The 62,739-nt window shown below is 37.5% G+C and overlaps 2 protein-coding genes across 2 annotated transcripts; both read right to left on the bottom strand.

Moving 5' to 3' along the window:
- Positions 1 to 9,117: 9,117 nt before the first annotated feature.
- On the bottom strand, positions 9,118 to 27,800 carry LOC137578740 (uncharacterized). Its single transcript, XM_068292294.1, has 2 exons — positions 27,258 to 27,800; positions 9,118 to 9,162 (listed from the first exon to the last, which is right to left on the bottom strand). The coding sequence occupies exons 1-2, from the start codon at positions 27,798 to 27,800 to the stop codon at positions 9,118 to 9,120; spliced, it is 588 nt and encodes a 195-aa protein (XP_068148395.1).
- Positions 27,801 to 28,385: 585 nt separating this feature from the next.
- Positions 28,386 to 30,555, bottom strand: LOC137578739 (uncharacterized). Its single transcript, XM_068292293.1, has 2 exons — positions 28,651 to 30,555; positions 28,386 to 28,457 (listed from the first exon to the last, which is right to left on the bottom strand). The coding sequence occupies exons 1-2, from the start codon at positions 30,553 to 30,555 to the stop codon at positions 28,386 to 28,388; spliced, it is 1,977 nt and encodes a 658-aa protein (XP_068148394.1).
- Positions 30,556 to 62,739: the final 32,184 nt, after the last annotated feature.

Raw genomic sequence — 62,739 nt, 5'->3', positions numbered from 1 at the left:
CACCAGAACTTGTTCAGCAAGCTCCAAGTGGTTTAGAGGCCCTATTGATTCGCTGAATAAAAAAAAAGCCGCTTTTATGACGTTTATTCAAAACTTTATGCAGGAACTGATGCGGAATTAAAACCTGTTTATACATAAGCTTATCGAGAAAAAATAATAATAATGCATCTATTCCTAGACTCAAGTGATATCCGAAACACATTTAACATCAAAAAATAATTTTCAAATACCAAAATATACCTACTATGCAAAAAACCATCCCGACGGAAAAGCTCATGGTGGAACTGATATCCTAATCAAAAGCTCATGGTGGAACTGATATCCTATTTAAAAACCGTTTAAAACACTCGTTCCTCAAAAGATTTTAAACACAGCACCTACAAGCAACTGCTATAACCGTTCAAACCAGCTGCGGCAACACTACATTGTTTGCTCTGTACTGCCCACAACGCTTCTCAATCTCTGAAAAGGAATTTACCGATTTCTTTAACACAATCGGATATCACTTTATTGAAGCAGGGGACTATAACGCCAAACATACGCACTGGGCATCTCGCCTGTAAATATTAAAGGCAAGCAGTTGTACAACACAGTAGCCAATTCCAATCTTTACGGCGAGGTTTGGCACAACAAATTTTAATTTGTGCCGCAGTGAAACCACGACACAATAATTAATGTATATATAAATGTATGTTGGAATTTATTTGTACTCGTTACTCGTAAGGCCTTATAAATTGCGCCTGTAAAATTGCGTCTAAACGTTCAACCAAAAATATGAAGCAGGTTTATATATATGAATTATTGTTGCATGATTTTTTTTTCTTTGGCCCGTTCCGCATCTTTTATTTTCCTCTTTTTCCCTTTTTTTTTTAATTGTGGTCCCACCGCATCTGCTCCTCCATCTCGCGGTGGTACCTTGCTGCCCAGTTCTGCTGCTGCTCTTCGTCCTCGATTTCTGTGGCCTGCCGCTGCACTTCTATTTCGTTGGCAACTGTCCTTGCCAGCATCGCGTTGTTGTCGGGCATAGCCCCATCCCTCCAGCCATACCGTTCCTCCCGCTCTGCCTACTCGATGACATCATCCACCTCTTGCCACAGCAGCTCGTCGAGTGCCCCCTGCTCTCGGTCTTCTCTGACCGAGTCAGTGGCACTGTCCTAGCTGCTGTAGCCGCAGTCTTCCGTATTCCACTCGTCCTCAACCTCATCTTCATCCGAGGAGATGACGATAACCGGGTCCAGCCCAACCGGCCTCTCGACACCGGACTCCTCCTCGGACAGGTAGCCATAGCCACCGTGCCGGACTACCATCACAGTGCGCCTAGTCATCCCAGATTTTGTTCACCGAGTATTGTTTTTTTTTTTTTTTTTTTTATTTATTGTTGCTCGAATAGATTTCTGTTGTTGGACACCTGTTGTATACTTTGCATATTGGTTACTGCTCATTGTATTTTACGTTTATATGTTGCTGTTGCTTAATGATACTTTATATTATATTAAATGCGAATCCTCTAGTTGTTTTTGCTGGTTATTATTTTACATTGATTTGGTATTGTTGTTGAGTGACGTTGTATGCGGCTCTGTATCCACATCATATGTTTGTTGTTTTATCTGGCTAATGTGTGCTTGTCTACTTTTTCCCGTGACTCCATGTCGTAGCTTGCATATTACTGGAGTTATGAACCCAAGTAGTCGAGTCGGGATCAATCAATCAAGTCATCTAGTCCTGATCAGCAAGCAAAGCAACCAATATCTTTTGGCCTTACGAGTAACCTTAAAAATATTTGGCGCCTAGCAATCAACAAGTGCGAGCAAGTCATCGAGTTATAAGGCCTTACGAGTAACCTTATAGACTCTTTAAAACAACAACAATATCTAAAAACAATTACAACAAGTACACAGTCAATACGAGTATCAACCCGAGTCAGTGTAAAATCGCGTCTAAACGTTCAACCAAAAGTCTGAAGCAGTTATATATGTATGAATTATTGTGTCATGATTTGTATAAACATTTAAACAAAAGAAACGCAGAAACATAGAAATTCCAACATACATTTATATATGTAGGATCGCGGTATGGTGGAGGTGACTTCGAGTAAGAATCGGTATCGACGTAATGTCGATAAAACGATATACGATAGCGAGAAGTAGTCAGTCAGTCAGTCCGCAGAGAGTCAGTGGAACAGAGTAAGCCGGAAAAGTTGTGTCTCGAAGTGTGAGCAGTGCATACAGTAAAGTTGAAAAATAAAGAGAAATATTGTGAAGTGATCATTAATTTTATCAATAAGCTAATAAACTAACCAAATACAATAAAGCCGATAAAATTAAAGCCCAGTGTGGGCAAAGTGAATCTCTCGAACTTGGGGACTCATCCAGGTAAAGGCAAAAGTTCCACATCTTGAAGGCTCGACCGGGAAAGGCTGAAGTTTCCACATCTTGGGGGGCTCGTCCAGGATGCGTTATACGGTAGGACTATCCATCAATCATCAAATTGTTGCAGTCTGAGACCCGTTATTGTACATCAGTCATCAAATTGTTGTACAAAAAAAAAAAAAAAAAACGTTAAATCCGTGGAAAAATTGTGAAATTCAGCCCATTCTTGGAATAAGTCGCACACAAGAGAGAGGGAGACAACAGCAGAAATTCTTGACAAACGAAAAAAAAAAAAAAAAAAAAAAAGCACCGAGCGTCCACTGAAAATTTTTGGCGCCATGTCGTAAAAAAAAAAAAAAAAAAGCGGAATCTACAAGAGCGACAGAGACGGCAACACGGCAACGAACCACAGAGACAACGACATGATCATGCGGAGCTGAACGAGGCAGCAACAAGACGAAGACCTAAGAGAGTAGGCAACGAGGCACTGAGTGTGCGAAGACAAAGACCTAAGAGAGTAGGCAACGAGGCACTGAGTGTGCAACCGACGAGGCACAAAGAGTGTGCAAATACGAGGCACTGAGTGTGCGAACGAGACGAAGAGCAACATTCACACTGACGGCGGCATCATCCCCAGAAGTGTGCGTGAAATGACGACAAGAGAAGCAAAACGAGATAGCAACAAGACGAAGACCTAAGAGAGGAGGCAACGAGGCACAGAGAGTGCAAACAACGTGGTACAGACGGTGCGAACGACGAGGCAAAACCCAGACGAGAAGCTCTCACAAAGACGACGGCATCAACCATCGCAAGTATTCAGAGAGCGGCGAGCAGGCAGACACCAAGAGAGAAATAATCACACAGACGACGGCACCAACCATCGCAAGTGGAAGTGCAGTATTGAGGCCGAAAAAAAAAACAAACAAGGAGATCCAGAGAGCAGCATTCACACCAACGACGACAAAGAGTTTCCAGAGAGCAACACCCACACCGACGGCGGCAGCAACCCCAAAAGTGTGTGTGACGCGACGATCGAGTACAGAGGCGTACGCAGCGATTTTGGCTTACAAGAGGGACGACAACAGAGTGGAGATACAAGAGCAAGTATTAACTGAGCAAGAAAGGGCCATAACCGAAGAGTAAAACATTTGTATAACATTATAGATTGATATCAATTAACTTAACCCACTAACGTTAGCTTAAGATACATTATTTGTTATATAATTTGTGTGAATTTAAATAATGCCACACGACGAAATCTTGAAATTCACGGTAGCAGAGCTGAAAGAAAAGTTGAAAGAAAATAACTTGAGTATTAAGGGAAACAAGGCAGAATTACAAGGAAGACTAATATCTTTTTTCGAGTCAGGAGTTGAAGAAGCATCCTTCTACGAGGACTCACTAGAGCGTAGCTTACAAGTAGTAAACGATCAACAAGAGGTACAAAGTATAATGGCGTTTACACTAAGAGACATCCAAGATTCGTTAACTGTATTCGATGGCAGCCAGCAGCAAGATGTCGACAATTGGCTTGCAGATTTTGAGAACTGTGCAGAGACGGTCAAATGGAACGATTTACAGAAATTCATTTATAGTAGACAATTGTTAAAAGGGGCTGCGAAATTGTTTGTCAGTACCGAAGACGGTCTTACTGATTGGATTAGTCTAAAGTCAGCTTTAGAGAGAGAATTTTCGGAGAAGTTGTCCGCAAAACAAGTACATAAGCTACTCGAGAATAGAAAGAAAAAACATAGTGAAAGTTTGATCGAATATTTTTATGACATGAAAAGTTTGGCGAAAAAGAGCACATTAGATGAAGAAAGTGTTATAGAGTATATAATAGAGGGTATACCAGATTCGAAGCAGAACAAGACTGTATTGTATCAAGCCAGGAATTTTAGAGAATTACGAGAAAACATGAAAATGTACGAGAAAATATCTACTGAGAAAGAGTCAAAATGGTCTAGAGCATCAAAATTCGAGAAGAAGCAGCAGGATATTGCTACAAATGAGCCGAGATGCTACAAGTGCGGAGGAAGAAATCACATAGCCAAAAACTGTAAAGAGAGCGAGTTTAAGTGTTTTAAATGTAACCAGCCAGGACATAAGGCAAATCAGTGTAGCATGCAGGGAAAAATGTTCGAAAAAGATAGTCATAAAGTGCAGCAGCTTACTCAGAAATCATATAATCGTGTCTTCAAAGATGTTCGTTTTGGCAATGAGGTTATATCAGCGTTTTTCGATTCAGGTAGTGATATCTCGACTATAAGTGAGAGCGCGTACAAACGAGTTTACCCAGTTCCCTTAAGTTCGAATGTAAAAGAGTTAATGGGAATAGGAAGTAAGAAAATCTACACCAAAGGATCTTTTGAGTTGGATACGGCATTAGATGGTGTTCCTATTAAGATGTGTTTCCATGTAGTGAGAGATAGAGATACATTATATGATGGTGTAATTGGAAATGACGTATTTGAGGTCGTAAATGCTACAATGGGAAAACAAGGATTAGTGTTTTACGGGAGTAATCAATCGGTTGGGGGAAATCAAGTTATTACTCGTTACAGTAATCCGCAAGATCCACCCCCAGTACGCGATGAAAGTCCCATAGAAGAGTTGCAAAACACGTTTGGGCAGATATTGACTACGAGAGTCGAAAACTTTTCGTCAGAGATAGAGCTTTCCCATTTGAGCATTGAGTTGAAGTCTAAAGTCCTAGAAATCATTTCGGATTATAGTCCGGTCAAACCAGCTAACTGTCCAGTGGAAATGAAGATTATACTTACTGATGAAATACCGGTATATCAGAAACCAAGACGCTTATCGTATGAAGATCAGAAAAGAGTCGATCAACAAGTCAAGGAGTGGTTAGAAGAAGGAATAATTCGCCACAGTGTATCTGAGTATTCTTCTCCAATTGTATTAGTACCGAAGAAAGATGGAGAAAAGAGATTATGTTGCGATTACAGAAAGGTAAATCAGAAAATTATAAGAGATAATTTTCCAACTGCAGTGATTGACGATGTATTACATAGGCTACAAGAAGGTAGAGTGTTTACAACTCTTGATTTGTGTAATGGCTACTTCCATGTGCCAGTTGAAGAAAACTCAAAGAAACTAACTTCGTTCGTTACTCAAAATGGGCAATTTGAATTTAATTTTGTACCGTTCGGCATTAATAATTCAGCAGCTGTGTTTACTAGATATATTTTTGCAATGCTGAGACCGTTGATTAATGAAGGCATATTGATGTTGTACATGGATGATATTATTATTCCAGCAAAAAATGAGTTTGAGGGTATTGAGAGATTGAAAAGAGTTATAAGTTTAGCAGAAGAGTCGGGATTAAAGATAAAATGGAAAAAATGTCAATTTCTTCAGCGTAAGGTAAATTTTTTTGGGATACATCATAGAAAATGGCACTATCAAACCGTCAAAAGAGAAGACAAGTGCCGTAGAGAATTTTCCAGTTCCTCGGGATGTTAAAGGAGTCCAACGTTATTTGGGTCTTACTTCATATTTTCGTAGGTTTATGAAGGATTTCGCTACGATAGCTAGGCCGTTGACGAATTTGTTGAGAGCTGACGTACCTTTTAAAATGGGCATAGAAGAGCTAGCTTCTTTTGAACAGTTGAAAGCGGGATTGAGTAATCCACCGGTTTTGCGTCTTTTTAATCCTAGAAGTGCGACAGAAGTTCATTGTGACGCGAGTATGTATGGGTACGGCGCGATTTTACTTCAAAAAGATTCGGAGGATCAACAATACCATCCGGTAGAGTATATGAGCAGACGAACTACTCCAGCTGAGGAAAAATATCACTCGTACGAGTTAGAGGTACTGGCTATAATCCAAGCATTAAAGAAGTGGAGAATATACGTGATGGGCATAAAGATAAAGATAGTTACCGATTGTAATGCTTTTGCGATGACGATAAAGAAACGTGACGTTCCGCTAAGGGTGGCCCGATGGGCTATATTCTTGCAAGATTTTGATTTCGAAATTGAGCATAGATCAGGGGGTCAAAATGAAACATGTCGACGCGTTAAGTAGAGTATATTGTTTACTGTCAGGAGATTCTTTGAAGAGTAAAATACAATTTGCACAGAGAAAAGATGAATGGATCAGCACGATTCTGAAAGTGTTAGAAAAGGGAACGCACGCCGACTATTACGTGCAGTACGGAATATTGTATAAGGATCCCGTTAAGGAACTTATTGTAATACCTACTAGCATGGAGCAAGAGATAATATTGGTTGCTCATCGACAAGGGCACTTCGGAGTTAAAAAAACGGTTGATCTAGTGGAAAGAGAATATTATATACCTGGTCTGTTGAACAAAGTAGAGATAGTAGTGAGGTCGTGTATGGAATGTATCGTGAGCGAGTCGAAACAGGGTCGAAAGGAAGGTTTCTTGAATGTTATTGATAAAGGAGATGAGCCTTTGGTAACTTTTCACGTGGACCATGTCGGGCCAATGGAGTTAACCAAGAAACGATATAACCACATATTGGTAGTAGTCGATGCATTTTCGAAATACGTATGGTTATATCCGACGAAAAGTACAGGCTCGGAAGAGGTTGTTGAGAGATTGCAGAAACAGTCTGAGTTGTTCGGAAATCCAAAGAGGATCGTTAGTGATCGAGGTAGCGCTTTTACGTCTCACATTTTTAAAGAGTACTGCGAGTCGCAGAAGATACAACATTTAGTGATTGCGACAGGAGTTCCGAGAGGAAACGGGCAAGTAGAGCGAGTTAATCGGATTGTTATAGCATTGTTGACGAAACTGTGTGCCAATGATCCTGGAGCATGGTATAAGCACATAGGTAGGGTGCAACAGTTTATAAACTCGTCACCACCTAGAAGCACGAAGATATCCCCCTTTAAGATATTAACTGGGACGGAGATGAGGACTAGCTACGATTTAGAACTAAAGGGTATGTTGGAAGAAGAGTTATTAATCGAGTTACAAAACAATAAGTCCGAAATACGTGACGCAGCGAAAAGGAATATAAGCAAAATGCAAGAAGAGAACCGTAAAACGTTTAATAAGTGTCGAAAATCTGCAAGTGAATATGAGGTCGACGAGCTGGTGGCTGTTAAGCGGACGCAGTTTGGTTCTGGCCTTAAGCTAAAGGGAAAATATTTGGGACCTTATCAGGTTGTTCGGAAAATGAGGCATGGTCGCTATGCGGTTGAGAAAGTAGGAGATGGAGAAGGTCCGAAATCTACTACCACCGTGGCAGAGTATATGAAAAGATGGTGTCCATCATTCGGGGCGAATGTGGAGGTCGGATGGCCGAATGTAGGATCGCGGTATGGTGGAGGTGACTTCGAGTAAGAATCGGTATCGACGTAATGTCGATAAAACGATATACGATAGCGAGAAGTAGTCAGTCAGTCAGTCCGCAGAGAGTCAGTGGAACAGAGTAAGCCGGAAAAGTTGTGTCTCGAAGTGTGAGCAGTGCATACAGTAAAGTTGAAAAATAAAGAGAAATATTGTGAAGTGATCATTAATTTTATCAATAAGCTAATAAACTAACCAAATACAATAAAGCCGATAAAATTAAAGCCCAGTGTGGGCAAAGTGAATCTCTCGAACTTGGGGACTCATCCAGGTAAAGGCAAAAGTTCCACATCTTGAAGGCTCGACCGGGAAAGGCTGAAGTTTCCACATATATACATTAATTATTGTGTCGCGTCGTGTCGTCGCCACTTTCTGGCTGCTGCGCGCCTTTTAAATTCCTGTCCTTGTTCCTCCGCTTTGCCCAAATAGCGCCCCTGTTGCGATGCGGGCTTCCATCCTTTTCTAGTATAGTTCATCTGCTCTGGCCCCAAGTCCTTCTCCTTATGGGCTTGTTCTCTCGAATTTGTTTGCATGGTTGCTCTTCTATATGGCCGTGAGCAACTATTATGTGAGCAACATATTGATTTTAGTTTATTTGGTCGTTTACTTTATGTGAGCATCATATGGATTTTTGTTAATTTGGATTTAGTTAATTTACATCGTCGTCGAGCCGGGATCAATCAATCAAGTCATCGAGTCCTGATCAGCAAGCGAAGCAACAAATATCTTTTGGCCTTACGAGTAACCTTAAGAAAATTTGGCGACTATCAATCAACAAGTGCGAGCAAGTCATCGAGCTATAAGGCCTTACGAGTAACCTTATAGACTCTTTAAGACAACAACAAAATCTAAATACAATTACAACGAGTACACAGTCAATACGAGTATCAACCCGAGTCAGTGTAAAATTGCGTCTAAACTTTCAACCAAAAGTATGAAGCAGTTATATATGTATGAATTATTGTGTCATGATTTGTATAAACATTTAACCAAAAGAATCGCAGAAACATAGAAATTCCAACATACATTTATATATACATTAATTATTGTGTCGTGATTTCACTGGGGCACAAATTAAAATTTGTTGTGCCGAACCTCGCCCTAAAGATTGGAATTATCCTGAAGGACGAAAAAGGATCGTTACAACTGGTTGTAACGTTATGTATGTTTGTAAATATGTATGTACGTATAACTCGGAGTATGGATCGACACCCGCCTCTGCTTTAGGGAGCACCTGTCGTATGTAAACGAAAAGGCAGACGCGAGCGTCCGTGCCTTCTCAATGAGTCCAGGAAGCTGCTAATGATAATATGCAGGTCCATAATTTTATACGCGGCCTTAATCTGGGCACGCGCCAAGAGCAAAGGTTAAGCGCGTTGCGAATCTGCTACGGGTTTCGCACGGTATCAGACGAAGCGGAACTTGTGATCATCGGAGTGGTGCCTATCGACCTACAGGGGGAGGAGGCGTAAATTATATCAACTACAGAGCGTGGATCTATTGCCAGGCGCCGCGCGCGTTTGGACGCTAGAGACCCAAGCATCGACCTGTGGCAGGCTAAAAGGGATGCTTCGGATAAAGGCAGATGGACCCACAGATTAATACCAAACATAAAGAAGTAGAGAGAGAGGTAACATGGTACGGTAAATTTCTACCTGACCAAGTCCTTCGCAGCCATGGATGTTGTCCGGTCTGCCCCGTCAAAATAGTGGAAGACGTGCAACACATCCTGTTTGTGTGCAGACGCTTCGAGAAACCCAAGGATCCCTGCCTTCCAAGTTGCTAAAGCAGTGTCTCCCCCATTTTCTTCCTTTTTTCTGTTACCCACCTTTTTCCCTTATATGTATGTAGAATTCGAATATTCCTGGTTATTTAGTTCAATATTATTTAAGGATGTGATTTCCTTATTTAAACTTTATTATTTATTAACAATGTTTCTTTGTGTTAAGAATTCATATATTTATTAATTATTATAATGGCCTTAGTGACAAATTTGGGTGTGCGATGTGATCGAGGCGAGAGTACGATTTCGAGTGCTTTCCGATCAACGCTTCTGCTTTATTTTCGTGAGTGAGTCGACCAGATAGGTACGGCCGCTGCGTGTCGTTCTGTCTTGCTCACTCGGTACCAAACGATTGCCATGATTATGCCTGCCAGACACTTCATTTCCTACAATCGGCTGTCCTGACAAGTCATTCGACCCGAATGATCCTAGCCAAGGTTTCATGAACTCAGCCACTGTTGAGGTCTTACAAGGTCCTTCACCGTCGCCAACCTTCTCGACGTCGTATCGACCGTGCCTATTCACCTTCGTTACTTTATATGGTCCTAAGTATTTACCTCTCAACTTTAGACCTGTCCCATACTGCGTACGTTTAATCGCCACTAACTCGTTTAAATTGTATTTTCTTTCACATTTCCTGTTTTTGTCGAACGTTCTTTTCATTTCCTGCTGTATTTCATCGATATTCTTTCGAGCCTCCGCTCTAATCTCATCACGACCACAGTCTAATTCTTCTATTAACGAATCGGTTATCAGCTTTCTCATTTTGGGATCATCAGGATTACGCATCTCTATTCCTGTCAAAATCTTAAAAGGTGTAACTCTTGTACTTCTTGGAGCAGTATTATTAATAAATTGTTGCACACGACCTACATACTTGTACCAGTTTCCCTCATTCTCTTGACTTAACTTTGAAATCATTGGAACTATTATCTTATGCATCCTATCTACTTGGCCGTTGCCACGGGGTACACCTGTTGCTATCAGTAAATGCTGTATATCCTGTCTGTTACAATATTCCTTAAACGCATTGGACGTGAATGCTGCTCCCCTGTCAGAAATTATTTTCATCGGGTTACCAAAAATTATGGCCTGCCTTTCAAGAGAACTAAGTACTTCCTCGACTCCTGTTCCACGAGTCGGATACAACCATACAAACTTAGAGAACCCATCAACAATAACAAGTATATGATTGTAACGCTTTGTTGTGACCTCCATCGGGCCAACGTGATCAATGTGATATGTCATCAATGGCTGATCTCCTTTACTTATTGGCTTAATACTTCCATTTTCAACTATATAGCCCAAAAAATTTACTTTACTCTGCAGTATCTGACATTTCTCCCAGTTTATTCTCAACCTATTTTCCGCAGCTATCTTCAACACCCTTTTAAGTTTAATTAGACCATCATTCACGCTAACACTTGGTATAATTATATCGTCCATATACACCACTGCATCTCCATTCTTTACTGATTCTCTCATTACTGCCATTATAAATCTGGTAAAAACTGCTGGAGAGTTGGAAATTCCGAATGGTACGTACAGGAATTCATACTGACCATTCTGAGTTACGAATGCAGTGTACTTCTGAGATTTTTCCTCAACAGGAACATGGAAAAACCCGTTTGTTAGATCTAAAGTAGTGTAAACCAACGCACTTTGAAGTTTTTCTAATACGGTGTCCATCTGTGGCATAGGAAAATTATCTCGGACCACTTTCTCATTTAGCTTTCTGTAATCGCAGCACAGACGCTTTTTCCCATTTTTCTTTGTTACAAGTACAACAGGCGAAGCATATTCGGAAAAACTTGGCCTTATTATCTTCTCCTCTAACCATTCTTGTACTATACTATCAACGATTTTCTGATCAGACTCTGCTAGACGCCTTGGATGCTGATAAACTGGCAACTCATCCGTTAGTACAATCTTCATTTCTATAGGAGTGTTTGTATTTCTAATAGGTTTGTAACTATTAATCAACTTCTTGACTTCACTACCGATTTCTGCACTGATATGTGACAATTCACTCTTGATTTCCAATTTATTCTGTTCTGCACTGTGCATACACATACTTTCAAATTCCTCAAACAACTCAGCACAAGATTTATTCGCGTTACACAGTGATTCTTTTCTGTTGATGCTCACAAACTTTGTACCTTTCTTGGTAACAACCAAATCGACGTGATCTAATATGGTTCTACCCAAAATTGCCTCATATGCCATGTCTTCATCAGGAACGATATGAAACTCGACTTCCATCTCAATGCCATCTATCTTGACAGTTATGCTAAAACTACCGAAGGTCATCACCTGACTTCCACCAATGCCTGTAAGAGTCTTCGAATATCCAGTTAGTGACTTAATTCCGAGTTTAACAAACACGCTTTTACGTATGAGACTCAAATTTGCTCCTGTATCAATTAGACCGTTGAACTTAATCGATTTATAAGTTACTTCTTTCAACTCCAAACCCGAATCAGTAAATTTACCTGATGCTTTTATTAATTTATCATCTACAACATTGGTGCTTTCAACTTTGGTGGTATCTTTATCTTCACATTCAAACGAACGATGGCCTGTTTTGCCACATTTAAAACAAGTAAACGTTTTCTTGTTACAGTCTCTCATCATGTGTGAAGGATCACCACACTTAAAACATTTGCGATCACCTTTTGTTATCGAATTTTTCTCTCTATTATCTCTACCTTGCTTGTGCACAGATGAATCGAATGTTGTTTTCTTTGACGACTTTCTAGGATCATAGGATTTTAAGTAGGTCTCTATTTGAACTTTCAACGCATCCACTGTTCTCGCCTGATACAATAATGCCTTATTTGCTCTCATGTCTGGTATACCTTCTACGAAATACTCGATTAAACTTTCGTCATCCAAATCGATTGGCTTTGCGATTTCCATTAACGAATACAAAAACTCATACAAGTTCTCACCTCTCTTTAACTGTCGATTGCTCAGTCTTCTATGAACTTCTGCTGATGAAACCTTTACTCTAAATTCGTTTTTCAAAGCTACTTTCAGGGACTCCCAACTACAAATATCTCTCTTACTACGTATAAACGATAATGCAGCTCCCTTTAACAATTGTTTTGCATACACAAAAAGCTGTAACTGACTCCACTGTACGGTTAAAGCGCATTCTTCTAGCTCCCTAATCCATTGTACAACATCAATCGAACCTAAACCGCAAAACTCTGAAACGCTTCCCTCCACATCTTTTAGTGTGAACCATGACCTTTGCCCATCTGTGTTCGGGACTTCTCGAATTGTTCTAGCCGAGGCGAAATCTGCCTCCTGCCCGTCATTCTCAATTTCTATTAGATCGTAGTGAGCGAGTAGACGCGTTTGCAGCTCTGCTTTAAGGCCTGTAGTCTCTAGCCCTAACTCTCTCAATTTAGTGCGCAACTCCTCAATACGCAACGTTAGAATCTCACCTCGATCCATTTCACTCAATTACAGTTATATTGCTTAACAAGATTGGTATAGTAATATATAGGTAGTATTAATCAATCAAATTTGTTACGACTTAACAAGATTTACACACTATGTTAATGTAGGTCAAATTGTGTTAGGTTATGGTTTAATTCAGACGATTCTTAGAAATGTGCTCTCTGCAGCTCGCATCAATTTCGTCGATATTTTTGCCACCGGTCTGGTTTCGCTGTGCAAGCAAAGTAACTCACACTCAAGACAATAATTAAACAGCTCACCCAACTATAGTCGTCCTGCTCTATGGAGCCACTCAATATCTCTGTAGCAACTGTTCGGTTCGCTCTCTGTTGCCACTCACTCTGTTGTCGCTACTCACTCGGCTGTTTTCCACTCGTTCTCGTGATCTCTCTTTGTCTGCTTCCACACCAATTGTCTCAACTTCGTGTCTGCTGCCTTCTCGTTTGGTCTTGTCGGCGTCGTCTGCTTTTGTAACGGTTTCTGTTCTCCGCTTTCTGTTCTCCTTTGGTTTTCCGTTTCCACAGTGAACACTAGTTATCACCAACTTCGTGCTCTCTGTCTGCTCTCTCCGTCTGTCTGCTCTCTCCGTCTGTCTGCTTCCACAGTGACCACTAATTTTCATCAACTTCGTGTCCGCTGTCTGCTATCTCCGTCTGCCTGCTTCCACAGTGACCACTAATTATCATCAACTTCGTGTCCGCTGTCTGCTCTCTCCGTCTGTCTGCTTCCAGAGTGAACACTGGTTATCATCAACTTCGTGTCCGCTGTCTGCTCTCTCCGTCTGTCTGCTTCCACAGTGAACACTGGTTATCATCAACTTCGTGTCCGCTGTCTGCTCTCTCCGTCTGTCTGCTTCCACAGTGAACACTGGTTATCATCAACTTCGTGTCCGCTGTCTGCTCTCTCCGTCTGTCTGCTTCCACAGTGAACACTGGTTATCATCAACTTCGTGTCCGCTGTCTGCTCTCTCCGTCTGTCTGCTTCCACAGTGAACACTAATTTTCATCAATTTCGTGTCCGCTGTCTGCTTTCTCTTTTCCTCTCGAGTCACCACCCTTCTCGAGCTGCTCTCAACTTCAGCTGCCGACTTTTGCCGAAACGGCGCCAAAATTCTGGGTGACGCTCTTCTTGCGTCGTCCGACCGCTTACCGTCTCACCGTCCACTCGTCGCCTCTCGTACAGTCACGCCAACTTCCACCAGTTTTTGAACTTGTAGTGGTTGCGTCTTTTGTGGTTCGTTCGCCAACAACCTTGACTTTGCATATATATTACACGTTAATGCATGCAATTTTAACAATTTTTTGTTCATTTGCGAACTTTACACACACACACACACACGATTTTCACTAATTGTCTTGGGCCAGAAATCTCGGTTGAGCCCCCAGTTTGTAGAATTCGAATATTCCTGGTTATTTAGTTCAATATTATTTAAGGATGTGATTTCCTTATTTAAACTTTTTATTATTTATTAACAATGTTTCTTTGTGTTAAGAATACATATATGTATTTATTAATTATTATAATGGCCTTAGTGACAAATTTGGGTGTGCGATGTGATCGAGGCGAGAGTACGATTTCGAGTGCTTTCCGATCAACGCTTCTGCTTTATTTTCGTGAGTGAGTCGACCAGATAGGTACGGCCGCTGCGTGTCGTTCTGTCTTGCTCACTCGGTACCAAACGATTGCCATGATTATGCCTGCCTGATACTTCATTTCCTACATGTATTTATTTCTTTACCCTATATTTTGTTGTTAGACATTTAACGTCTTTTATCTCTGTTATATTTTGTTACTTAATAAATAAATAAATGAATGTAAAAAAACTCTTATGTAAACATTTATACTTAAATATGTTTATACATAAGCATACCTCTGACAGTATTTCTAGCAACGCAGCTATGGGTCTGAGCTATATTTAACAAATGTATCAGAATTAAGAATCATTGAATAAAGTAAACTCAAACTGGACAAAACGTTTATTCTACATGGCGACCGTGACATAAGTCACATATATATATGTTCGGTGATTCTTTAAAAGAATAAAAAAAAAACTTTAGGTAGGCAATCCGCACACCACACCGACGTTGGAGCATCATCGATTAATAAGCATTAAGAAGAACAAAAACAACAGTAGGTAAAGTGATGGGAAATAAATCTGGTGTGGCAAACAAATTAAAAGCCAGAAAGGCTGAAATTCTGAGGCTAACAAACCAAATACAATTACTTGGAATACCTCGGTAAAATTACCCGCCGAGGTAGATTTCATAAAAAGCCAATTGAGCGAAAGAAAAAATAAAGCCACAAACAGCATCTTATACTCTACAATACATACTTGTAGCCACTGCTACGGGACCCCATAATATAAGTCTGTGCAGCCAGTACCGGCAACTTGAACGCCACACGCAAAAATAGACAATTGACATTTACAATACATGAAAAAACAAACATTTAAAATCAAAACATTCAAAAACAAACAATAGTACAAAAAAAACTTTTTTAAATTTGAATGTCTGATAATAGATAAAATAAGTTTGATGACACATTTGAGGACCCCAATATGGGGTTAATAGATACCAAGACAGTGGACTCCACTGCTAATGTAATAAACAAAATAGAGTCATCAAATGTCGATTTAAAACCAACAATTGCACTTTTATTAATAATTGTAGTAATAATGAGCGCATATGTGTTATTCAAAGCATATAAATTACACAATAAATGTGTGACAATGCCAATGGGAATGCCGCCGTGTACAGACAAGTTTTTTAATGCACTCCGCAAAAATTGAGTTAAAAAAAAAAAGAACGCGTTTGCAAAAATTTGTGTAAAAAAAATATTGCATGAATTTAGCGATATCCAGTATAGGAAAGGAATAGGAAAATTTGACATTTACCAGTACAATAAAACACAACATCAGAACTAAACACGAAGACCCAATTTACAATCACCCATACAAATACCCACAAATCTTTGACAAAAAAGTCAATAAACAAATTAATGAAATGATAGGGTTAAGGAATCATTCGGAAATCGAAATCGCCATATTGTTCACCAATATGGATCGTACCCTAAAAAAAGGCCGCATCCAAGTAAAAAAAGATCCGCCTAGTAATCGACTATCGTAGTCTAAATGAGATTACTGTCAATGACAAGTTCCCAATACCAGTAATGGATGAAATATTATACAAATTTGGAAAATGTCAATATTTTACAACCATTGACCTTGCCAAGAGATTCCATCAAATCCAAATGTACCATAAATCAATCGAAAAAACTGCATTTTCAACTAAACATGGCCATTACGAGTACACACGAATGCCATTTGGGCTAAAAAATGCACCAGCAACATTCAAAAGATGTATGAACAATTTATTAGAAAATTTAATCTATAAAGATTGTTTAGTCTACTTTGACGATATTATTGTTTATTCTACCTCATTAGAAGAACATTTGGCATCACTAATAAAGGTCTTTGCTAAATTTCGCAATGCTAATCTAAAACTACAATTAGATAAATGCGAGTTCCTGAAAAAGCAAACATAATGTTTAGGTCACGTCATAACTACAGAAGGAATCAAACCAAACCCAGACGAAGTCAAAGCTATTCTAAAATTTCCAATCCCGAAAACCCCGAAAGAAATAAAATCATTCTTAGGCTTAACGACCCACATTATATTTCATCCTTCGAAAAATTAAAATGCCTCCTTATGAACGATCCCATACTTGCATATCCCGATTTTAAAAAATCATTTTTGCTAAACGTTGATGCTAGCAATATAGCTTTAGGTGCTTTCCTCTCACAAGTCTTTTTCCCTTTTTCTTATGGTAGTAGAACACTAAACCAACATGAACTTAATTATTCAGCCATAGAAAAGTAACTACTATCTATCGTATGGGCAACCAAATATTTTAGGCCATCTTCGTTAGACATTTTGAAATCCTAAGTGATCATAAATCCCTTGCCTGGTTGGACAATATCAAAGAACCTAACATGAATTACAGAGAGACAAAATAAAATACTTACTAGAAAAAGAGAATTATGTGGCAGACTACCTTTCAAGAGTAAAAATAGATGCAACTCATTTAGGTGAAGAAATAAGTAGTTCTAGAGCTACAGTACATAGTGCTCAAGAAAATAACGAAAACCTAATGGCCATTTCAGAAAAACCCCCGAATTTCTACAATCGACAAATAGAACTAAATAAATGCAACGAAAATAAAGTCAACGTTACTCACTATTTTCACAAAATGAAGATAAAAATATAATATGTAGAAATGACCAATCAGTTTGCTAAAGAAATTATTAAGGAATATTTATGCTCAAAAAATAACGCACTTTATATTCAAAACGACACAGATTTTCAAATACTTCAAGAAGCTTATCTTGAAATAATTAACCCAGACAGCCAAACAAAAACATTGAGAACCACTTACAAATTAAAAAACATTCCCATTTATGCAGAATTCAAAGAAATTGTTCTTAAAAACCATAAATCATTACTTTATCCAGGTATCACTAAAACTCAAAAGTTGTTTAAAGAGAAATACTATTATCCAGACTATCAAAAATTAATACAAAACTTTATTAATGAATCCCATATTTGCAATTTATCAAAATCAGAAAACCGAAATACCAAATTATCTTTTGAAACCAGCCCAGATATATTCAACGCTAGAGAAAAATACGTGATGTATTTCTATTTAATCGACAATCAACAATTTTTATCTTGTATAGATATTTATTCAACGTATGCGACTTTAATCGAAAGTTAAATGTCGAGATTGGCTTGAATCAAAAAGGGCAATCACAAAAATCCTTAACAATATGGGTAAACCCTTAGAAATCAAAGCAGATAAAGACTCATCTTTCATTTGCATAGCCCTTCAAAATTGGCTACAATCAGAAAACGTTAATGTAAGTATAACATCCAGCAAAAATGGTGTTTCGTGGAAAGATTCCACAGGACTGTAAACGAAAAGCTAAGAGTTATTGATGCAGAATATAGTATAGAAGACAAACAAACTAAAATTGTAACCATCCTTTACACATATAACCATAAAACCAAGCACAACAAATTGATAAATTTAATGAAAATAGGAACGATTTTGAAATACATACACAGTATAAACAAGCCCCTTTAGTTAGATCGAAAACGACAACATCCTTTAACAGGTGAAATTAACCAAGTTGACGACAAACATTATATTGAAACAAACCGAGGTAGACAAACAACACACTACATATCACTGGTAAACAAAATATTTTAATGTTCAACTTAGAGCATTTTACAGAATACATAGATGACATAGAGTTAGGAATGCAGTTGACAGGACTAGGAATATTTAATCCAAAACTTTTAAACCATATAGAAATATTTAACATAAATACATAAAAACTTTTAAACATAAAAACATCTACTTGGTTTAAATCATCCACTAATGAAATATTAATAATTTCGCATATACCTAGACAAATATCTAAAACATCGCTATTCAAAATTATATCCTATCCAGATGAAAATAATAACACTTTAACAGAAAATATTAATGAAACTTACTATATTCAAAATAACAAAATTTATGCAAAATCAACCAAAAAACAAGAAATAAATGACTGTATAGTTTGCATTATTACACAAAAACCAGCAGAATGCAAATACACAAAGACGTTCAAAAACAATTCAATTAGTTATGTAGAACCCAATATTATCGTAACTTGGAACTTGCCCAACACAAATTTTAAACAAAATTGTAACCAAAATAAAATATTCATTGAAGGAAATAATATAATAAAAATATACGACCGTGCTATGCAGTTAAATGAAATATCAATAGTAAATACATTACAAGATTATACCAAAAATATTTATGTAACAAACAATGTAACAAAACTAGAACCAATCTCATATATCCACGCTAAACAAATCATTTACATCAACGCTCTCGTGGAAGACTGACGTGTTTTTTTTAAGCTCCCGCATTTTAACTGATTTTATAATTTTTTTATTTTGTTTTATCGGCATCGCGATCGAAAATTATAATTATAATATTAAATCTAACTTGCACCATATCACTCGTTTGCGTTTTTGTGTGTTTGTGTTAATAATTTTTAACAACCTTAATTCTGTTAATACCTTTGTTGTTGTTTTTTTTTTTTTTTTCTTTTCTTTCTTTGTTTTCCACCTTTTTTTTCTTTCTTGTAAATCACAAGCACCGCTCATTTGTAGTTGTCTTGCAATTTCTGTGAGTTCTTGTTGCAGTGTTTTTGTTTTTGTGATTTCTAGCTCCCGCGCTCGCGCTCTTTAACTTTTTTCGTTTTCGTTTCACTCGTCGCCGTTATTTGCGCTCATACTGCAGTCTATTGTGTGTCTGTAATTTAGACTCTATAGTGCTCTCTTATTCTTTTAACCCTTGTGCACCCTCAATATTTCGCTTTCTTATTATTTCTGGACCTCAGAGTGAGTTATATATTTTAATACCAATACATATCTCATTTTTATTTGTTTGGTTACTAATTCATCCAATTAACTCATAATGCCTGTCTGTTCGGTTAAAAATTCTTTGCAGCCCGCCTCACCCCTGAATAGTTTTATTTACTGTTGGTTGTGTAAAACTACAGTACATGGTAAGTGCGCCGGCTTTACATGCAGGGTAAAGGATCTTTTAGATCTAAAAAGGGTCTCAAATGGGGATGTGAGTCATGCCGTATCGTGGAAGATGAAATGGAACTTTTCATGCGGCAAACAAAGGATAACCTGATGAGTCTGTCCGCCAATTTTCTTAAACTCTCGCAAGAGTTTAAAGCTGTCGAGTCACAGTTTAGTAGTTTAACGCTACTGACTGAGTCTCGAAAGCGTAAGAAGGCAGGAGAACAGACTTCTGATTGTCCTTGTGTTTGCCGGTCTCCACATCGATATCGGTTCCGACCCCCTCTCAACCAATGCCAACTCTAATTCCGCAGACGATGTCTGTAGTGTCCGTTTTGTCTGGGCAAGAATCTACACCGATGGATTATGCCGATAGGGATTCTAGTGATAGTAGTGCCGGAGTGCCACTTGTTGCAACTGATGCTACAATAAATGCGGTAGCTGATGCAATACCTGCAATGCCGAAACCATTGGTGGGAGTGCCACCTAAAAAACACATTTTTGTTTTGAGACTTCTCCCTGATGCAACATCGGATGATGTCATGGCCCACATTCGGGCTAAACTGAATGTCTCCAATATATCAATAGAAAAGTTCAAATTTTCATATTCTAGGGAAATTTCATCTTTTAAAATCAGTGTTCCAATTGAGTTCTTTGACTGTATCTGCAGTTCTAGCTTCTGGCCGAAAAGCTTAATTGTGAAGGAGTTTACATCCAGAAAAAGGAAGACACGGGGCCAAACAAGGATTCCTTCACCATCTATTCCTCTTTCTTCCTCATCTATTCCCACTCCTTCCTTATCTATTCCTTCTTCTACTCTATCAAAAAACTAACAACTTCCTTCTCTGTCGGTTATCAGAACGTCAGAGGCCTTAATACTAAACTTACTAAACTCTTTATAGATAGTCTGGCTTTTGATTTTGATCTAATTGCTTTTACTGAGACTTGGTTAAAACCTGACGTTTTTGACGCCACAGTTCTACCCTCTAAATTCAATATTTTTAGACGTGATCGTACTGATCGTAGGGGTGGTGGAGTTCTTATTGCTGTAGATTCCGCCCTATCATCGGGTCTGATAATAATACCTGTCTCAAGTACTATCGAATTTATATGCGTTAAGGTATCTTTTACTCGTTTTTCCATTTTTGTTACCTGTTCTTACATTCCGCCCCAATCGGAATAACCAACATATTTACTACACTTAGATTCCATTAAATTTATACTTGAACTACTTTCTGACAGAGACTTATTAATTGTCCTTGGGGACTTTAACCTGCCCACTATGACTTGGTCAACAGTTAATGGTAGCAAAACGTTGCTGCCCTCTGGGTGTCATGATTTTATTGATGGTCTGCTTGAGCTTTCGTTGGCCCAGCTGAATTCGATTTCTAATACGTCTGGCAGATTTCTGGATCTGATTTTTACTTCTGATCCTAGCTTTTGTGAAGTATCTAGAACTAGTCCAATGGTGTTACCAGAGGATAGTTATCATCCAACTTTAGAGTTATCTATTGAGTTTCCCAGCCGCGAGCCCATCTCCGAGTGTGATCCTATGGTACGCACCCGATGTTTTCGGAAGACTGACTTTGTCGCACTAAACAATGCCTTTCTTAATACCGATTGGACTAATTTATACACTTGTGAGGATATGAATTCCGCCATTTCTTTATTTTATACCACTGTTGACTCGATCTTTAACGACTGTGTACCCTTAGTGTCTCCTGTGGTGACGCAAAAATTACCATGGTTTACGCGGGAGCTGTCAAAACTGAAGAATCTTAAGTCTAGGTATTACAAAAAATATAAAGTCACGGGAATATCATCGGATCTGTCTCGTTACTTGGTTGCTAAATCGAATTTTATTGTTTCTAATTCTAAATGCTATAATAATTACTTACAACGTTGCAAATTGCAATTCTCCGAAAATCCTAAAAGAGTTCTACAGTTTCGTGAACTCAAAGCGAAATTCTATCTCCCTTCCATCGTTTGCAGTTTTTAATAATGATTCGGCCTCTTCTGATCAATCTATTTCTAATTTATTTGCTAACTTCTTCTCGACTACGTACATATCTACTAAGTACAACTCTAGTCAGATATATCCATATCCTATAACGAAATCCAACTGTATTCTCAATCCTATTATAACGCAAAGTTCGGTAGCTAAGGAACTAATGACGATTAAGCCGGTATACTCACCGTGCCCAGACGGTATTCCCGCTTGTGTCCTGAGGTTCTGTGCGGAGTCATTGTGCTCGCCTTTACTTAAGCTTTTTGAGTTGTCCGTTACACTGTCCGAGTTTCCAACTATATGGAAGGATTCGTTTATTTTACCTCTTCACAAATGTGGCAATAAATCTGACGTCACTAATTACAGAGGAATTTCTAAATTGTCAGCGATACCTAAACTGTTTGAGAAAAATTATGACGTCTCAAATACAGCATTTATGTAAATCTATTTTTTCGCCATACCAGCATGGGTTTGTCAAGAATAGGTCTACCACAACTAACCTTTTACAGTTTACATCTTTTGTAATCCAAGGTTTTAAGAAACAAAAGCAAACTGATGTTATATATACGGATTTCAGTAAGGCTTTCGATTCGGTAAACCATGCCTTACTATTACATAAGCTGAGTTTAGTTGGCTTTCCGGATGCTCTGCTTGCTTGGATTTCACAATATCTAAGCAATAGGAGGCAGAGGGTTCTTTTTAGGTCCTCTCTTTCTAAGATCATTTGTGTTGAATCAGGAGTCCCACAGGGCAGTCACCTTGGCCCATTGTTATTTACCATTTTTATTAATGATCTCCCCACCGTTCTTTTAAATTCCAGAGTTCTTATGTATGCCGATGATGTAAAAATAGCTAATCGCATCGTAGACTCTCTCTCATGTCATACCTTGCAAGCTGACCTGAATGCTTTTCAGGGGTGGTGTAGGACTAACTTGTTATCTCTAAACTGTTCTAAGTGCAAAGTTATGTCTTTTTATCGAGGTTCTCCCCAATTAACGAGTTACTTTTTAAACAATTTCCCTTTAGAAAAAATTAATAATACTTCCTTGGTTGTAAAAGATTTAGGGATCTTAATCGACCACAAACTTAGTTTTAATCAGCATATATCGACTACTGTTAGTAGAGCTAAACGTGTTCTTGGCTTTATAAAGCGCTGGTCGAAGGAGTTCAAGGATCCATATACTACCAAAATACTTTTTACTTCTTTAGTCCGTCCCATATTAGAATATGGATCTATTGTTTGGTCTCCTCAATATGAGTTTTATCAAAACAAATTATAATCTGTACAAAAACAGTTTTTACTCTTTGCCTTTCGTGATTTGCGCTGGGATCCAACTGTACAACTTCCATCTTATTCTAGTCGACTTCAGTTAATTAACCTTCCTTCTTTAACTATGCTTGGAAACAGCGGATGTTTACTGCAACCGAGACTAAACAAAAATCCTATAAACAAATGTCCCCAAATATTTTTCAAGCGTGAGAACGCTTAGTAAGCAAAAATCAATAAGCCAATCATAATCCAGATCCCATGTCAGCAGATCAAAAGCTCCCAATACTAATATCACAAGCTTTTAAAGCGAACTTTAATCATATCTGTATGTATAATTATAAGTTATTTCTTAAGACGCTTTGTTTTAATAAATATCGTTTTTGAGTCCACCAATCAAAATTTTATTTAATCAATGAAAGAATTGGATTTATAACTATATTTATGTACCGGTTTTTTTAAGGCTTTCTTGTCAATCGTGTTATTTTTGACTTGTACATTTTTTGCATTTTCTTTGTAATAAATGTGACCCCCTTATCTTTAGTGACAATATGATTTGAAAAGCGAGGAGTCAATTTATTTCTTCTATTTTCTTTTCTGAATACTGTCTCGTTAGTTTCCACTTCTGGTGGATCCTTCCTTTCTTTATTTAGTTTTAAAGTTCGTTTTTTTGTTTTAATCAGATATTTGTTGAGCAACCTTGGTATATATTTTTCTCTGATAAAGGTCTTGTAAATAATCAGAAAACCGAAATACCAAATTATCTTTTGAAACCAGCCCAGATATATTCAACGCTAGAGAAAAATACGTGATGTATTTCTATTTAATCGACAATCAACAATTTTTATCTTGTATAGATATTTATTCAACGTATGCGACTTTAATCGAAAGTTAAATGTCGAGATTGGCTTGAATCAAAAAGGGCAATCACAAAAATCCTTAACAATATGGGTAAACCCTTAGAAATCAAAGCAGATAAAGACTCATCTTTTATTTGCATAGCCCTTCAAAATTGGCTACAATCAGAAAACGTTAATGTAAGTATAACATCCAGCAAAAATGGTGTTTCGTGGAAAGATTCCACAGGACTGTAAACGAAAAGCTAAGAGTTATTGATGCAGAATATAGTATAGAAGACAAACAAACTAAAAATTGTAACCATCCTTTACACATATAACCATAAAACCAAGCACAACAAATTGATAAATTTAATGAAAATAGGAACGATTTTGAAATACATACACAGTATAAACAAGCCCCTTTAGTTAGATCGAAAACGACAACATCCTTTAACAGGTGAAATTAACCAAGTTGACGACAAACATTATATTGAAACAAACCGAGGTAGACAAACAACACACTACATATCACTGGTAAACAAAATATTTTAATGTTCAACTTAGAGCATTTTACAGAATACATAGATGACATAGAGTTAGGAATGCAGTTGACAGGACTAGGAATATTTAATCCAAAACTTTTAAACCATATAGAAATATTTAACATAAATACATAAAAACTTTTAAACATAAAAACATCTACTTGGTTTAAATCATCCACTAATGAAATATTAATAATTTCGCATATACCTAGACAAATATCTAAAACATCGCTATTCAAAATTATATCCTATCCAGATGAAAATAATAACACTTTAACAGAAAATATTAATGAAACTTACTATATTCAAAATAACAAAATTTATGCAAAATCAACCAAAAAACAAGAAATAAATGACTGTATAGTTTGCATTATTACACAAAATCCAGCAGAATGCAAATACACAAAGACGTTCAAAAACAATTCAATTAGTTATGTAGAACCCAATATTATCGTAACTTGGAACTTGCCCAACACAAATTTTAAACAAAATTGTAACCAAAATAAAATATTCATTGAAGGAAATAATATAATAAAAATATACGACCGTGCTATGCAGTTAAATGAAATATCAATAGTAAATACATTACAAGATTATACCAAAAATATTTATGTAACAAACAATGTAACAAAACTAGAACCAATCTCATATATCCACGCTAAACAAATCATTTACATCAACGCTCTCGTGGAAGACTGACGTGTTTTTTTTAAGCTCCCGCATTTTAACTGATTTTATAATTTTTTTATTTTGTTTTATCGGCATCGCGATCGAAAATTATAATTATAATATTTAATCTAACTTGCACCATATCACTCGTTTGCGTTTTTGTGTGTTTGTGTTAATAATTTTTAACAACCTTAATTCTGTTAATACCTTTGTTGGTTTTTTTTTTTTTTTCTCTCTTTCTTTGTTTTCCACCTTTTTTTCTTTCTTGTAAATCACAAGCACCGCTCATTTGTAGTTGTCTTGCAATTTCTGTGAGTTCTTGTTGCAGTGTTTTTGTTTTTGTGATTTCTAGCTCCCGCGCTCGCGCTCTTTAACTTTTTTCGTTTTCGTTTCACTCGTCGCCGTTATTTGCGCTCATACTGCAGTCTGTTGTGTGTCTGTAATTTAGACTCTATAGTGCTCTCTTATTCTTTTAACCCTTGTGCACCCTCAATATTTCGCTTTCTTATTATTTCTGGACCTCAGAGTGAGTTATATATTTTAATACCAATACATATCTCATTTTTATTTGTTTGGTTACTAATTCATCCAATTAACTCATAATGCCTGTCTGTTCGGTTAAAAATTCTTTGCAGCCCGCCTCACCCCTGAATAGTTTTATTTACTGTTGGTTGTGTAAAACTACAGTACATGTTAAGTGCGCCGGCTTTACATGCAGGGTAAAGGATCTTTTAGATCTAAAAAAGGGTCTCAAATGGGGATGTGAGTCATGCCGTATCGTGGAAGATGAAATGGAACTTTTCATGCGGCAAACAAAGGATAACCTGATGAGTCTGTCCGCCAATTTTCTTAAACTCTCGCAAGAGTTTAAAGCTGTCGAGTCACAGTTTAGTAGTTTAACGCTACTGACTGAGTCTCGAAAGCGTAAGAAGGCAGGAGAACAGACTTCTGATTTGTCCTTGTGTTTGCCGGTCTCCACATCGATATCGGTTCCGACCCCCTCTCAACCAATGCCAACTCTAATTCCGCAGACGATGTCTGTAGTGTCCGTTTTGTCTGGGCAAGAATCTACACCGATGGATTATGCCGATAGGGATTCTAGTGATAGTAGTGCCGGAGTGCCACTTGTTGCAACTGATACTACAATAAATGCGTTAGCTGATGTAATACCTGCAATGCCGAAACCATTGGTGGGAGTGCCACCTAAAAAACACATTTTTGTTTCGAGACTTCTCCCTGATGCAACATCGGATGATGTCATGGCCCACATTCGGGCTAAACTGAATGTCTCCAATATATCAATAGAAAAGTTCAAATTTTCATATTCTAGGGAAATTTCATCTTTTAAAATCAGTGTTCCAATTGAGTTCTTTGACTGTATCTGCAGTTCTAGCTTCTGGCCGAAAAGCTTAATTGTGAAGGAGTTTACATCCAGAAAAAGGAAGACACGGGGCCAAACAAGGATTCCTTCACCATCTATTCCTCTTTCTTCCTCATCTATTCCCACTCCTTCCTTATCTATTCCTTCTTCTACTCTATCAAAAAACTAACAACTTCCTTCTCTGTCGGTTATCAGAACGTCAGAGGCCTTAATACTAAACTTACTAAACTCTTTATAGATAGTCTGGCTTTTGATTTTGACCTAATTGCTTTTACTGAGACTTGGTTAAAACCTGACGTTTTTGACGCCACAGTTCTACCCTCTGAATTCAATATTTTTAGACGTGATCGTACTGATCGTAGGGTTGGTGGAGTTCTTATTGCTGTAGATTCCGCCCTATCATCGGGTCTGATAATAATACCTGTTGCTCGTTCGACTAGTTAATCTAGCTCCGCCAGTGCCTTTGAAATAAATTTAATCCATTTAATCCTCAAGTTAGGTCAGCGTAAGCTTTTAATTCTGCAAGTAATTTCAGGTTATTTTACAAATTTCTTATAACTAATAATTATACAATCTCATTCCACTTACTCTAGTCTTGGCCTCTTGGCTACGAAAAAACAACTGAACACGCGGTTCTTATGTATGTACTTAGATCAATGCAGCTGCGTATTTTCGCGCTTATGTGTCTACTTATGTATAATAAAGTACCGCAAGAGTAGAATGAGAGAGAGAGAGTTTTAAAGTTTTTAAAGAGCGTCATTCTGTTTGTTCGGACAGAGTTCCGTTTTGTGTTACAGTGGTACGAAGTTTATTCGCAGGCCCGAATTTCGGCAACATTCCCCTCCCAGCAAGCGAGCCACTGGAGCTTGCTTCATTTTTCCCGACATCGAGGACTGCTAATTTTACTGCTGGTCTGGAGAGGACACCTAGTTGTGTCTGTACCTTCGCCTGCCGGACTTGACCATCTTCTGCGGTGGTCACTTCGACCACTCGACCCTTTGTCCAGGTATTACGACGCTGATTTTCGTCCACTATAAGTACAATATCGCCTACACCAATTGGCTTTACTTTTTTATGCCACTTGGACCTTCGTGTTATGTTTGGTAGCATCTCTTTGACCCAGCGTTTCCAAAATAGGTTGGCGAACATCTCACTCTGGCGGAGCGACCATTTATAGTCGATTTGTTCCGGATCGCAAATCGGTTTTTCTCCATTTGATGAGCCAAGCAACAGGTGATTTGGCGTAAGAGCTTCTTGGTCTTCGTCGTCCAGGGACACGTATGTCAGGGGCCTGGAGTTGACCGTCATTTCCACCTCTGCCATTGCGGTAAGAAGACTTTCATCTGAGAATTTTTGATTTGGTGTTATACGGTATAACACGGTTTTAACGGAACGCACTAAGCGCTCCCAGGCTCCTCCCATGTGAGGAGCTGACGGTGGGTTGAAGTACCACGATATTTCCTGCTGCGACAATTCTCGGTGCATTTTTGCATCTTCCAGTTCAAGTTTGTCTCTAAGAAAGGCATCGGTCCCTCGAAAATTAGTCCCGTTATCGCTATATATTTCCTTTGGTATGCCTCGGCGCGATATATGGCGTCTTAAGCCCATTAGGCATGAGTTTGTGGTTAGACTATGCACGATCTCAATGCTTATTGCTCGCATTGTGAGGCAGGTTATCAGCATGCCCCACCTTTTCAATGACTTTCTTCCATCGATAACTGTTAGTGGCCCAAAATAATCAACTCCTACATACGTAAACGCTGGCTTGAATGCACCCAGTCTAGCTCTCGGTAGGGGCGCCATTAAGGGTGCCATGGGTCGAGCACTACTCAGCTTACATTGTTGGCAATTTCGACGAATCCCTTTTAAGGAGAGGTCTTAGTTTTGGAATAAAATATTTTTGCCTCACCTCATTTACTGTTGTCTCATGATTCATGTGATAATATTTTTCATGGTAGTGCCGGACTATCAGCTTTGTAACCCAGTGTTGGGTGGGTAGAGCGATTCGTCCTTCAGGGATGCCAGCGAAGCGACTGGCTCTATCGCGTACACACAATACCCCATGGTCATTTAGAAAGAGTTGTAACCTCCATAGTGGACTGCTCCGGCAAACGTGGTGGCCGTTTTCGATGGCTGTGTACTCTTCGTTGTAACATTCTTGTTGTATGTTCCGGTAAAGAAACATTCTGGCTTCATTAATTTGGGATGCCGGTCGGTTTGTATTCTCATTTGATATACGTATTTTCTTGATCAATTTCCTCTTATAGGCAAGCCAACATGCAATTGCCCGTGTCAATCGATTCCATTTTGAAAAGTACTCGTAATTGATTCTTACTGATTCCCTTCGCATGTGAAGGAAACGAGGACGCAGTTCCTCAGTGGCTGTCCTTTCATTGGTAGTTTCCGTCGGCCAATCAGCCGGCGGTAGTTTTAGGAATTTGGGTCCTTCGAACCATTGTGTATATGTTTCAAGCCTATGTTGTCGTTTGGTGGCGATGTCCGCAACATTTAGTTTGCTTGGTACCCATCTCCAGTTTCTGGCATCTGTGAGCTCACATATCTCGGCTATCCTAAACATTACATATTGTTGATATCGTCGTGGATCTCCAATGAGCCACGCTAGAACCGTTTTCGAGTCGGTCCATAAGTAACATTCCTCAAAGTCGATTTCATGTTGTGCTATTATATTTTTCATCAGTCGCGCTCCAGTTACTGCTGCCTGTAGCTCCAAGCGGGGTATCGAAAGCGGCTGCAACGGAGCTACCTTGGATTTGGATGAAACGAGACTCAAAAGTATTTGGTTATTTTGTTCGATACGGAAATACGCAACGGCAGAGTAGGCGTCTTCTCCCGCATCCACGAATACGTGAATTTGAACTCGGCAGTCTTTTGCATGCCAATTTTTAAAATAGCATCTCGGAATTCGCACGTTCTCTATCAAGGGTAAGAAGGACAGCCATGATTGCCACATATCCTGCAGATTGGGTGGTATTTCCTCATCCCAGTCAATCTTCGATCGCCAAACTTGTTGAAGCAGTATTTTGAGATACATCATTATACAGGATACAAAACCCATGGGGTCAAAAACTGACATCAAAACTTGTAAAATTTCCCTTTTGGTTGGTGCGACTTTTGTCGCTATTATGTTGCGCTTCAGGCGTACAAACTTTAGTGCATAGGTGAAGGCATCTTGATGTGGGCTCCATCGCATGCCCAATATTTTCTCATAAGAGTGTATCTCTTCACTGTTAAAGAACTGTTTTTCGGCGTAGGTTGTTGTGTCGCAAAGTGCAGCGAGTACCCGTTTGGAGTTCGAACACCACTTGCGCATATGGAAGCCCCCGCGTGCGTGGACTTCTCTAACTTCCTTCGCTAATGTAATGGCTTCTTCTTCTGAATGGCATGAATCGATGTAGTCGTCTACATAGTGACTTGACTGAATAGCTTTAGCTGCCGCAGGAAACTCGACCGCGTGTTTCTTAGCGTTCAAGTCGCGCACATAGTGCGCTATACAGGGTGAGCACGTGGCTCCAAATGTCAACACATTTAATTGGAAAGTTTCTACGACTCCGGTTGTCTGATTTTGCCATAGGAATCGTTGTGCTTTAGCGTCTTCTTCTCGTACTGCTATTCGATGGAACATTTCGGCGATGTCACCGCTAACGCCGATTGCTCTCATCCTAAAGTTGTACATAATCTGCAGCAAGGGCACGAGCAAATCGGGCCCCTTTAGAAGGAAGTCATTTAGGGCTACTCCTGATGATTGAGCTGCCGCGTCCCACACCAATCTGACCCTGTCAGGTTTATGTGGATTTCGTACAGTAAAAATCGGTAAGTACCATGCGTTTTCGGGTTTCTCCCTGATTTCTTCCTCTGGCAACTTTCTGGCATAGCCTTTGGCTATCAAGTTTTGTATTTGATTATGTAGCTCATTCGCAAAAGGAGGGTCTGCTGCCATTTTCTTTTGCATGCATAAGAGTCGTCGTTTTGCTACCGGCAGGCTATTTGAAAATACACGGGGGCCATCTTTCCAAAGCAATCCCGTGGTGTACGTGCGCGAGCTGTAACTAACAGTGTCCTCCAGAATCTGTAGAGATCGCTCTTCATCAGGGGACTTGGTAAATATCGGCGGTGATTTTTCCTCCGTTAGCAAATGTTTTTTAACCATCTCATGCAAATCCAGATCGCATTGACAGCGATGCAGGTGAAGTCCTCCCCCCAGATCGTCCCGATCCGCCATATATAGTCCATCCTAGTCTCGTTTTTGCAGCTATTGGTTGCTGCCATTTTCCTTCGCGCACCTTTAGCGAAGCTATGAGATTCGGATTATTACTGCCGATTATCATTTGAGGCATTGCGTTAATGAAGCTCGGGATTGGCAGGTTTTTTAAATGCGGATATCTCTGTTTTATCCTATCTGCTATCATCGTCTCGGCTGAAAGACCAATGGATTTAACCGTACAGACTTCATTTACTTTAAACAATTTATTGCCCAGTCCTTGTTTTGAGATTTTCAAGCTTGGATTCCGGCTCCTGCCGACTAACATCGCCGGTCCATCTAATACATAGTGGATTGGCGAAACCTTTCGCTTCGAGCGCATCGGCCAATTTTTCTTCTACAAGTGTTAGAGTCGATCCGTCATCCATAAATGCGTAGATATCGACGGATTTCGAATTGGAGTGCAAAGTGACTGGAACGATTCGAACAAAGCATTCTGGCTGGTTGGTTAGTGACCCACGATGATTGTGCAGCAGGATCCCTTGTGGTTTTTGAGGCACTGAGCACATAGGTGATGGTTATTTATCGCGGTCCACCTGGCTTCGACTGACATCCGCAACAACTTTTCGCAAGACACTGGTTTGTGGTGTCCTTTGCATATCGCATGTGTTTTTAGGGCTATCTGTAGGCGCTGCGGTATGTGTATGCATCACTCCTCTGTTCATTCTCTTCTTGTCGCTTTCTAGTAATATGTTGGGCGTAGATACGCGACTCGCCGCTTCCGCCAATTCAAACAATTAATCCGCTAGGTGCTGTATGTTCGGGTAGGGTATGGATTTTGAATGTAGAGCCCAGTTAAGCATCATATCAGGTCCCGTCTTCTCGATAAGCTCTTGTAATAACGTAGGGTTGTTCAGGTGCGCATCTAGCTTGCTTGCCCTAATGGTAGCGCACATATTTTTCACCGCAAATGCAAACTCGATCAGCGGTTCTAGCTTGCCCTTTGGAGGAGGCAAATTTCGCACATTCTCCATCAACAGTTTTATTATGTGTTCCGGGCGTCCAAAGTACATTCTCAAAGTACTTATAACGCTCGGCAGCATTTCTGGGAACAGTAGGCTGTCTCGCACGGCTTCAAGGGCCCTACCTTTCAGACATCTCTGCAGACGCATAGCGTTCTCCTCGTTGCTGTATCCACCGATCCGGGTGCTAGTTTCATAGGTGCTTATGAAAAGTGGCCATTCTCTTGGATCTCACTGGATCTTTGAAAACTGGTAATTCCCTCGGCATTGATTGTCGAGCAGCTACTTGTTGTGGTGTTATGCCGTTGGTTTTGCACGGCATGCTCTGCGCTCTGGTACTCGTCGCCTGTGGAGTATTGGTTGCACTATCATTCGTCATCATTATGTATCGATGTATTCCAGCAGCATGTTGTGGATGATCCTTCGCTTCTCCGTTTGACTGTACTCTCGGGTTGAGTAGGGCGTACTTACGGCGCAGATATTCCCTTTCGAGGCACATTTCGTCCTCTAATTGTTGCAAAAGTATTTGCTGATCTTCCGGCATTGCTTCATCTTCCACGTGTTGATCTTTGTTGCCTGGGTGGTTAACCTTGAAATGGGATTCAGTTTCGAGGTTATGTTCACTTTCATCACACACGTGGCGACATGTCTCGCACATCCAGGAACTCGAGGTGGCACTGTTTTCCGATCCGCAGCAGGTGCAGTGGAATTGAGATGCACACCTGGAGCATGTGAGCATTTCCTGGTTGGCCGGCTCCTGGCACAGACCACAGTTTCCAGTCGTTGCCATGTCTATATGTACGTAATTTTAAGCGTGGTAAAATTAAAATTTGTTCTTTCCTTGGGATTTGTATTAGTCCCTCCTCTTTAGGTCTCCGTAGCTCTACTACACCGTAGGAATTAAAGAATTTGCTCAGAATTCTTTACGAAAGAGTGAATTTAATTTCACGTAGAAATTAAAAGAATTTCACCATAGAAATTAAAAAGAATTGTTGCTCGTTCGACTAGTTAATCTAGCTCCGCCAGTGCCTTTGAAATAAATTTAATCCATTTAATCCTCAAGTTAGGTCAGCGTAAGCTTTTTAATTCTGCAAGTAATTTCAGGTTATTTTACAAATTTCTTATAACTAATAATTATACAATCTCATTCCACTTACTCTAGTCTTGGCCTCTTGGCTACGAAAAAACAACTGAACACGCGGTTCTTATGTATGTACTTAGATCAATGCAGCTGCGTATTTTCGCGCTTATGTGTCTACTTATGTATAATAAAGTACCGCAAGAGTAGAATGAGAGAGAGAGAGTTTTAAAGTTTTTAAAGAGCGTCATTCTGTTTGTTCGGACAGAGTTCCGTTTTGTGTTACAGTGGTACGAAGTTTATTCGCCTTATATGCGTTAAGGTATCTTTTACTCGTTTTTCCATTTTTGTTACCTGTTCTTACATTCCGCCCCAATCGGAATGGCCAACATATTTACTACACTTAGATTCTATTAAATTTATACTTGAACTACTTTCTGACAGAGACTTATTAATTGTCCTTGGGGACTTTAACCTGCCCACTATGACTTGGTCAACAGTTAATGGTAGCAAAACGTTGCTGCCCTCTGGGTGTCATGATTTTATTGATGGTCTGCTTGAGCTTTCGTTGGCCCAGCTGAATTCGATTTCTAATACGTCTGGCAGATTTCTGGATCTGATTTTTACTTCTGATCCTAGCTTTTGTGAAGTATCTAGAACTAGTCCAATGGTGTTACCAGAGGATAGTTATCATCCAACTTTAGAGTTATCTATTGAGTTTCCCAGCCGCGAGCCCATCTCCGAGTGTGATCCTATGGTACGCACCCGATGTTTTCGGAAGACTGACTTTGTCGCACTAAACAATGCCTTTCTTAATACCGATTGGACTAATTTATACACTTGTGAGGATATGAATTCCGCCATTTCTTTATTTTATACCACTGTTGACTCGATCTTTAACGACTGTGTACCCTTAGTGTCTCCTGTGGTGACGCAAAAATTACCATGGTTTACGCGGGAGCTGTCAAAACTGAAGAATCTTAAGTCTAGGTATTACAAAAAATATAAAGTCACGGGAATATCATCGGATCTGTCTCGTTACTTGGTTGCTAAATCGAATTTTATTGTTTCTAATTCTAAATGCTATAATAATTACTTACAACGTTGCAAATTGCAATTCTCCGAAAATCCTAAAGAGTTCTACAGTTTCGTGAACTCAAAGCGAAATTCTATCTCCCTTCCATCGTTTGCAGTTTTTAATAATGATTCGGCCTCTTCTGATCAATCTATTTCTAATTTATTTGCTAACTTCTTCTCGACTACGTACATATCTACTAAGTACAACTCTAGTCAGATATATCCATATCCTATAACGAAATCCAACTGTATTCTCAATCCTATTATAACGCAAAGTTCGGTAGCTAAGGAACTAATGACGATTAAGCCGGTATACTCACCGTGCCCAGACGGTATTCCCGCTTGTGTCCTGAGGTTCTGTGCGGAGTCATTGTGCTCGCCTTTACTTAAGCTTTTTGAGTTGTCCGTTACACTGTCCGAGTTTCCAACTATATGGAAGGATTCGTTTATTTTACCTCTTCACAAATGTGGCAATAAATCTGACGTCACTAATTACAGAGGAATTTCTAAATTGTCAGCGATACCTAAACTGTTTGAGAAAATTATGACGTCTCAAATACAGCATTTATGTAAATCTATTTTTTCGCCATACCAGCATGGGTTTGTCAAGAATAGGTCTACCACAACTAACCTTTTACAGTTTACATCTTTTGTAATCCAAGGTTTTAAGAAACAAAAGCAAACTGATGTTATATATACGGATTTCAGTAAGGCTTTCGACTCGGTAAACCATGCCTTACTATTACATAAGCTGAATTTAGTTGGCTTTCCGGATGCTCTGCTTGCTTGGATTTCACAATATCTAAGCAATAGGAGGCAGAGGGTTCTTTTTAGGTCCTCTCTTTCTAAGATCATTTGTGTTGAATCAGGAGTCCCACAGGGCAGTCACCTTGGCCCATTGTTATTTACCATTTTTATTAATGATCTCCCCACCGTTCTTTTAAATTCCAGAGTTCTTATGTATGCCGATGATGTAAAAATAGCTAATCGCATCGTAGACTCTCTCTCATGTCATACCTTGCAAGCTGACCTGAATGCTTTTCAGGGGTGGTGTAGGACTAACTTGTTATCTCTAAACTGTTCTAAGTGCAAAGTTATGTCTTTTTATCGAGGTTCTCCCCAATTAACGAGTTACTTTTTAAACAATTTCCCTTTAGAAAAAATTAATAATACTTCCTTGGTTGTAAAAGATTTAGGGATCTTAATCGACCACAAACTTAGTTTTAATCAGCATATATCGACTACTGTTAGTAGAGCTAAACGTGTTCTTGGCTTTATAAAGCGCTGGTCGAAGGAGTTCAAGGATCCATATACTACCAAAATACTTTTTACTTCTTTAGTCCGTCCCATATTAGAATATGGATCTATTGTTTGGTCTCCTCAATATGAGTTTTATCAAAACAAATTATAATCTGTACAAAAACAGTTTTTACTCTTTGCCTTTCGTGATTTGCGCTGGGATCCAACTGTACAACTTCCATCTTATTCTAGTCGACTTCAGTTAATTAACCTTCCTTCTTTAACTATGCTTGGAAACAGCGGATGTTTACTGCAACCGAGACTAAACAAAAATCCTATAAACAAATGTCCCCAAATATTTTCCAAGCGTGAGAACGCTTAGTAAGCAAAAATCAATAAGCCAATCATAATCCAGATCCCATGTCAGCAGATCAAAAGCTCCCAATACTAATATCACAAGCTTTTTAAGCGAACTTTAATCATATCTGTATGTATAATTATAAGTTATTTCTTAAGACGCTTTGTTTTAATAAATATCGTTTTTGAGTCCACCAATCAAAATTTTATTTAATCAATGAAAGAATTGGATTTATAACTATATTTATGTACCGGTTTTTTTAAGGCTTTCTTGTCAATCGTGTTATTTTTGACTTGTACATTTTTTGCATTTTCTTTGTAATAAATGTGACCCCCTTATCTTTAGTGACAATATGATTTGAAAAGCGAGGAGTCAATTTATTTCTTCTATTTTCTTTTCTGAATACTGTCTCGTTAGTTTCCACTTCTGGTGGATCCTTCCTTTCTTTATTTAGTTTTAAAGTTCGTTTTTTTGTTTTAATCAGATATTTGTTGAGCAACCTTGGTATATATTTTTCTCTGATAAAGGTCTTGTAAATAATCAGAAAACCGAAATACCAAATTATCTTTTGAAACCAGCCCAGATATATTCAACGCTAGAGAAAAATACGTGATGTATTTCTATTTAATCGACAATCAACAATTTTTATCTTGTATAGATATTTATTCAACGTATGCGACTTTAATCGAAAGTTAAATGTCGAGATTGGCTTGAATCAAAAAGGGCAATCACAAAAATCCTTAACAATATGGGTAAACCCTTAGAAATCAAAGCAGATAAAGACTCATCTTTCATTTGCATAGCTCTTCAAAATTGGCTACAATCAGAAAACGTTAATGTAAGTATAACATCCAGCAAAAATGGTGTTTCGTGGAAAGATTCCACAGGACTGTAAACGAAAAGCTAAGAGTTATTGATGCAGAATCTAGTATAGAAGACAAACAAACTAAATTTGTAACCATCCTTTACACATATAACCATAAAACCAAGCACAACAAATTGATAAATTTAATGAAAATAGGAACGATTTTGAAATACATACACAGTATAAACAAGCCCCTTTAGTTAGATCGAAAACGACAACATCCTTTAACAGGTGAAATTAACCAAGTTGACGACAAACATTATATTGAAACAAACCGAGGTAGACAAACAACACACTACATATCACTGGTAAACAAAATATTTTAATGTTCAACTTAGAGCATTTTACAGAATACATAGATGACATAGAGTTAGGAATGCAGTTGACAGGACTAGGAATATTTAATCCAAAACTTTTAAACCATATAGAAATATTTAACATAAATACATAAAAACTTTTAAACATAAAAACATCTACTTGGTTTAAATCATCCACTAATGAAATATTAATAATTTCGCATATACCTAGACAAATATCTAAAACATCGCTATTCAAAATTATTTCCTATCCAGATGAAAATAATAACACTTTAACAGAAAATATTAATGAAACTTACTATATTCAAAATAATAAAATTTATGCAAAATCAACCAAAAAACAAGAAATAAATGACTGTATAGTTTGCATTATTACACAAAAAACCAGCAGAATGCAAATACACAAAGACGTTCAAAAACAATTCAATTAGTTATGTAGAACCCAATATTATCGTAACTTGGAACTTGCCCAACACAAATTTTAAACAAAATTGTAACCAAAATAAAATATTCATTGAAGGAAATAATATAATAAAAATATACGACCGTGCTATGCAGTTAAATGAAATATCAATAGTAAATACATTACAAGATTATACCAAAAATATTTATGTAACAAACAATGTAACAAAACTAGAACCAATTTCATATATCCACGCTAAACAAATCATTTCCGAAAAAACTGCATATAACAAAATATTTAATATCATAACTACCACAACATTTATAATTACACTAATAAGTTTAACACTATATCTTATCTATAAATTTAAGTCAATATCAAAAAAATAATTATTACACAAATTAAGAATGAAACTTTTGTACAATCAAGTGACTCAGCTTTTGACAATACCGTTATACATGAATTGTCCCCACCCCAAGAAATTTCACTTGCAACACATCAAAGCACATCCAACTCTATAACCTGTATTTCCCGCCTGAGCACAGACTATTTTCTACGTATTGGGGGAGTAATATATCTGCCACTCAATCCACTCACACCACTCAATTTCCCACTCCAATCATAACTTGACTCCCCCTTTAGTCTAGAAAACAGCGGATGTTTACTGCAACCGAGACTAAACAAAAATCCTATAAACAAATGTCCCCAAATATTTTCCAAGCGTGAGAACGCTTAGTAAGCAAAAATCAATAAGCCAATCATAATCCAGATCCCATGTCAGCAGATCAAAAGCTCCCAATACTAATATCACAAGCTTTTTAAGCAACTTTAATCATATCTGTATGTATAATTATAAGTTATTTCTTAAGACGCTTTGTTTTAATAAATATCGTTTTTGAGTCCACCAATCAAAATTTTATTTAATCAATGAAAGAATTGGATTTATAACTATATTTATGTACCGGTTTTTTTAAGGCTTTCTTGTCAATCGTGTTATTTTTGACTTGTACATTTTTTGCATTTTCTTTGTAATAAATGTGACCCCCTTGTCTTTAGTGACAATATGATTTGAAAAGCGAGGAGTCAATTTATTTCTTCTATTTTCTTTTCTGAATACTGTCTCGTTAGTTTCCACTTCTGGTAAATCCTTCCTTTCTTTATTTAGTTTTAAAGTTCGTTTTTTTGTTTTAATCAGATATTTGTTGAGCAACCTTGGTATATATTTTTCTCTGATAAAGGTCTTGTAAATAATCGTGTTCGTGAGTAAATTTTAATGCTTTTTGAAACAAGTGGGTTCGACCCGAGAATAATTCAAAGGGTGTGAAATTAGTTGCAGAGTGTAAGTGTTGTAAGTGATCAATGCTTCAGCGAGGATATCGTCTTGTATTTTGTGAGTTTTTTTTCAGTTTTCCTCTTTTCCATTATTATTCTGTGAATTTCTGTTAAAGACGAATGCAATTGTTCAACAGGGGCGTTACTTGAAGACTGTTGAAAAGATGTTACATATCTGGTTATATTGTATTGAGTGCAAAAATCAATGAAAAGATTTCCTGCGTACTCTGCACCTTGGTCACACACAATCTTTTTAGGTATGCCATGAGTGCACATAAAATGTCTGATTGATTTTACTATATTTAGGATATCTCTTGCTGGTATAGTGTACCCAGCAGCAAATTTTGAAAACTTGTCTATTATTGTTAAAACATTTTGATGGGTAATGGTGTACAATTACAATTGAATTATGTCTAATGGGAGTTTTGGAACCTCTGTTTCCTGATAGGGAACTTTTTGCGGATGTCTATCGTATTTCAGGGTTTGGCATAAGTCACAATTGTTAATTGTTTTTGTAATTTTTTGCTTCATATGTGGAAAATATATTGTTCTTTTTAAATGGGCTAGAGTTATATCAATTCCCCTGTGATTATTATAATAGTGATAGTTTTTAATTTCTTTTTCTTGTTCATCCTGTGTGGTACGTTCTTCCAAAAGTGAGAGTGTACTGTTTGAGAAAAACTGTGAAAAAACCTCTTGTACTATTTTGAATATTGTGTCAGTGGTAAAAATTGCACAAGTTTTATTTGGTTTTAAAATAGTTTTCAAAATTCAAATCACGACTTTTTTATTTAAAATGGGTTCTGATATAATGCGGCGAAGTTTGTTTTTAAATGGGCTTTCGATTTTGATGTTAGAAACTGGATTTTTGTTAAGGATAATTTGGATATTAAAATCGTTTAAACATTTTTCCGAAATTGCTATAAGTTGTGAAATGTTCTCTAGGCCTGAATGTACGGTTTCCTCACATGTCGCCTCGACTGATTCTTTGTCATTTAAGTTGATATCAAGTGTTGTTCTGCTCAAGGCGTCAGCAATCACGTTACTAACAGTCTGAGCTTCCATCTCACCAATTTGGAATTTGGTTCCTTGAAACTCATAAGCTTATGGTCAGTGACAATTTTAAATTTTTGAACAAAAAGATACGGTCTAAAATACTTAATTGCCCAAATTATGGCAAGCATCTCTTTTTCGACCGTAGAGTAGTTCGCCTCGGTGTCCGTTAGTGTTCTGCTAGCAAATGAAACTGGCTTGTCCGATGTCCCAAGTTTGCTTGAGATAAAACAGCCCCTAAAGCGACATTACTTGCAAGGGAATTTCTATATTGTCTCAATCTTTGTCGGGTTTGGCTTTTTTAAGAATGCAGACTTATCCGGTTGTAATTTTAAATTTGCATTTCTATTTTTCTTGAAGCCTTTTTTTAAATGTTGGATATGTTCCTGTGAGGATGGCGAGAAAACAATGATGTCATCCATATATGCAAGGCAAAAGGTTCCAAATAAGTCACCAAATAAAGAATCTATTACCCTTTGAAAAGTTGCAGGTGCATTAGTCAGGCCAAAGGGCATTCTGATAAACTCGTAATGTCCTCCCTCCGCCGAAAATTCTGTTTTCTGGACGTCGTCCTTCTTCATCACTATCTTGTGGTAACCACTGTCTAAACCCAGTATTGAAAAATATTTCGATTTCCCAATTCTATCCAAGACATCGTTTATTATTGGCATAGGGTACTTGTCTTTTATGGTTTTCTCATTTAGCTTTCTTAAATATACAACTAGACGCCACTTTCTTTTTCCTGAGGCATCGGCTTTTTTTTTTACACAAGCCAAACCGGTGCACTCCAAGGAGAGTGACTATGTCTTCTTATTTTATTATCGAGTAATTTTTATACCCTTGCAGAGGGTATTATAAAATTGATCAGATGTTTGTAACGCACAGAAGGAGACGTTTCCGACCCCATAGAGTATATATATTCTTGATTAGCGTGAGAAGCTGAGTTGATATAGCCATGTCCGCCTGCCCGTCTTTCCGTCCGTCTGTGCGTACGCGTTTTACTCAGCCGTCTTAAGAGCTATCGGGCTGAAATTTTGCGTGTTTTTATTACCTGGGAAAAATAAAGTACGAAAACCGTAAGGATCGGACCACTATATCATATACCTCTAGAAGAACTAGAATTTTCATAAAAATCGAGAGTGCTATGAAATTTACATATGTGATAATATGAGAGTAAAATTGTTTTGTTTGTATATTGATGAATTGAGTTGCAGAAAATAAATTTTGACCATGTAAAATTATTATTACCAAGGACTACAAGGGTATACAAACTTCGGGATAGCCGATGTTAGCTTCTTTGATTTTTTAATTGTTCCTTTACCTTAATTCTTTCACGGAACCCATACCTACAGGGTTTTGTATAAATAGGGATATCATCTTTAGTCAAAATCTTATGTTTTGACTTCGATTGTAAATGATAGTTGCTTACTGTCATCATAAAAGATGTCAGAAAATTCAACACAAATGTCTTTTAATAATTAAATTTCTTCTGAGTTGATATATTTTGTTAAAATCAAATGAGCTTAAATCTGTTTTATTATCATTTTGGAAAGCGATGTTTACTTCTATATGCTGACCTTTGGAATATGAATTTACTTGATGTGGTTGGTTAAAACATATACTTTTATGTGAGTTGGAGTAATTTGTTATTTCGACCCAATTAAAGTTTTTTTCTGCTGAATATAATCCGTTTGAAATAAAAAGGTCATTATCTAGTTGTATTTCCTGACGAAGAAAAGTGCCTTCTTTAAGGTTAACAGGGATCTTGATTAGTTTTCTGGTTAAATGCTCAATCTCAAGCTTTTCTCCTGCTAAATTTTCTTTTGTGAGTATTGGGAGTTTAGCATTTTGTGTGATCAACACGAAATGTTCTGTCTACTTTTGCTTCCAATGTTTTTAGTAAATCGACTCCTATAAGGCCATCGAAAAATAAATGGAATTTAAATAACAAAACTTTTAGTGTACCATTTTTGTTAATCTCATTAAACATGTCTAGTAAACATGCTGAATATAGTGCATGTGTATTTATAATTGTTTTTATAATTCTTCGCTCGGTTAGTTTAATATGTTGTTCACTTGGAACAAATTGAGGGTCAATAAAAGAAGTAGTAGACCCTGTGTCGATCAAAAGGGAATAAATTTTTACCAAATGGGAATTAAATTTGAACATATGGTAAAATCGACCCATGTGTGTGCTTGGTTATGTAGCCTGCTTGAATGTTGAAGCTACATACGGAAAATTTCATTATTATGTTGTGCAACTCATCTCTTTTTTTTATTTGATTACTGTTCTTTGTGTTGGATTTTGCAGACTGGTTAGAGAAGTTGGAATTTCTAGTTTGGGTACTACAGTTTCCCCAATTTTTCTGTATCTGTCGGTCACTTTGTTGCTCATTGTCGTACCTTTTTTGTTTAAATGGTCGTTGATTGTCGTTACTGTAATTATTTTTTTTGCCCTCTTGAGACCAATTTCTCTCCCTTTTTTGTTGGTTTCGGGGCCCAAACGATTCCGAATTTCGATCATTATACGTTGTTCTTTCAAAGCTCTGATTTATTCGCCTAGCTTTTCTTTGACTAGTATAAACTTCCTTTTCCGCAATTGCTATTTCATATGCTGTAACGATATCTGTGGGGTCTCTGCCTGGAACTATTGAACCTAAAGGTCCACGAAGTCCCTTCAGGAAAGTGGTTAGGCATTGGTTAAGAAACAATTCTTTCTTTGTTTGTATGATAGTTGGATTGTTATCCTTTTAGTCAATATATATTTTCCTTTTCCATGTTTTTGGGAAGTAGCTAATTCTTATTATAGCGTTGAACAGTTTGCAGATGTATTGTATGGCAATGATAGGAAGTTTCAGGATCATTTTCGGTGTGATTAGGTCATGGCCAGGGGCTTTTTTTGGCTTTATGTGGTTTTTAATAACTGCAGTGATCCTCTCCGATTGGACTTCCGAGTACTCACTATCCGTTAGTGTGCTCGAAGGAGAAGTACAAATGAGTTTGATGTTGGATTTGGCTGGAAAACCATTTTAAGATGTGTGGCAAATATGGATGCCCTCTCTTCGTCACTGCGGGCCCATCCACCAGTTGGAATCCTTATCGGTGAAAATGTCTCTGTAGGAGCGCTTAAGGTTGGGTGGGCTTTCCACAGAGGAAGTTAAGTGCTAGTTGGGGTGAGATTTTCTATGTATTTTCTTTGAGACCAGCTTTCCTCGTGTCTTAACGCCTTGGAGAGGTTGCGATTAGCATACCGTAGGCGAAGTTTTGCTGCTGGTGAGCGATTAAGCTGTCATTCTCTTCTTAGACGTCGTTTTTCAGTTACTAATTGTTCCATCCGCCGGTTCGTAGGCCTGTCAACAGGATTAGTGTATGAGTCCAGGAAGCTGCTAATGACAGTCTGCAGATCGATCATTTTAATCGCGGCCCCAATCTGGGCACGCGTCATGAGCGTACGTAGCTATAGCAGAGGGATCAGATCGTCGCACAGGCTAAGCGCGTTGCGAATCTGCTCGGTTTCGCACGGTATCAGACGAAGCGGCACTTGTGATCGTCGGAGTGGTGCCTATCGACCTACAGGCGAAGGAGGAGCAAATTATATCAGCTACAGAGCGTGGATCTCTGGCCAGCCGCCGCGCGCGTTCTGACGCTAGAGACGCAGGTATCGACCTGTGGCAGGCTAGATGGGATGCGTCGGATAAAGGCAGATGGACACACAGATAAAGAAGTGTACAGAAAGGACACATAGTACTGTAAATTTCTACCTGACCAAGTCCTTCGCGGCCATTGATGTTTCCAAAAGTACCTTCATCGTTTTGGGCACGATAGCTCTCAATGCTGTCCGGTCTGCCCCTGCGAAATAGTGGAAAACGCGCACTACATCTTGTTCGTGTGCAGACGCTTTGACGACGGCAGGAGGGCGCTTGAACTGGGGGCAAACGTGAAAATATGCGCCGAAAACCATGTGGATCTGATGATGGCAAGAAAGAACATGTGGGAGGCGGTGATTAGTTTCGCCGCGTCAACGAACCGCGAGCTGCGCTTTGCCGAGCATGGCAGGGATGGACCTGGAGTGGAGGGGGTAGGAGGTAGCAGCTATCCTGCAAAGCAATTCCCTCGAGAAAGTACCGCAGGATCCCGGCCACCCAAGTTGCCAAAGCAGTGTCTCCCCCATTTTCTTCCTTTTTTCTGTTACCCACCTTTTTCCCTTACATGTATTTATTTCTTTACCCTATCTTTTGTTGTTAACCCTTTAACGTCTTTCGTCTCTGTTATTTTGTTGCTTAATAAATAAATAAATAAATGTAAAAAAAACTCTTATGTAAACATTTATACTTAAATATGTTTATACATAAGCATACCTCTCCTCTGACAGTATTTCTAGCAACGCAGCTATGCGGTCTGAGCCATATTTAACAAATGTATCAGAATTAAGAATCATTGAATAAAGTAAACTCAAACTAGACACAACGTTTATTCTACATGGCGACCGTGACAAAAGTCACATATATACATATATGTGCGGTGATACTTTAAAAGAAACTGCAACAACAGCCGCTGGAGGTGCCGAAAAAAAGTTTAATCTATGCTGGCTACTTCGAAAGACTTGATTTTTTGTGTGGTAGGCAGACCGTCAAATACACCTACGAGGGACATTAAGCAGGCTATTGATAACGTGTGGTAGGCAATCCGCCCACCACACCGACGTTGGAGCATCATCAATTAATGAGTATTAAGAAGAACAAAAACAACAGTAAGTAGAGTGAGAGTACACCACTGCTAATGTAATAAACAAAATAGAGTTATCAAATGTCGATTTAAAACAAACAATTGCACTTTTATTAATAATGTAGTAATAATAAGCGCATATGTGTTATTTAAAGCATATAAATTACACAATAAAGGTGTAACAATGCCAATGGGAATGCCGCCGTGTACAGACGTTTTTTTTAATGCACCCCGCCAAAATTGTGTTAAAAAAAAAAAATCGCGTTTGCAAAATAAATTTGTGTAGCGCTTTCAGCCGCCTCAGAGACCCTTATTTACAATTATATAACTAATAGTTTGTTCTAATAGCAATAAATACTAAGTTGCAACTGGAAAAGCCATGTCCACCAATTTGGTCACAAGCTCTTTCGATACTCGATACTTTTCGTTGGTGTCGCCGACCCCACTGAATGCTACCGTAAGCAATAAAACCGAAAGTGCAAGCCACTTAGCAATCTACAGCAATTTGCGTGAAGATATCATTGTGCTTCTCCATCAATATCGATAACTGGGTAACCGATTGCACCTACCAGCACCGTCGGCTCGTTGAAAGCAACTACTGCAACGTCTGCCGAGTCGTTTTAAAATTCTTGCCGATCAGCAAGACAATCAAGCTGGCGCTGTAGATAAGGTTATATTGGCTAGACCACCCCCTTTATACATCTGTGGAGCCAAAGGCATTCTTTCGAAGCTAATAGAAACAATAGAGTAACATAAATGAAATTAAATATCAAACCCAAACTGAGCACAATTTCCGCAACATCAAAAAGTACCTCCGTGATGCTAACATCAAGTTCTATACCTATAAACTAAAAAGCAGTAAAGGGCTGCAGGTTGTGTTAAAGGGGATTGAGCCATCGGTCCCAACTCAAGAAATAGTAGACGCGTCTGTTGCGGACATCATCAACAGGAACAAACTCGCACAGTCGCTCTTTAAAATCTAGCTTCAAACAAATGCAAAGCGGTCGAAGCCAAATTGAGTGCACCCAATATACAACCATCAGCTCAGTAGAGATACCCATAAGAGATACCAACCACCGCAGTGTAAAAACTGACAGGAATACAATTACACTTCTAACAATTGCAATCTTAGGTTAGTGTGTGTTGGCTGTGGCGCACATCATAAAGACGGCATTTGCACCAAGGACAGAAACAATGTCAAAGTCTATGCAGTAACTATGAAGGGAACCACATGGCCAACTACAGGGGACCTCCTGTCTTCAATGATCTTAAATCAAATCTAAACCGGCGCAAATTGCCAGCTGGACCACAAATCCCCTTCAACGCTTCTTAAACTACACCTGAGGTATTCTTGGCCAAGGCTGTTAGATCATCTAACATGCCTGCTACAAACAGTCCTAGTGTATCCTTTGCTGGTGTGCTCCGAACTGGACAGACAAAGCCCGTGAAAGAGACCCTGTCACTCCATTATCTACAGAATCCGCAACCGAGCGCACCAGAACTTGTTCAGCAAGCTCCAAGTGGTTTAGAGGCCCTATTGATTCGCTGAATCAAAACATGACCGCTTTTATGACGTTTATTCAAAACTGTATGCAGGAACTGATGCGGAATTAAAACCTGTTTATACATAAGCTTATCGAGAAAAAATAATAATAATGCATCTATTCCTAGACTCAAGTGATATCCGAAACACATTTAACATCAAAAAATAATTTTCAAATACCAAAATATACCTACTATGCAAAAAACCATCCCGACGGAAAAGCTCATGGTGGAACTGATATCCTAATCAAAAGCTCATGGTGGAACTGATATCCTATTTAAAAACCGTTTAAAACACTCGTTCCTCAAAAGATTTTAAACACAGCACCTACAAGCAACTGCTATAACCGTTCAAACCAGCTGCGGCAACACTACATTGTTTGCTCTGTACTGCCCACAACGCTTCTCAATCTCTGAAAAGGAATTTACCGATTTCTTTAACACACTCGGGTATCACTTTATTGAAGCAGGGGACTATAACGCCAAACATACGCACTGGGCATCTCGCCTGTAAATATTAAAAAGCCATTGTTAAAGTCCAATCAAAGAAAATACAGAACTGGAAAAACAAAAAAACCAACTCCCTAACAACATACAGCGAAGGTGAGAGAGAAAGAGTGACACCAAAAAAGCAACCGCCATTCTATTCTTGTCTAACTCTTTCGTACCCTTCCTTAAATTCACACATCGCAAACTGTTACAAGGTTGGGTTTTCCTTTTTGTTCTCTTTTTTAGCTTCTTTTTTTTATTATAGCGGACGTTGACGATACTATGCGCAGTACGTTCAAGTGGCCCCTACGACACCAGGACATAGACTGTTACGCGCGAGCCCAAGCAGATAACTGCCCACCTCCCACCCGACCGACCGAGGGGTGCAGCCGTATAACGCACGGCACGAATCGCGTGGACAAATACACAATAGAAAAAACAGACAAACAAATAATACTATAGCTATCTATTAACTAAATGGGATAGGATAGATGTTTTAAGCATATTAATAGAAAACTCTGAGCTGATTACAGGGAATAGAAGGTTGTAATCAGAGCAGAGGACCCTAAAAGGTTCATGCATAGCATAGTTAGAAGAACAACGACTAAGGGATAAAGGTATCAAAGGATGTCTACTCCGTCTACATGGTACCGACAGATTCACCTGAGCTAATAACTCAGGCGAGTCGATATCACCAATTAGGAGCTTGTGCATAAAAATGACACCAAGCATAATTCTACGGTTAGTTAGGGACGGAAGGTTAATCAAGAGAAGTCTACTAGAATACGAAGGCAAATTGACATTGCGATCCCAGCTTAAGCCACGAAGAGCAAATAGCAAAAACTGCTTTTGAACGGATTCAAGTCTAATCTGGTGCGACTCATATTGAGGTGACCAAATGCAAGATCCATACTCTAAAATAGGACGGACAAGCGAAGTAAAAAGAACTTTAGTTGTATAGGGGTCATCAAATTCTTTTGACCATCTTTTAATGAAACCCAGGACACTCATGGCCTTTGCGACCGTGGTGGAAATGTGGGTGTTAAAATTTAACTTATGGTCCATAAGTACGCCCAAATCATTTATATTATTTAAACGTTCTAAAGGGCTATTGTTTAGAAAATAAGTGACCAGTTGGGGAGAGTTACGGAAAAAAGTCATTACCTTACATTTGGTAGTGTTAAGATTTAGTAGATTAAACTGGCACCAGGATTGAAAGTTTTTAAGATCAGCTTGTAGCCGACTAAATGAATCTGTATCTTTATGAGTAAGACAAATCTTGACATCGTCAGCATACATAAGCACACGCGAATGAACAATGACTGATGGAAGATCGTTAATGAATAGTGTGAAGAGCAGAGGGCCAAGATGACTACCTTGAGGTACACCAGAAGTCACAGGAATGGAAGCGGAAAAAGAAGACTTAAAAAGTACCTTCTGTTTTCTATTTGTTAAATATTCACGAACCCAAGAAAGGAAAAAAGGGTGGAAACCCAATGTCGCTCAGCTTAGAAAGTAATAGGGTATGATTAACGGAATCAAAGGCTTTGCTAAAGTCAGTATATATTACATCAGTTTGTTTACCATTTTTAAACCCCTTGATAATTACTGATGTAAATTCTAAAAAGGTTAGTGGTTGTAGATCTACGTTTCACAAACCCATGTTGGGATGGCGAAATAATAGAGCTGCAAAAATGTTGCAATTGAGAAGTTATAATTTTCTCAAAAGCTTTCGGAATAGCGGACAATTTTGAGATACCCCTATAGTTAGAGGCTTCGCATTTTGTTTACTGCTCATTGTATTTTACGTTTATATGTTGTTGTTGCTAAATTATGCTTTATATTATATTAAGTGCGAATCCTCTGGTTGTTGTTTTTGCTGGTTATTATTTTACATTGATTTGGTATTGTTGTTGAGTGACGTTGTATGCGGCTCTGTATCCACATCATATGTTTGTTGTTTTATCTGGCTAATGTGTGCTTGTCTACTTTTTCCCGTGACTTCATGTCGTAGCTTGCATATTACTGGAGATATGAACCCAAGTAGTCGAGTCGGGATCAATCAATCAAGTCATCGAGTCCTGATCAGCAAGCAAAGCAACAAATATATTTTGGCCTTACGAGTAACCTTAAAAATATTTGGCGCCTAGCAATCAACAAGTGCGAGCAAGTCATCGAGTTATAAGGCCTTACGAGTAACCTTATAGACTCTTTAAAACAACAACAATATCTAAAAACAATTACAACAAGTACACAGTCAAGACGAGTATCAACCCGAGTCAGTGTAAAATCGCGTCTAAACGTTCAACCAAAAGTCTGAAGCAGTTATATATGTATGAATTATTGTGTCATGATTTGTATAAACATTTAACCAAAAGAAACGCAGAAACATAGAAATTCCAACATACATTTATATATACATTAATTATTGTGTCGCGTTGTGTCGTCGCCACTTTCTGACTGCTGCGCGCCTATTAAACTCCTGTCCTTGTTCCTCTGCTTTGCCCAAATAGCGCCCCTATTGCGATGCGGGCTTCCATCCTTTTCTAGTATAGTTCATCTGCTCTGGCCCCAAGTCCTTCTCCTTATGGGCTTGTTGTTGGCGCTTGTTTTGTCGATCTTGAAAAAGCATTTGATACGGTTTGGATTAAAGGACTAATTGCAAAATTAATTAGCTTCAAATTCCCCTTACACCTTCTAATGTCAATATACAATATGATCTCATTTCGGAAGTTTGTGGTTCATTTAAATGGCACAACTAGTAGTTCACAGTTTAAAGCAATCAATGGTTTGCAGCAGGGCACCGTAAATGCACCTACGTTGTTTACTATCTTTATACACGATTTACTGGAAAAAAATTGAAAATATTATAGCCTACGCTGATGATATTGTTATCTACAATGCAGACAAAACAATAGCCAAAATTAACAAAAACCTACAAAAAAGCTTCAATACACTAGAAGAATTTACACTAAACTGGCATCTTAAAATAAATATTAGTAAATGCGAAAGTATTCTTTTTCGACCTCCAATTAGCAAATGCAATTATAATGTCAGAAAAAATTGGAAAAGATTCCAAGTTGTCTCTAACATGTCCAACGAACCCATTCCTCTCGCTAATAGGGTGAAATACTTGGGGGTACATTTTGACAAGTTCCTTTACTTTAATGATCACATCAATCTACAACTCTCCAAGGCAATGAGCGCATATCAATTGTACAGAAAGGCATTTAGCTCCAAAATACTCAATAAAAAAGTGAAAGTCTTGCTATATAAAGTTGTCATCAGGCCCATAATAACGTACGGTTGCCCAATATGGTACTTAATTTCACCATCATACATGGAAAGAATTAGAATGTTTGAAAGAAAGGTTCTTAGAGCTTGCACCTCATTATATAGAACTCCAGCTAGTAACTGGATAAGATTTTATTCCAACAATAAACTTTATAACGCTGCAAGTATAATAAGGATTGATAATCAAATTATAAATCTTATTAGAAGGCACATCTGCCGCTGTCTGGAGAGCTCTAACGATCTTATTAAAGCTCCATACTATGAAGATGATCTCTACTTAGAGCAAGCAATTTGTAACGGGTTCTCACCCCCTGAATCATTCCTTTTTCTAGATAAAAGAGGATTTATACAAGACAGTTGCGGCATACCTATCCTTTACCACATTCTAAGAAGAGCAAATAATAAGTCAATACAATCAAAAAGCCTAATTGTTGAAAATAAAAGATTTGATACATCTCTATCGATCAGAGACAAAGAATTCCAGTTAGCATCAAGGAAGCTTTTCTGGTGGCTCATAGAAATTGAGGCTCGGTCTTAAAATTTGTTTTCTTCTCTTCTTTTATCTTAAACTACCCTACTTACGCATATTTTTTCCTTACTTTTTGATGCGATCGATTTTGGTTTCATTACACTAATTTAGCTTTTAAGTATATATACAAAAACAAATTTATTTTTGAAAAGAAAGTCTAAATTACAAACATCTATTTCTGCCGAGAGCTCGATGAGAGACTAGCATAAGTTGAAAAAAAAAAAAAAAATGATATATGTACTGTTATTTATTAAGTCAACCTAACTCAATTAACCAATAAATGAAATTAAAAAAAAAAAAAAAAAAAAAGCATCCCGACGGAAAAGCTCATGGTGGAACTGATATCCTAATCAAAAGCTTATGGTGGAACTGATATCCTATTCAAAAACCGTTTAAAACACTCGTTCCTCAAAAGATTTTAAACACAGCACCTACAAGCAACTGCTATAACCGTCCAAACCAGCTGCGGCAACACTACATTGTTTGCTCTGTACTGCCCACCACGCTTCTCAATCTCTGAAAAGGAATTTACCGATTTCTTTAACACACTCGGGTATCACTTTATTGAAGCAGGGGACTATAACGACAAACATACGCACTGGGCATCTCGCCTGTAAATATTAAAGGCAAGCAGTTGTACAACACAGTAGCCAATTCCAATCTTTAGGGCGAGGTTTGGCACAACAAATTTTAATTTGTGCCCCAGTGAAACCACGACACAATAATTAATGTATATATAAATATATGTTGGAATTTAGTTGTACTCGTTACTCGTAAGGCCTTATAAATTGCGCCTGTAAAATTGCGTCTAAACTTTCAACCAAAAATATGAAGCCACAATAATTCATATATATATAACTGCTTCATGATTTTTTTCTTTGGCCCGTTCCGCATCTTTTATTTTCCTCTTTTTTTAATTGTGGTCCCACCGCATCTACTCCTCCATCTCGCGGTTGTACCTTGCTGCCCAGTTCTGCTGCTGCTCTTCGTCCTCGATTTCTCTGGACTGCCGCTGCACTTCCATTTCGTTGGCAACTGCCCTTGCCAGCATCGCGTTGTTGTCGGGCATAGCCCCATCCCTCCAGCCATACCGTGCCTCCCGCTCTGCCTGCTCGATGACATCATCCACCTCTTGCCACAGCAGCTCGTCGAGTGCCCCCTGCTCTCGGTCTTCTCTGACCGAGTCAGTAGCAGTGTCCTAGCTGCTGTAGCCGCAGTCTTCCGTATTCCACTCGTCCTCAACCTCATCTTCATCCGAGGAGATGACGATAACCGGGTCCAGCCCAACCGGCCTCTCAACACCGGACTCCTCCTCGGACAGGTAGCCATAGCCACCGTGCCGGACTACCATCACAGTGCGCCTATTTGTTTATTTATTGTTGCTCGAATAGATTTCTGTTGTCGGACACCTGTTGTATGCTTTGCATTTTGTTTACTGCTCATTGTATTTTACGTTTATATGTTGTTGTTGCTAAATTATGCTTTATATTATATTAAGTGCGAATCCTCTGGTTGTTGTTTTTGCTGGTTATTATTTTACATTGATTTGGTATTGTTGTTGAGTGACGTTGTATGCGGCTCTGTATCCACATCATATGTTTGTTGTTTTATCTGGCTAATGTGTGCTTGTCTACTTTTTCCCGTGACTTCATGTCGTAGCTTGCATATTACTGGAGATATGAACCCAAGTAGTCGAGTCGGGATCAATCAATCAAGTCATCGAGTCCTGATCAGCAAGCAAAGCAATAAATATATTTTGGCCTTTCGAGTAACCTTAAAAATATTTGGCGCCTAGCAATCAACAAGTGCGAGCAAGTCATCGAGTTATAAGGCCTTACGAGTAACCTTATAGACTCTTTAAAACAACAACAATATCTAAAAACAATTACAACAAGTACACAGTCAATACGAGTATCAACCCGAGTCAGTGTAAAATTGCGTCTAAACGTTCAACCAAAAGTCTGAAGCAGTTATATATGTATGAATTATTGTGTCATGATTTGTATAAACATTTAACCAAAAGAAACGCAGAAACATAGAAATTCCAACATACATTTATGTATACATTAATTATTGTGTCGCGTCGTGTCGTCGCCACTTTCTGACTGCTGCGCGCCTATTAAACTCCTGTCCTTGTTCCTCCGCTTTGCCCAAATAGCGCCCCTGTTGCGATGCGGGCTTCCATCCTTTTCTAGTATAGTTCATCTGCTCTGGCCCCAAGTCCTTCTCCTTATGGGCTTGTTCTCTCGAATTTGTTTGCATGGTTGCTCTTCTATATGGCCGTGAGCAACTATTATGTGAGCAACATATTGATTTTAGTTTATTTGGTCGTTTACTTTATGTGAGCATCATATCGATTTTTGTTAATTTGGATTTAGTTAATTTACATCGTCGTCGAGCCGGGATCAATCAATCAAGTCATCGAGTCATGATCAGCAAGAGAAGCAACAAATATCTTTTGGCCTTACGAGTAACCTTAAGAATATTTGGCGCCAATCAACAAGTGCGAGCAAGTCATCGAGTTATAAGGCCTTACGAGTAACCTTATAGACTCTTTAAAACAACAACAAAATCTAAATACAATTACAACGAGTACACAGTCAATACGAGTATCAACCCGAGTCAGTGTAAAATTGCGTCTAAACTTTCAACCAAAAGTATGAAGCAGTTATATATGTATGAATTATTGTGTCATGATTTGTATAAACATTTAACCAAAAGAATCGCAGAAACAGAAATTCCAACATACATTTATATATACATTAATTATTGTGTCGTGATTTCACTGGGGCACAAATTAAAATTTGTTGTGCCGAACTTCGCCCTAAAGATTGGAATTATCCTGAAGGACGAAAAAGGATCGTTACAACTGGTTGTAACGTTATGTATGTTTGTAAATATGTATGTACGTATAACTCGGAGTATGGATCGACACCCGCCTCTGCTTTAGGGAGCACCTGTCGTATGTAAACGAAAAGGCAGACGCGAGCGTCCGTGCCTTTTCAATAAGTCCAGGAAGCTGCTAATGATAATATGCAGGTCCATCATTTTATACGCGGCCTTAATCTGGGCACGCGCCAAGAGCAAAGGTTAAGCGCGTTGCGAATCTGCTACGGGTTTCGCACGGTATCAGACGAAGCGGAACTTGTGATCATCGGAGTGGTGCCTATCGACCTACAGGGGGAGGAGGCGTAAATTATATCAACTACAGAGTGTGGATCTCTTGCCAGGCGCCGCGCGCGTTTGGACGCTAGAGACCCAAGCATCGACCTGTGGCAGGCTAAATGGGATGCTTCGGATAAAGGCAGATAGACCCACAGATTAATACCAAACATAAAGAAGTAGAGAGAGAGGTAACATGTTACGGTAAATTTCTACCTGACCAAGTCCTTCGCAGCCATGGATGTTGTCCGGTCTGCCCAGTCAAAATCCTGTTTGTGTGCAGACGCTTAGAGAAACCGAAGGATCCCTGCCTTCCAAGTTGCTAAAGCAGTGTCTCCCCCATTTTCTTCCTTTTTTCTGTTACCCACCTGTTTCCCTTATATGTATTTATTTCTTTACCCTATATTTTGTTGTTAGACCTTTAACGTCTTTATCTCTGTTATATTTTGTTGCTTAATAAATAAATAAATGAATGTAAAAAAAACTCTTATGTAAACATTTATACTTAAATATGTTTATACATAAGCATACCTCTGACAGTTCTAGCAACGCAGCTATGCGGTCTGAGCTATATTTAACAAATGTATCAGAATTAAGAATCATTGAATAAAGTAAACTCAAACTGGACAAAACGTTTATTCTACATGGCGACCGTGACAAAAGTCACATATATATATGTTCGGTGATTCTTTAAAAGAATAAAAAAAAAACTTAAGGTAGGCAATCCGCACACCACACCGACGTTGGAGCATCGATTAATAAGTATTAAGAAGAACAAAAACAACAGTAGGTAAAGTGATGGGAAAGAAATCCGGTGTGGCAAACAAATTAAAATCCAGAAAGGCTGAAATTCTGAGGCTAACAACCCAAATACAATTACTTGGAATACCTCGGTAAAATTACCCGCCGAGGTAGAGTTCATAAAAAGACAATTGAGCGAAAGAAAAATAAAGCCACAAACAGCATCTTATACTCTACAATACATACTTGTAGCCACTGCTACGGGACCCCATAATATAAGTCTGTGCAGCCAGTACCGGCAACTTGAACGCCACACGCAAAAATAGACAATTGACGTTTACAATACATGAAAAAACAAACATTTAAAATCAAAACATTCAAAAACAAACAATAGTACAAAAAAAAACTTTTTTAAATTTGAATGTTTGATAATAGATAAAATAAGTTTGATGACACATTTGATGTCCCCAATATGGGGTTAATATATACCAAGACAGTGGACTGCACTGCTAATGTAATAAACAAAATAGAGTCATCAAATGTCAATTTAAAACCAACAATTGCACTTTTATTAATAATTGTAGTAATAATGAGCGCATATGTGTTATTCAAAGCATATAAATTACACAATAAATGTGTAACAATGCCAATGGGAATGCCGCCGTGTACAGACAAGTTTTTTAATGCACTCCGCAAAAATTGAGTTAAAAAAAAAAGAACGCGTTTGCAAAAATTTGTGTTAAAAAAATATTGCATGAATTTAGCGATATCCAGTATAGGAAAGGAATAGGAAAATTTGACATTTACCAGTACAATAAAACACAACATCAGAACTAAACACAAAGACCCAATTTACAATCACCCATACAAATACCCACAAATCTTTGACGAAGAAGTCAATAAACAAATTAATAAAATGATAGGGTTAAGAAATCATTCGGAAATCGAAATCGCCATATTGTTCACCAATATGGATCGTACCTAAAAAAGAGGGCCGCATCCAAGTAAAAAAGATCCGCCTAGTAATCGACTATCGTAGTCTAAATGAGATTACTGTCGATGACAAGTTCCCAATACCAGTAATGGATGAAATATTATACAAACTTGGAAAATGTCAATATTTTACAACCATTGACCTTGCCAAGGGATTCCATCAAATCCAAATGTACCATAAATCAATCGAAAAAACTGCATTTTCAACTAAACATGGCCATTACGAGTACACACGAATGCCATTTGGGCTAAAAATGCACCAGCAACATTCAAAAGATGTATGAACAATTTATTATTTAATCTATAAAGATTGTTTAGTCTACTTTGACGATATTATTGTTTATTCTACCTCATTAGAAGAACATTTGGCATCACTAATAAAGGTCTTTGCTAAATTTCGCAATGCTAATCTAAAACTACAATTAGATAAATGCGAGTTCTTGAAAAAAGCAAACATAATGTTTAGGTCACGTCATAACTACAGAAGGAATCAAACCAAACCCAGACAAAGTCAAAGCTATTCTAAAATTTCCAATCCCGAAAACCCCGAAAGAAATAAAATCATTCTTAGGCTTAACGAGCCACATTATATTTCATCCTTCGAAAAATTAAAATGCCTCCTTATGAACGATCCCATACATGCATATCCCGATTTAAAAAAATCATTTTTGCTAAACTTGATGCTAGCAATATAGCTTTAGGTGCTTTCCTCTCACAAGACTTTTTCCCTTTTTCTTATGGTAGTAGAACACTAAACCAACATGAACTTAATTATTCAGCCATAGAAAAGTAACTACTATCTATCGTATGGGCAACCAAATATTTTAGGCCATCTTCGTTAGACATTTTGAAATCCTAAGTGATCATAAATCCCTTGCCTGGTTGGACAATATCAAAGAACCTAACATGAAATTACAGAGATGGAAAATAAAATTGATCGAATTTGATTACAAAATAAAATACTTACTAGAAAAAGAGAATTATGTGGCAGACGACCTTTCCAGAGTAAAAATAGATGCAACTCTTTTAGGTGAAGAAATAAGTAGTTCTAGAGCTACAGTACATAACGAAAACCTAATGGCCATTTCAGAAAAATCCCTGAATTTCTACAATCGACAAATAGAATTCAATAAATGCAACGAAAATAAAGTCAACGTTACTCACTATTTTCACAAAACGAAGATAAAAATATAATATGTAGAAATGACCAATCAGTTTGCTAAAGAAATTATTAAGGAATATTTATGCTCAAAAAATAACGCACTTTATATTCAAAACGACACAGATTTTCAAATACTTCAAGAAGCTTATCTTGAAATAATTAACCCAGACAGCCAAACAAAAACATTGAGAACCACTTACAAATTAAAAAACATTCCCTGGATTCCAGGTATCACTAAAACTCAAAACTTGTTTATTAAATTATCAAAAATTAATTCAAAACTTTATTAATGAATCCCATATTTGCAATTTATCAAAATCAGAAAACCGAAATACCAAATTATCTTTTGAAACCAGCCCAGATAAATTCAACGCTATAAATAAATACGTGATGTATTTCTATTTAATCGACAATCAACAATTGTTATCTTGTATAGACAACGTATGCGACTTTAATCGAAAGTTAAATGTCGAGATTGGCTTGAATCAAAAAGGGCAATCACAAAAATCCTTAACAATATGGGTAAACCCTTAGAAATCAAAGCAGATAAAGACTCAGCTTTCATTTGCATAGCTCTTCAAAATTGGCTACAATCAGAAAACGTTTATGTAAGTATAACATCCAGCAAAAATGGTGTTTCGTGGAAAGATTCCACAGGACTGTAAACGAAAAGCTAAGAGTTATTTATGAAGAATCTAGTATAGAAGACAAACAAACTAAATTTGTAACCATCCTTTACACATATAACCATAAAACCAAGCACAACAAATTGATAAATTTAATGAAAATAGGAACGATTTTGAAATACATACACAGTATAAACAAGCCCCTTTAGTTAGATCGAAAACGACAACATCCTTTAACAGGTTAAATTAACCAAGTTGACGACAAACATTATATTGAAACAAACCGAGGTAGACAAACAACACACTACATATCACTGGTAAACAAAATATTTTAATGTTTAACTTAGAGCATTTTACAGAATACATAGATGACATAGAGTTAGGAATGCAGTTGACAGGACTAGGAATATTTAATCCAAAACTTTTAAACCATCTAGAAATATTTTACATAAATACATAAAAACTTTTAAACATAAAAACATCTACTTGGTTTAAATCAGCCACTAATGAAATATTAATAATTTCGCATATACCTAGACAAATATCTAAAACATCGCTATTCAAAATTATTTCCTATCCAGATGAAAATAATAACACTTTAACAGAAAATATTAATGAAACTTACTATATTCAAAATAATAAAATTTATGCAAAATCAACCAAAAAACAAGAAATAAATGACTGTATAGTTTGCATTATTACACAAAAAACAGCAGAATGCAAATACACAAAGACGTTCAAAAACAATTCAATTAGTTATGTAGAACCCAATATTATCGTAACTTGGAACTTGCCCAACACAAATTTTGAACAAAATTCTAACCAAAATAAAATATTCATTGAAGGAAATAATATAATAAAAATATCAAAGAAGTTAAATTCGGCTATGCCGAAGTTTATATACCCTTGCAGTCCTTGACAATAATAATTTCACATGTTCAAAATTTGTTTTCTGCAACTCAATTCATTAATATACAAACAAAACAATTTTACTCTTCATACTACATATGTACAATTTGTTCTTCTTCTTCCCTCATTCCCTAAGCAAAGCAACGCACGCATACACATACAGTTTATGTAGCGTTGCGTCTGTGTGTGTATGCATGTGCTCTGTTGATTTGATGATGACGTAGTAGGCAGCAAGCAGAGCTGCCGGCAGCGATTGAACCGATTTATATAGACTGTAACTTGTGTTCTATTTATCCGATCAGGGTCAAATATTGGGATCTGAGATTTTATATCAAATTCTATTATATTGGTAAATTTCATGGGGGATACTCCAATTTTTGCAAAAATTTTTGTTCCAGAGCTATATGATATAGTAGTCCGATCCCAAAGATTTTCATACTTTATCTCACCCGGGTAAAAAAAGCTCCCAAAAAAAATTTCATCCCGATAGCTCTTAAGATGGCTGAGTAAAACGCGTACGCACCGACGGACAGACGGACAGACGGACATGGCTATATCGACTTAGCTTCTCATGCTGATCAAGAATATATATACTTTATGGGGTCGGAAACGTCTCCTTCTGTGCGTTACAAACATCTGACCAATTTTATAATACCCTCTGCAAGGGTATAAAAATATACGACCGTGCTATGCAGTTAAATGAAATATCAATAGTAAATATATTACAAGATTATACCAAAAATATTTATGTAACAAACAATGTAACAAAACTAGAACCAATCTCATATATCCACGCTAAACAAATCATTTCCGAAAAAACTGCATATAACAACAACAGTTTAACACTATATCTTATCTATAAATTTAAGTCAATATCAAAAAAATAATTATTACACAAATTAAGAATGAAACTTTTGTACAATCAAGTGACTCAGCTTTTGACAATACCGTTATACATGAATTGTCCCCACCCCAAGAAATTTCACTTGCAACACATCAAAGCACATCCAACTCTATACCCTGTATTTCCCGCCTGAGCACAGGCTATTTTCTACGTGTTAGAAGAGTAATATATCTGCCACTCCATCCACTCACAACACTCAATTTCCCACTCCAATCATAACTTGACTCCCCCTTTAGTCTAGAAAACAGCGGATGTTTACTGCAACCGTGACTAAACAAAAATCCTATAAACAAATGTCCCCAAATATTTTCCAAGCGTGAGAACGCTTAGTAAGCAAAAATCAATAAGCCAATCATAATCGAGATCCCATGTCAGCAGATCAAAAGCTCCCAATACTAATATCACAAGCTTTTTAAGCGAACTTTAATCATATCTGTATGAATAATTATAAGTTAGTTCTTAAGACGCTTTGTTTTAATAAAGATCGTTTTTGAGTCCACCAATCAAAATTTTATTTAATCAATGATAGAATTGGATTTTTAACTATATATATGTACCGGTTTTTTAAGGCTTTCTTGTCAATCGTGTTATTTTTGACTTGTGCATTTTTTGCTATTTCTTTGTAATAAATGTGACCCCCTTATCTTTAGTGACAATATGATTTGAAAAGCGAGGAGTCAATTTATTTCTTCTATTTTCTTTTCTGAATACTGTCTCTTTAGCTTCTACTTCTGGTGGATCCTTCCTTTCTTCGTTTTTTTGTTTTAATCAGATATTTGTTGAGCAACCTTGGTATATATTTTTCTCTGATAAAGGTCTTAGTCTTGTAAACAATCGTGTTCGTGAGTAAATTTTAATGCTTTTGAAACAAGTGGGTTCGACCCGAGAATAATTCAAAGGGTGTGAAATTAGTTGCAGAGTGTAAGTGTTGTAAGTGATCAATGCTTCAGGGAGGATATCGTCATGTATTTTGGGAGTTTTTTAAAGTTTTCCTCTTTTCCATTATTATCTATCCATATTTTCATTAAATAAATGACTGTATAGTTGTCATTATTACACAAAAACCAGCAGAATGCAAATACACAAAGACGTTCAAAAACAATTCAATTAGTTATGTAGAACCCAATATTATCGTAACTTGAAACTTGACCAACACAAATTTTTAACAAAATTGTAACAAAAATAAAATATTCATTGAAGGAAATAATATAATAAAAATATACGACCGTGCTATGCAGTTAAATGAAATATCAATAGTAAATACATTACAAGATTATACCAAAAATATTTATGTAACAAACAATGTAACAAAACTAGAACCAATCTCACATATCCACGCTAAACAAATCATTTCCGAAAAAACTGCATATAACAAAATATTTAATATCATAACTACCACAACATTTATAATTACACTAATAAGTTTAACACTATATCTTATCTATAAATTTAAGTCAATATCAAAAAAATAATTATTACACAAATTAAGAATGAAACTTTTGTACAATCAAGTGACTCAGCTTTTGACAATACCGTTATACATGAATTGTCCCCACCCCAAGAAATTTCACTTGCAACACATCAAAGCACATCCAACTCTATAACCTGTATTTCCCGCCTGAGCACAGGCTATTTTCTACATGTTGGGGGAGTAATATATCTGCCGCTCAATCCACTCACACCACTCAATTTCCCACTCCAATCATAACTTGACTCCCCCTTTAGTCTAGAAAACAGCGGATGTTTACTGCAACCGAGACTAAACAAAAATCCTATAAACAAATGTCCCCAAATATTTTCCAAGCGTGAGAACGCTTAGTAAGCAAAAATCAATAAGCCAATCATAATCCAGATCCCATGTCAGCAGATCAAAAGCTCCCAATACTAATATCACAAGCTTCTTAAGCGAACTTTAATCATATCTGTATGAATAATTATAAGTTAGTTCTTAAGACGCTTTGTTTTAATAAAGATCGTTTTTGAGTCCACCAATCAAAATTTTATTTAATCAATAATAGAATTGGATTTTTAACTATATATATGTACCGGTTTTTTTAAGGCTTTCTTGTCAATCGTGTTATTTTTGACTTATACATTTTTTGCATTTTCTTTGTAATAAATGTGACCCCCTTATCTTTAGTGACAATATGATTTGAAAAGCGAGGAGTCAATTTATTTCTTCTATTTTCTTTTCTGAATACTGTCTCGTTAGTTTCCACTTCTGGTGGATCCTTCCTTTCTTTATTTAGTTTTAAAGTTCGTTTTTTTGTTTTAATCAGATATTTGTTGAGCAACCTTGGTATATATTTTTCTCTGATAAAGGTATTGTAAATAATCGTGTTCGTGAGTAAATTTTAATGCTTTTTGAAACAAGTGGGTTCGACCCGAGAATAATTCAAAAGGGTGTGAAATTAGTTGCAGAGTGTAAGTGTTGTAAGTGATCAATGCTTCAGCGAGGATATCGTCTTGTATTTTGTGAGTTTTTTTCAGTTTTCCTCTTTTCCATTATTATTCTGTGAATTTCTGTTAAAGACGAATGCAATTGTTCAACAGGGGCGTTACTTGAAGACTGTTGAAAAGATGTTACATATCTGGTTATATTGTATTTAGTGCAAAAATCAATGAAAAGATTTCCTGCGTACTCTGCACCTTGGTCACACACAATCTTTTTAGGTATGCCATGAGTCCACATAAAATGTCTGATTGATTTTACTATATTTAGGCTATCTCTTGCTGGTATAGTGTACCCAGCAGCAAATTTTGAAAACTTGTCTATTATTGTTAAAACATTTTCATGGTTAATGGTGTACAAATCTATATGAATTATGTCTAATGGGAGTTTTTGAACCTCTGTTTCCCTGATAGGGAACTTTTTGCGGATGTCTATCGTATTTCAGGGTTCGGCATAAGTCACAATTGTTTATTGTTTTTGTATTTTTTTGCTTCTTATGTGGAAAATATATTGTTCTTTTTAAATGGGCTAGAATTTTATCAATTACCCTGTTATTATTATAATAGTGATAGTCTCTAATTTCTTTTTCTTGTTCATCCTGTGTGGTACGGTCTTCCAAAAACTCTGTTCATCTAACAAGTTTATAGAGTGTACTGTTTGAGAAAAACTGTGAATTGTGTCAGTGGTAAAAATTGAACAAGTTTTATTTGGTTTTAAAATAGTTTTCAAAATTCTGTCGCCTCGACTGATTCTTGGTCATTTAAGTTGATATCAATTGTTTTTCTGCTCAAGGCGTCAGAAATCATGTTACTAACAGTGTGAGCCTCCATCTCACCAATTTCGAATTTGGTTAGTTGAAACTCATAAGCCATGTCAGGGGCTTATGGTCAGTGACAATTTTAAATTATTGAAAAAAAATATACGGTCTAAAATACTTAATTGCCCAAATTATGGCAAGCATCTCTTTTTCGACGGTAGAGTAGTTCTCCTCGGTGTCCGTTAGTGTTCTGCTAGCAAATGAAACTGGCTTGTCCGATCCCAAGTTTCCTTGAGATAAAACAGCCCCTAAAGCGACATTACTTGCATCTGTAGTAAGTATTAACGGTTTATCAAAATCAGGGTATATTAGAATCGGGTCATTACATAACAAGGTTTTACAATATTCGAAAGTTTTTATAAAGTCCTAGTCAACAGTAACCTTTGATTTTCCCTTCAGTTGTTTAGTTAGTGGTTTTGTTATTTTAGCAAAATCTTTAATAAACTTTCTATAATAACCCATGACACCTAAGAATGATTTAATTTGTTTCAGTGTATGTTCCTGTAAGGATGGCGAGAAAACAATGATGTCATCCATATATGCAAGGTAACAGGTTCCAAATAAGTCACCAAATAAAGAATATATTACCCTTTGAAAAGTTGCAGGTGCATTAGTCAGGCCAAAGGGCATTCTGATAAACTCGTATTGTCCTTTCTGGTGACCCTTCTGCATCACTATCTGGTGGTAACCACTGGCTAAATCCAGTATTGAAAAATATTTCGATTTCCCAATTCTATCCAAGACATCGTTTATTATTGGCATAGGGTACTTGTCTTTTATGGTTTTTTCATTTAGCTTTCTAAAGTCTACAACTAGACGCCACTTTCTTGTTCTTGAGGCATCGGCTTTTTTAGCACAAGCCAAACCGGTGCACTCCAAGGAGAGTGACTATGTCTTATTATTTTGTTATCGAGTAAGAGCTATCGGTCTGAAATTTTTGAAAACCATAATGATCGGACCATATTATAGCTATATCATATAGCTCTATAAGAACTAGAAGAAACATTTTTATAAAAACGAGCATGCTATGCAATTTACATATGTGATAATATGAGAGTAAAATTGTTTTGTTTGTATATTGATGAATTGAGTTGCAGAAAACAAATTTTGAACATG

The sequence above is a fragment of the Drosophila tropicalis genome, unplaced genomic scaffold (genome assembly GCF_018151085.1).
Source record: "Drosophila tropicalis isolate 14030-0801.00 unplaced genomic scaffold, ASM1815108v1 contig_692, whole genome shotgun sequence".
Classification (NCBI taxonomy): Eukaryota; Metazoa; Arthropoda; class Insecta; order Diptera; family Drosophilidae; genus Drosophila; species Drosophila tropicalis.
This window is presented reverse-complemented; position numbering and strand designations above follow the sequence as displayed.

Bases quoted from the DNA above. Each gene is read 5' to 3' on its own strand.
- LOC137578740 (XM_068292294.1), bottom strand. From the start codon at position 27,800: ATGCACCGAGAATTGTCGCAGCAGGAAATATCGTGGTACTTCAACCCA. The intron at 9,163-27,257 runs GTACAGACACAA...CTCCCCCTGTAG, and splicing joins GTCAAGTCCGGCAGGCGAAG to GTCGATAGGCACCACTCCGA.
- LOC137578739 (XM_068292293.1), bottom strand. From the start codon at position 30,555: ATGGCGGATCGGGACGATCTGGGGGGAGGACTTCACCTGCATCGCTGT. The intron at 28,458-28,650 runs GTAAGAATCAAT...GTTACAACGAAG, and splicing joins TTCACATGCGAAGGGAATCA to AGTACACAGCCATCGAAAAC.